This window comes from Entelurus aequoreus, unplaced genomic scaffold (assembly GCF_033978785.1).
Source record: "Entelurus aequoreus isolate RoL-2023_Sb unplaced genomic scaffold, RoL_Eaeq_v1.1 HiC_scaffold_41, whole genome shotgun sequence".
In the NCBI taxonomy this organism is placed as follows: Eukaryota; Metazoa; Chordata; class Actinopteri; order Syngnathiformes; family Syngnathidae; genus Entelurus; species Entelurus aequoreus.
In genome coordinates, this window is record NW_026907973.1 from 1 (window position 1) to 67500 (window position 67500).

The 67500-nt window shown below is 37.6% G+C and overlaps 2 protein-coding genes across 2 annotated transcripts in view; one reads left to right on the forward strand and one right to left on the reverse strand.

Moving 5' to 3' along the window:
• Positions 1-1286: 1286 nt before the first annotated feature.
• LOC133645334 (proton-coupled amino acid transporter 1-like) lies at positions 1287-49106 on the forward strand (the record flags this gene model as incomplete). Its single annotated transcript, XM_062040224.1, has 4 exons — positions 1287-1394; positions 8739-8905; positions 10303-10472; positions 46477-49106. Coding segments are annotated over 4 exons (720 nt in total), but the record flags the coding sequence as incomplete, so codon positions are not given.
• Positions 49107-65386: 16280 nt separating this feature from the next.
• The window catches only part of LOC133645325 (5-hydroxytryptamine receptor 7-like), a 4023-nt gene continuing 1909 nt past the window's right edge, over positions 65387-67500 (reverse strand). The window contains exon 2 of the mRNA XM_062040212.1: positions 65387-66156. Within this exon, the coding sequence (XP_061896196.1) occupies positions 65387-66156 (770 nt within the window). The remainder of the gene's footprint in view (positions 66157-67500) is intronic.

Here is a 67500-nt window from a genome sequence, read left to right on the forward strand (position 1 = left end):
TATTTCCAGGCTTTCCAGGGCCAAATAAAATGAAGTGGCGGGCCGTATCTGGCCCCCCGGGCCTTGAGTTTGACACCTGTGCCGTAGAGTGATTTGCCCTGAAACCGGATTGAAAGGGTTCACAGAGATTGTTAGACGCTAAGTGTCCATTTAGCTGCTGTGCAACAATCTTTTCGAGGATTTTCGAAATAAAGGGAAGGTGTTTACCATTAAGTCAGGATGGAGGGTAGGTCATTTGAGCAGAGGATGAATAACCATTTTTTTGAATGCTAGGGGAACAGTGCCGGAGGAAAGTGATACGTTTATAATATTTAGCACTGATGGTCCTAATAATACAAAAAGCTCCTTGATAAATTTCCCAGGAAATGGGTCAAGTAAACATGTTGTTTGTTTTGTCCCATTTACACATTTTAACAATTCCTCTAATGGTATTTCATCAAAAAGAGAGAGACTATTTTGGAGGGCGGTATCCGTCGTATATACAGTCGTATCTGTCTTAATACAACCCAGTTGTAGCTTTGATCTCCTTTCTAATGACTTCAATTTTCTCATTAAAGAAATTCATAAAGTCATCTGCCGAGTGGGCGGAGCTACTGGGAGGAGTCCCTTGTTGGGTTAGCGATGCTACTGAACTGAACAAATATTTAGGAACGTTTTTGTTGAGGCGGATGAGATTTGAGTAGCATTTAGCTTTTTAGCTAAGGTAATCATGCGTTTAGATCTTTTAAATCCATTCTTTAAATTCAAGTTGTATTTTGCCTCATTCCTGTGAGAATCCTGCGTGTGACCAAAGCATTAAGGAGTGGGACAATGCAGGACCAGCTGCATGTGTGCTCCAACAACCACCAGGTAGCATCTGTTAGGGGATAATGCCGTATAATCTCTTTTTCTTCTGGACTTGACAGGGTGGTGGTGCGTTCTATACCCATACTGTAAGTGGGGGGGTCGTCTCAGGGGGCCGCTAAAAAACATCTGTTTCTCAGCAACCGTATTACACTTTCCCACCACTTGTGGCAGTAGTGAAAATATAATATGCTTGTTGACCTTTGTGTTAGTTGCATTTGTATTTTTGCACCATGACTAGGGAAGGTTGTTTGGATAGTGGCAGCTCTTTGATCGGATTTACTCACATTGTCCAATAGATGTCAGAACATTTGTAGCATTTAAGGTTTAAGATTAGTTTGACTGTTCAAGCTTTGAGGAAAAAAAACGCCCTGACTTTGTCACGTATGCTAACAAAGGTTTTTTTGGGTTGCACAGGTTGAAGTTTTTGATGGTGTTTTCTCCTTCTCCAGCACATCAAAGACCCCATCAACCTGCCAAGTGTGGGCCGGGCCAAAGACTACCCGCTCTTCTTTGGGACGGCCATCTTCGCCTTTGAAGGGATTGGAGTGGTAAGTCCAGAAGGCGCATGTGAAATTCATGTTTCATATAAGTGGGTAACATGCTTTAAAGCAGGGGTCCAAACTGTTCCCACTGAGGGCCGCTCTATGGTAAATTATAGCATGCGGGGGGCCGTTTTCATATTTTTCATTTTCAAAACCAATACAACATTTCTTGGAAGCATTCGGGCTCCCCTCAATTTGAATCCGTGTTTAAGGTCCCCAGGGACCCAAAAGGGTCTTAGCCATCAAAGTGTTAAAATAAGTTCTATATTAATGTATTTCTTTCAATGCTTAAATATCTACGCTCCCAGTCTGTGGAACGCTCTCCCTGACCACCTGAGGGCACCACAGACTGTGGATGCGTTTAAAAAGGCTTAAAAACCCTTCTTTTTAAAAAAGACACGCCTCACTCTTTTGTCTTCACCTTCATTGTCCATTCCTTTTTGGTGACTTTATATACTCTGGACCTAGACGTTGAGTCCGCGACATACATGGCGAACAATAACTGATAGTCTGCTTTGCCAGTCCGAAAGCATTCAATGTTTTCCGTAGTCTTCCCTCGACGGCCAGGTAATACAAAACACACCCTGCCTTTTTTATCACATCCACGGGGGCCCGCATTCTCGTTGTCTCTCCTTCGACAAATGGCCAAAGTTTTTCGCTAAGTGGAATCACAGCTGACCAGGACATTGGAAAGTTCTCTTGCCGTCTGAGAAGTGTTGTATCCCAAATAGCTGCAATTAGGGTTGCAAAGGGGTGGAGATTTACCACGGGAAGTTAAGCTCTGGAAGTTTGGAAATTATGAAAATGTTTTGATCATTCAAAGTTGGTCACCGTCCATCTTATTGTGTAGAATAATATGAGAAGCTTGTAAAAGACTAATGCAATGCCACACACAGATAGAAATAGTCAGCTAAACAATTGGAGTAGTCTTTAAAAATATTTTGCTGATGAACAAATTAATAGAAATAGGCTAGGTAATAAATACAGTCTATTATACAGCATTATTCACATGTGAATAATATAAATACAGTCTATTATACAGCATTATTCACATGTGAATAATATAAATACAGTCTATTATACAGCATTATTCACATGTGAATAACATAATTACAGTCTATTATACAGCATTATTCACATGTGAATAATATAAATACAGGCTATTATACAGCATTATTCACATGTGAATAATATAAATACAGGCTATTATACAGCATTATTCACATGTGAATAACATAATTACAGTCTATTATACAGCATTATTCACATGTGAATAACATAAATACAGTCTATTATACAACATTATTCACATGTGAATAATATAAATACAGTCTATTATACAGCATTATTCACATGTGAATAATATAAATACAGTCTATTATACAGCATTATTCACATGTGAATAACATATTTACAGTCTATTATACAACATTATTCACATGTGAATAATATAAATACAGTCTATTATACAGCATTAGTCACATGTGAATAACATAATTACAGTCTATTATACAGCATTATTCACATGTGAATAATATAAATACAGGCTATTATACAACATTATTCACATGTGAATAATATAAATACAGTCTATTATACAGCATTATTCACATGTGAATAATATAAATACAGTCAATTATACAGCATTATTCACATGTGAATAACATAATTACAGTCTATTATACAGCATTATTCACATGTGAATAATATAAATACAGGCTATTATACAGCATTATTCACATGTGAATAACATAAATACAGTCTTATTGTACAGCATTATTCACATGTGAATAATATAAATACAGTCTATTATACAGCATTATTCACATGTGAATAATATAAATACAGTCTATTATACAGAATTATTCACATGTGAATAATATAAATACAGGCTATTATACAGCATTATTCACATGTGAATAACAAATACAGTCTTATTGTACAGCATTATTCACATGTGAATAATATAAATACAGTCTATTATACAGCATTATTCACATGTGAATAATATAAATACAGGCTATTATACAGCATTATTCACATGTGAATAATATAAATACAGTCTTATTGTACAGCATTATTCACCTGTGAATAATATAAATACAGTCTTTTATACAGCATTATTCACATGTGAATAATATAAATAGTCTATTATACAGCATTATTCACATGTGAATAACATAAATACAGTCTTATTGTACAGCATTATTCACATGTGAATAATATAAATACAGTCTATTATACAGCATTATTCACATGTGAATAACATAAATACAGTCTATTATACAGCATTATTCACATGTGAATAACATAAATACAGTCTATTATACAGCATTATTCACATGTGAATAATATAAATACAGTCTATTATACAGCATTATTCACATGTGAATAATATAAATACAGTCTATTATACAGCATTATTCACATGTGAATAATATAATTACAGTCTATTATACAGCATTATTCACATGTGAATAATATAAATACAGTCTATTATACAGCATTATTCACATGTGAATAATATAAATACAGTCTATTATACAGCATTATTCACATGTGAATAATATAAATACAGTCTATTATACAGCATTAGTCACATGTGAATAACATAATTACAGTCTATTATACAGCATTATTCACATGTGAATAATATAAATACAGGATATTATACAACATTATTCACATGTGAATAATATAAATACAGTCTATTATACAGCATTATTCACATGTGAATAACATAATTACAGTCTATTATACAGCATTATTCACATGTGAATAATATAAATACAGTCTATTATACAGCATTATTCACATGTGAATAATATAAATACAGTCTATTATACAGCATTATTCACATGTGAATAATATAAATACAGTCTATTATACAGCATTATTCACATGTGAATAATATAAATACAGTCTATTATACAGCATTAGTCACATGTGAATAACATAATTACAGTCTATTATACAGCATTATTCACATGTGAATAATATAAATACAGGCTATTATACAACATTATTCACATGTGAATAATATAAATACAGTCTATTATACAGCATTATTCACATGTGAATAATATAAATACAGTCAATTATACAGCATTATTCACATGTGAATAACATAATTACAGTCTATTATACAGCATTATTCACATGTGAATAATATAAATACAGGCTATTATACAGCATTATTCACATGTGAATAACATAAATACAGTCTTATTGTACAGCATTATTCACATGTGAATAATATAAATACAGTCTATTATACAGCATTATTCACATGTGAATAATATAAATACAGTCTATTATACAGCATTATTCACATGTGAATAATATAAATACAGTCTATTATACAGCATTATTCACATGTGAATAATATAAATACAGGCTATTATACAGCATTATTCACATGTGAATAACATAAATACAGTCTTATTGTACAGCATTATTCACATGTGAATAATATAAATACAGTCTATTATACAGCATTATTCACATGTGAATAATATAAATACAGTCTGTTATACAGCATTATTCACATGTGAATAATATAAATACAGTCTATTATACAGCATTATTCACATGTGAATAATATAAATACAGGCTATTATACAGCATTATTCACATGTGAATAATATAAATACAGTCTTATTGTACAGCATTATTCACCTGTGAATAATATAAATACAGTCTTTTATACAGCATTATTCACATGTGAATAATATAAATAGTCTATTATACAGCATTATTCACATGTGAATAATATAAATACAGTCTTATTGTACAGCATTATTCACATGTGAATAATATAAATACAGTCTATTATACAGCATTATTCACATGTGAATAACATAAATACAGTCTATTATACAGCATTATTCACATGTGAATAACATAAATACAGTCTATTATACAGCATTATTCACATGTGAATAATATAAATACAGTCTATTATACAGCATTATTCACATGTGAATAATATAAATACAGTCTATTATACAGCATTATTCACATGTGAATAATATAATTACAGTCTATTATACAGCATTATTCACATGTGAATAATATAAATACAGTCTATTATACAGCATTATTCACATGTGAATAATATAAATACAGTCTATTATACAGCATTATTCACATGTGAATAATATAAATACAGTCTCTTATACAGCATTAGTCACATGTGAATAACATAATTACAGTCTATTATACAGCATTATTCACATGTGAATAATATAAATACAGGATATTATACAACATTATTCACATGTGAATAATATAAATACAGTCTATTATACAGCATTATTCACATGTGAATAACATAATTACAGTCTATTATACAGCATTATTCACATGTGAATAATATAAATACAGTCTATTATACAGCATTATTCACATGTGAATAATATAAATACAGTCTATTATACAGCATTATTCACATGTGAATAATATAAATACAGTCTATTATACAGCATTATTCACATGTGAATAATATAAATACAGTCTATTATACAGCATTAGTCACATGTGAATAACATAATTACAGTCTATTATACAGCATTATTCACATGTGAATAATATAAATACAGGCTATTATACAACATTATTCACATGTGAATAATATAAATACAGTCTATTATACAGCATTATTCACATGTGAATAATATAAATACAGTCAATTATACAGCATTATTCACATGTGAATAACATAATTACAGTCTATTATACAGCATTATTCACATGTGAATAATATAAATACAGGCTATTATACAGCATTATTCACATGTGAATAACATAAATACAGTCTTATTGTACAGCATTATTCACATGTGAATAATATAAATACAGTCTATTATACAGCATTATTCACATGTGAATAATATAAATACAGTCTATTATACAGAATTATTCACATGTGAATAATATAAATACAGGCTATTATACAGCATTATTCACATGTGAATAACAAATACAGTCTTATTGTACAGCATTATTCACATGTGAATAATATAAATACAGTCTATTATACAGCATTATTCACATGTGAATAATATAAATACAGTCTATTATACAGCATTATTCACATGTGAATAATATAAATACAGGCTATTATACAGCATTATTCACATGTGAATAACATAAATACAGTCTTATTGTACAGCATTATTCACATGTGAATAATATAAATACAGTCTATTATACAGCATTATTCACATGTGAATAATATAAATACAGTCTGTTATACAGCATTATTCACATGTGAATAATATAAATACAGTCTATTATACAGCATTATTCACATGTGAATAATATAAATACAGGCTATTATACAGCATTATTCACATGTGAATAACATAAATACAGTCTTATTGTACAGCATTATTCACATGTGAATAATATAAATACAGTCTATTATACAGCATTATTCACATGTGAATAATATAAATACAGTCTATTATACAGCATTATTCACATGTGAATAATATAAATACAGTCTATTATACAGCATTATTCACATGTGAATAATATAATTACAGTCTATTATACAGCATTATTCACATGTGAATAATATAAATACAGTCTATTATACAGCATTATTCACATGTGAATAATATAAATACAGTCTATTATACAGCATTATTCACATGTGAATAATATAAATACAGTCTATTATACAGCATTAGTCACATGTGAATAACATAATTACAGTCTGTTATACAGCATTATTCACATGTGAATAATATAAATACAGGATATTATACAACATTATTCACATGTGAATAATATAAATACAGTCTATTATACAGCATTATTCACATGTGAATAATATAAATACAGTCTATTATACAGCATTATTCACATGTGAATAATATAAATACAGTCTATTATACAGCATTATTCACATGTGAATAATATAAATACAGTCTATTATACAGCATTATTCACATGTGAATAACATAATTACAGTCTATTATACAGCATTATTCACATGTGAATAATATAAATACAGGCTATTATACAGCATTATTCACATGTGAATAATATAAATACAGGCTATTATACAGCATTATTCACATGTGAATAACATAATTACAGTCTATTATACAGCATTATTCACATGTGAATAACATAAATACAGTCTATTATACAACATTATTCACATGTGAATAATATAAATACAGTCTATTATACAGCATTATTCACATGTGAATAATATAAATACAGTCTATTATACAGCATTATTCACATGTGAATAACATATTTACAGTCTATTATACAACATTATTCACATGTGAATAATATAAATACAGTCTATTATACAGCATTATTCGCATGTGAATAATATAAATACAGTCTATTATACAGCATTATTCACATGTGAATAACATAATTACAGTCTATTATACAGCATTATTCACATGTGAATAACATAAATACAGTCATATTTAACAGCATTATTCACATGTGAATAACATAAATACAGGCTATTATACAGCATTATTCACATGTGAATAATATAAATACAGTCTATTATACAGCATTATTCACATGTGAATAATATAAATACAGTCTATTATACAGCATTAGTCACATGTGAATAATATAAATACAGTCTATTATACAGCATTATTCACATGTGAATAATATAAATACAGTCTATTATACAGCATTAGTCACATGTGAATAACATAAATACAGGCTATTATACAGCATTATTCACATGTGAATAACATAAATACAGTCTTATTGTACAGCATTATTCACATGTGAATAATATAAATACAGTCTATTATACGGAATTATTCACATGTGAATAATATAAATACAGTCTATTATACAGCATTATTCACATGTGAATAATATAAATATAGTCTATTATACAGCATTAGTCACATGTGAATAACATAAATACAGTCTATTATACAGCATTATTCACATGTGAATAATATAAATACAGTCTATTATACAGAATTATTCACATGTGAATAATATAAATACAGGCTATTATACAGCATTATTCACATGTGAATAATATAAATACCGTCTATTATACGGCATTATTCACATGTGAATAATATAAATACAGTCTAATATACGGCATTATTCACATGTGAATAATATAAATACAGTCTATAATAATATAAATACAGTCTATGCTATATTGCAACATTACATTACACCTGTTTGCGCTTTTATTCCACTTCCTATGTTTTTTTTGTAACCGTATCTTTAAAATGTGCACACCTCTGGTTCAAAGCCATTCTAGCGTGCTTGGCATGCTTACTCAAACTGGTGAGGTGGTGGCTGCACTCTCATCCTGCTCATGTGCTTTCCCAGGTTCTTCCCTTGGAGAACAAGATGCACAAGCCCCAGAGTTTCCCCCTGGTTCTTTACCTGGGAATGGGTATCGTCACCTTCCTCTACATCAGCCTGGGCACCGTCGGGTATTTGTGCTTTGGCGCGGACATCGGCGGCAGTATCACCCTCAACCTGCCCAACTGCTGGTAAGACAATAATAAGTGTCTATATTAGCCTACTATCAAAATGACTTTAAAAGTCTTATATAAGTGTTATAATGAAGACAACACATGATGTAAGTGTCTATATTAGTTATATTAGCCTACTATCAAAATGACTTTAAAAGTCTTATATAAGTGTTATAATGAAGACAATCCATTATGTAAGTGTCTATATTAGTTATATTAGCCTACTATCAAAATGACTTTAAAAGTCTTATATAAGTGTTATAATGAAGACAACCCATTATGTAAGTGTCTATATTAGCTATATTAGCCTACTATCAAAATGACTTTAAAAGTCTTATATAAGTGTTATAATGAAGACAACCCATTATGTAAGTGTCTATATTAGCTATATTAGCCTACTATCAAAATGACTTTAAAAGTCTTATATAAGTGTTATAATGAACACAACCCATTATGTAAGTGTCTATATTAGTTATATTAGCCTACTATCAAAATGACTTTAAAAGTCTTATATAAGTGTTATAATGAAGACAACCCATTATGTAAGTGTCTATATTAGCTATATTAGCCTACTATCAAAATGACTTTAAAAGTCTTATATAAGTGTTATAATGAAGACAACACATGATGTAAGTGTCTATATTAGCTATATTAGCCTACTATCAAAATGACTTTAAAAGTCTTATATAAGTATTATAATGAAGACAACACATGATGTAAGTGTCTATATTAGCTATATTAGCCTACTATCAAAATGACTTTAAAAGTCTTATATAAGTGTTATAATGAAGACAACCCATTATGTAAGTGTCTATATTAGCTATATTAGCCTACTATCAAAATGACTTTAAAAGTCTTATATAAGTGTTATAATGAAGGCAACACATGATGTAAGTGTCTATATTAGTTATATTAGCCTACTATCAAAATGACTTTAAAAGTCTTATATAAGTGTTATAATGAAGACAACCCATTATGTACCGTAAGTGTCTATATTAGCTATATTAGCCTACTATCAAAATGACTTTAAAATTTAGGGTTAGGGTTAGGGTTGGATCAAACTATAAATTGGTAGTATCAGTATAGGATGAGAACTCGAGTGATTAATTAGATTTTTTTATTTTCTCAATCTTTTTATTTGTGTTGATGTTCACAAACGCAGGGAATTGGAAACTTTAAAAATGTTTTGCTTTTGTTTAGGTATTGTGTACTATTTGTTTTGATCAAACAATTGAATGTAATAAAAGAGAATCAGGAAGTAGTTTTAATAATGTAAAATGTAGTGTAAATACGTGTGATCAGTATTGGTATCAGTCTCACTCCCGGATGGTCACACATCAAAAGTATCAAGTGGACCATGTTCTTCTGAAGCCTGCTCACCTTCTGCGCCTCGGTCTTTGTCTCGCTTCATTCAGGACCTACCAGGGCGTCAAGCTTCTCTACTGCTTTGGCATCTTCATCACCTTCGCCCTGCAGTTCTACGTTCCTGCGGAGATCCTCATCCCGCCGCTCGTGGCTCGGGTGTCCGAGAGGTGGGGGACGGCCGTGGACCTGCTGCTCCGCACAGTCCTGGTCCTCTTCACATGTAAGTCCTGGTCCTGTTCACATGTGAGTCTTGGTCCTGTTCACATGTGAGTCTAATGCACCTTTTGGCCCATAGCGGTTTCCACACATTGGCACCAGACACTTACACTATTACCTGTTCAATGCATTCAGTTGTACTTTGTTACAATATGTAATATGTACAATATACACACTGCAAGTATATATATCATGTAGTAACAGACACCTTCATAACAATATGTAATATGTACAATATACACACTGCAAGTATATATATCATGTAGTAACAGACACCTTCATAACAATATGTAATATGTACAATGTACACACTGCAAGTATATATATCATGTAGTAACAGACACCTTCATAACAATATGTAATATGTACAATATACACACTGCAAGTATATATATAATGTAGTAACAGATACCTTCATAACAATATGTAATATGTACAATATACACACTGCAAGTATATATATCATGTAGTAACAGACACCTTCATAACAATATATAATATGTACAATATACACACTGCAAGTATATATATCATGTAGTAACATACACCTTCATAACAATATGTAATATGTACAATGTACACACTGCAAGTATATACATCATGTAGTAACATACACCTTCATAACAATATGTAATATGTACAATATACACACTGCAAGTATATATATCATGTAGTAACAGACACCTTCATAACAATATGTAATATGTACAATATACACACTGCAAGTATATATATCATGTAGTAACAGACACCTTCATAACAATATGTAATATGTACAATATACACACTGCAAGTATATATATCATGTAGTAACAGACACCTTCATAACAATATATAATATGTACAATATACACACTGCAAGTATATATATCATGTAGTAACATACACCTTCATAACAATATGTAATATGTACAATGTACACACTGCAAGTATATACATCATGTAGTAACATACACCTTCATAACAATATGTAATATGTACAATATACACACTGCAAGTATATATATCATGTAGTAACATACACCTTCATAACAATATGTAATATGTACAATGTACACACTGCAAGTATATATATCATGTAGTAACAGACACCTTCATAACAATATGTAATATGTACAATATACACACTGCAAGTATATATATCATGTAGTAACAGACACCTTCATAACAATATATAATATGTATATTACATATGCATTTTGTACATATTAAATATTATTATGAATGGGTCTGTTACTACATTATATATATAATTGCAGTGTGTTTACAAAACGTTGATGGAGGGTTTTGAAGTTGTTTTAGAGACTTTGAAGGCTACAATGGTGACTGCCATGAACCACATCTTTGAAGCGTTTTTTTGTAATCTTTAGGCGAACTCGTCCAAAAGATGGCGTGATAGCACAAACTAAAACGCACCTTTTTAATGTTTGCTTTTTTTTATTTTATTTTTTTATTTGCATTATGGCTTTCAGTGAAGAAAAAATGCATAAATTAGTCGCACCGCAGAGTACGAAGCGTAGTAAAAAAAAAAAGAGCAACTTTTTTACATTGTCATAATGTGTTATTGTGTGTAGAATTTTGAGGACATAAATGAATATATTTCATTTTAAAAAACGACTCTCACATGGAAAATGTGGAAAGAGTGAAGCGCTGTGTATCGCAAAATAGCTTTTAGTCTGCATCGCCCATTTTTACTTAGAACCTGTGAATATATTTCTTCCTTCTGGTGAGCCGACGCTCTGGGGAGACGCAATCACCGCCTGCCTTGATCCAGCAAACATTTTGCAGCATTATTCCGTCCGACGCCATTAGAGGAGGACGGATGAGACATTTGTGGAAGGATTGGAATGTTCCGGCATGTACGGCTGGCCCTTATAACGACCCGGCATAACCGCCTAAGAGTGAGGGCCGTGAAATGACTTTGGAAATAGCTGAGAGCTCGCTCGCTGGCGTGGTGCTGCACGCCTCAGACTACACACACACACACACACACACACACACACACACACACACAACTACATAACTATATATAATGAGCTGGAGCAGGGGTGTCCAAACTTTTTCCACTGAAATGAACGTCAAAAGTGTACATACACGTGTAAAGAACATCATGTCATGGCTGTCTTGACTTTACAGTCATTTCTTATTTTGTTGTGATGTTGTGATTGGAGCACATACTTGTTGCTCACAAAAAACATTCATGAAGTTTGCTTCTTTTATGAATTTATTATGGCTCTACTGAAAATGTGAGGGTCAAAAGTATACATACAGCAATGTTAATATTCGAGATGTCCGATAATATCGGCCAGCCGATAAATGCTTTAAAATTTAATATCGGAAATTATCGGTATCGTTTTTTTAATTATCGGTATTGTTTTATTTATTTAAAAAAAACATTTTTTGTATTAAATCAACATAAAAAACACAAGATACACTTACAATTAGTGCACCAAGCCAAAAAACCTCCCTCCCCCATTTACACTCATTCACACAAAAGGGTTGTTTCTTTCTGTTATTAATATTCTGCTTCCTACATTATATATCAATATATATCATTTAGAGCTGCAACAACTAATCGATTAAATCGATTAAAATCGATTATTAAAATAGTTGCCGATTAATTTAGTCATCGATTCGTTGGATTTTTTTTTTGTTTTTTTTTTAATTATTTTTTATTTTTATTTTATTTTTTAATAAACCTTTATTTATAAACTGCAACATTTACAAACAGCTGAGAAACAATAATCAAAATAAGTATGGTGCCACTATGCTGGGTTTTTTTTTCAATAAAATACTGGATAGGATAGAAATGTAGTTTGTCTCTTTTATCCAATTATTAATCGATTAATCGAAGTAATAATCGACAGATTAATCGATTATCAAATTAATCGTTAGTTGCAGCCCTAATATACATACAGTCTGCAAGGGATACAGTCCGTAAGCACACATGATTGTGCGTGCTGCTGCTCCACTAATAATACTAACCTTTAACACTTCATTTTACTCATTTTCATTAATTACTAGTTTCTATGTAACTGTTTTTATATTGTTTTACTTTCTTTTTTATTCAAGAAAATGTTTTTAATTTATTTATCTTATTTAATTTAATTAATTTTTTAAAAAAGGACCTTATCTTCACCATACCTGGTTGTCCAAATTAGGCATAATAATGTGTTAATTCCACCACTGTATATATCGGTATCGGTAATTAAGAGTTGGACAATATCGGATATCGGCAAAAAAGCCATTATTGGACATCCCTAGTTAATATTATTTACATGTCCCTTGGCAAGTTTCACTGCAATAAGGTGCAAAAAATGTTACCACAAAATTGCTGCAGTTCAGCTAAATGTGTTGCTTTTCTGACATGGACTTGTTTCTTCAGCATTGTCCACGCCTTTAAGTCAGGGCTTTGGGAAGGCCATTCTAAAACCTTCATTCTAGCCTGATTTAGCCATTCCTTTACCACTTTTGGGGTCATTGTCCTGTTGGAACACCCAACTGCACCTAAGACCCAACCTCCGGCCTGATGATTTTAGCTTGTCCTGAAGAATTTGGAGCTAATCCTCCTTTTTCATTGTCCCATTTAAAGCAGCAGTTCCATTGTGGGAATTTTTTCCAGTTTAACAAACAACTTGTTTTTTTAGTCCTGATTAAGAGGAATTATTTGACGGTTGAAGTGGGTTAAAAAGTAGTCGCCAGAAAAAAAGGGTGGAAATAGGGCTTTGCAAAACCTGGAATTCTGGAAAATCCTGGAATTTTTTTGAACTTGTAAAAATGATAGTTTGAATGTCCAGGATGGTGAAATGGTTGGAATGGGTTGAAAAATGTGGAAATTGTGCAACTTGGAAAAATGTCCCATTCATTCTGAATGGGGAAAAATGTGCCTGAAAACTGGGAATTCTTGGAAATCCGGGAATTTTTTTTAAATTGTTGAAGGAGAGCACACAATTTTGAAAATGTTGAATATTTTGGAGTTGCAACGGTTTGAATCGGATGAAAAATTGTGGAACTTTGAAAAATGTCTCATTGATTTCATTGGGAATTTCATGAAAATGTGGGAATTTTGGGAATTTTTAGAAAATGTTAAGACTTGAATTTGGAGGTGATCTTCCTTTTTCATTGTCAAATGTTCCACCTAACAAAAGTTCCACCAAACAAAAGTTCCACCAGACAAAAGTTCCACCAAACAAATGTTCCACCTAACAAAAGTTCCACTAAACAAATGTTCCACCAAACAAAAGTTCCACCAAACAAATGTACTACCTAACAAATGTTCTACCTAACAAATGTTCTACCTAACAAATGTTCCACCAAACACAAGTTCCACCTAACAAATGTTCCACCAAACAAATGTTCCACCAAACAAATGTTCCACCTAACAAATGTTCCACCTAACAAATGTTCTACCTAACAAATGTTCCACCTAACAAATGTTCCACCTAACATTCCACCAAACAGACGTTCCACCAAACAGATGTTCCACCTAACAAATGTTCCACCTAACAAATGTTCCACCTAACAAATGTTCCACCTAACAAATGTTCTACCTAACAAATGTTCCACCTAACAAATGTTCCACCTAACATTCCACCAAACAGACGTTCCACCAAACAGATGTTCCACCTAACAAATGTTCCACCTAACAAATGTTCCACCTAACAAATGTTCCACCTAACAAATGTTCCACCTAACAAATGTTCCACCAAACAAATGTTCCACCAAACAAATGTTCCACCTAACAAACATTCCACTGAACAGATGTTTCACCTAACAAATGTTCCACCTAACAAATGTTCCACCAAACAAATGTTGTCCTGAAGAATTTGGAGGTAATCCTCCTTTTTCATTGTCCCATTTAAAGCAGCAGTTCCAGGCCCAGAGCATAATACTACCACCACCATGCTTGATGGTAGGCATGGTGTTCCTGGGATTAAAGGCCTCACCTTTTCTCCTCCAAACATATTGCTGGGTATTGTGGCCAAACAGCTCCATTTTTGCACAAATCACATTTTTAAAGAAAACAATATGTTTCCATATATTAGCAACACTGGACTACAAGACTGTTTTTTTTGTGTGTGAAAACAATTTGCTTGCAGCGAAGTAAAATCCATAAATTAGCCTTACCGTTTTATAAGTCGCAGGGTTTAAAGCGTAGGTAAAAAGTCCAGAATAGTGTCAATATTGCTACATTGTCTGGTTAAATGGCACCTGTTTGCTCTTTTATTCCTTTTTTTTATGTTGGTTTTTGTTTCGTGGTATAGTTTGGCCACAGGTCCTGGTAAGATTAGCTGCGGATTATTAAAGGCCTACTGAAATGAATTGTTTTTATTTAAACGGGGATAGCAGATCTATTCTATGTGTCATACTTGATCATTTCGCGATATTGCCATATTTTTGCTGAAAGGATTTAGTAGAGAACAACGACGATAAAGATCGCAACTTTTGGTATCTGATAAAAAAAAGGCTTGCCCCTACCGGAAGTAGCGTGACGTAGTCAGTTGAACATATACGCAAAGTTCCCTATTGTTTACAATGATGGCCGCATGAAGTGAGAGAGATTCGGACCGAGAAAGCGACAATTTCCCCATTAATTTGAGCGAGGATGAAAGATTTGTGGATGAGGAAAGTGCAAGTGAAGGACTAGTGGGGAGTTGAAGCTATTCAGATAGGGAAGATGCTGTGAGAGCCGGGGGTGACCTGATATTCAGCTGGGAATGACTACAACAGTAAATAAACACAAGACATATATATACTCTATTAGCCACAACACAACCAGGCTTATATTTAATATGCCACAAATTAATCCTGCATAAAAACACCTGCGTGTTTGTTATGCTAGCTCCTAGCTCCTCTGCTAGCTCCTAGCTCCATAGAACACGCCAATACAATTCAAACACCTGATCAACACACACAATCACTCAGCCCAAAAGACCGTTCACCTAACCCAAGGTTCATAAAGCTTATATATTTTTAAAAAGTTACGTACATACGCAAAAAAAAGTTGCGCACATACGGTCAAGCGATCAAATGTTTAGAAGCCAAAGCTGCATACTCACAGTAGCGCGTCTGCGTCTTTGTCATCCAAATCAAAGTAATCCTGGTAAGAGTCTGTGTTGTCCCAGTTCTCTACAGGCGTCTGTGTATCCAAGTCAAAAGTCCTCCTGGTTAGAGTCTCTGTTATCCGAGTTCTTCCATCTTGACTGCATCTTTCGGGAATGTAAACAAAGAAGCGCCAGCTGTGTACTGTTGTCGCTGACTACGTTCGAAAAATACGCCCATTTCGCACTGACAACTTTCTTCTTTGCTTGCTCAGCTTCCTTCTCCATAATGCAATGAACATGATTGCAACAGATTCACGAACACAGATGTCCAGAATACTGTGGAATTATGAAATGAAAACAGAGCTTTTTCGTATTGGCTTCAATGTGGAAGGCATACCCGTGTTCGCCGGGCTACGTCACGCGCATACGTCATCCTCAGAGGCGTTTCGAACCGGAAGTTTAGCGGCAAAATTTAAAATGTCACTTTATAAGTTAACCCGGCCGTATTGGCATGTGTTATAATGTTAAGATTTCATCATTGATATATAAACTATCAGACTGCGTGGTCGCTAGTAGTGGCTTTCAGTAGGCCTTTAAAATGTGAATACGCGTTAATTAAATGCACTGCGTTAAATACACCCCTGCACCCAGTCCTGGTATTTGATTACTAAGTGTAACCGAGAGTATTGTTGCAGGCGAGTCAAGGGCAGCCCGCCGCTTTGAACGCAAGTCCCAGCAGAGATCCCGAGCCGCGGTGCTGCTCGCCTCGGGATTTTCCATTTCCTTCATTAGCCCTGATTGGAGCCCACGGAGAATCGCCGCGGATGATATTTTGCGGCGCGCGCGTGTTGATAAGCCAATGAAAGGGAATACATTCACGCGTGCGGCGCTTCATGTCGGCGGGTCATTCCGCATTCACGACCACCATTTGATTAGCGAGCGTCGGAAGCGGCGAGAAGAAAGGGCCTCGGCTTCCTACTGGGGATCCTGGCTCGGGATGAAGGCAGCCGGGGACGGCCAGAGGAGGAGCACGGAGACTGTAGAACACGCTGAGATGGATCGTCTTGCATTGTTTGAGGGCGCCAGGTAGCGCTTCTTGGGAGAAGCTTTTGTCTTCGCTCGGCTGTTTCTTCTCGCAACTCCACCGACGTGCGCGTAACTATTGTGCTTTGCTCCTCGCCAGCACCAAGGGACAAAGCAGCCATTAATCCAAAACCAATTCCCAGTTGTCTTTCCGCCAGGAGTTAGTGTTAGTGTGGATGTGTGTAGTCTGACCACAGAGACCTAGCATTGCAGTCATCAATCTCCAAACCTGCTCTTTTACCTCAACTACAACCTTTAAAGGAGCGGAACCGTTAAAAAAAACAACCTTGCAAAGTTTCTTCGAAGCATGCATTAAATAATGCACTCAGACTTAAACGGCCACGTTAAATCACTAAGCTAAAACCACTGCCAAAGGAATTGATTGATTGATTGATTGAGACTTTTATTAGTAGGTTGCACAGTGAAGTACATATTCCGTACAATTGACCACTAAATGGTAACACCCCAATAAGTTTTTCAACTTGTTTAAGTCGGGGTCCACTTAAATTGATTCATGATACAGATATATACTATCATATATACTATCATCATAATACAGTCATCACACAAGATAATCACATTGAATTATTTACATTATTTACAATCAGGGGTGTGGAGGGGGGGATATGGACATCAAGTAGTGGACATAGAGAGAGAGAGAGAGAGAGAGAGAGAGAGAGAGAGAGAGAGAGAGAGAGAGAGATCAGAAGGCATAAGAAAAAGAAAAAGTATCTGCATTTGATTGTTTACATTTGATTATTAGCAATCCGGGGAGGGTGTTAGTTTAGGGTTGTAGCTGCCTGGAGGTGAACTTTTATTGCGGTTTTGAAGGAGGATAGAGATGCCCTTTCTTTTACACCTGTTGGGAGCGCATTCCACATTGATGTGGCATAGAAAGAGAATGAGTTAAGACCTTTGTTAGATCGGAATCTGTGTTTAACGTGGTTAGTGGAGCACCCCCTGGTGTTGTGGTTATGGCGGTAATTTACGTTAAGGAAGTAGTTTGACATGTACTTCGGTATCAGGGAGGTGTAGCGGATTTTATAGACTAGGCTCAGTGCAAGTTGTTTAACTCTGTCCTCCACCTTGAGCCAGCCCACTTTGGAGAAGTGGGTAGGAGTGAGGTGGGATCTGGGGTGGAGGTCTAGAAGTAATCTGACTAGCTTGTTCTGGGATGTTTGGAGTTTAGATTTGAGGGTTGAGGGAGAAGAACTATTTTCTGCAGCTGTGCTCTAAAGGGTGAGCTAAGGTGGTGTTAGCGCTCTTGCCTTGCATCATGTACAGACCACATTGGTCTGACTAGGGTCCCTTTGGGAAAACGTTTTAAAAAACTGTCCATGTGACTTTTCCTCTTTTATCCACAATTTCTTCAATGACTTTCCCTTCTCACTCCATGCAAAGAATCAACCAAACTTGATAGTTGACACTGTCACCTGATTGGCTGTGTCACGTGATCCCTTCCTGCGTTGCTAGGTTACCAGAGAGCCAGGGCCTTTTGTTCATGCAAACGACCTTCCTTATACTTCCTCTTTCCTCCCACAAAGGAGAAAACAATATTATAGAACGTTGAATTGAACATGTTGACCTCATTTGAATATGTACTCAGCGGCTGGATCAATGGATTGTTGATGAATGGCGTCTGGAGCCAGGAGGGAACGTTGAGATGTTGACGAGAACAAGAGTTGACGTGAGGACGTCGCGTGAGTCCTCTACTCCCCTTCCTGTTTCCAAAGCGTCACCCGGCAGGTTCTAAGGCCGCGGCGTTCTCGGCAGTTCACTTCCCAACGTACGCACATGTTGACCTCAAGCCAGGCTCTCGCACGAGACAGTTCTTCACAATCCCGAGTAGTAAACGTGTCACAGCCAAAACTCTTCCAGCCTGATCTACTGAGATCCAAATACCAGATGCAAAAGACTCAAACTATACAGTTGCATGTATTAAATGAGGATTTTTGTGTGCCCATGGAAACACTCATTTCCCTCCACATTCATGTAGTCGTGCTACAACCAAAACTAGGGATAATGTTCGAAATCGGTTCTCCCGGTTGTTCGATAAGAAAAGAACCGATTCCATGGACTCGAATCCCTTTTTGACAACCGGTTCCCGTTATCGAGGCCACTATAGTAAAGAAAAAGAACGAATCCCTTCCCACATACAGGAAATGCCCTGTGGGACCTGCAATGTTATGCCCATTTGATTGTAGACTCTTACTGACACCTTGTGGCGATATGAAAATACTACGCGTCATTAGTTCGGGCACTTCCGGGTTGAGACAATTGAGAAGTAGACAAGTTGTGTTAGCTCTTACAAGCCTTGAAAAAGATAAGTCTGTAAGTAAACTGTTTAACTTGCTTATGTAACTCAATATTAAGGTGGAAAGTGGTTAAGTTTGATTATTGAAAAACGATGTTTGTGCACTGTTTCAATGGATGTTTTGAGGACTTAAAATTTCCGAAAAATCCCACTTAATATACTTTGGGTAACAACCGTCAATATTTTTTTATTTTATTTTTTAGGGGGTAACAGTCAATATTTATTTATTTATTTTATTTTATTTTTTCTTATAAAATAAAAGTGAGCTTTTGTTAAACCAAATACAGTGTTTTTTTCCATATACAACAACCTATCTGGATTCCATAAGAGAATCGATAAGGAATCTGTTCGATAAGAGGATTCGATAATGGGCTGGAACTCGATAATTTCTTATCAAACATCATCCCTAACCAAAACTCTTCCAGCATTATCTACTAAGATCTAAATACCAGGCGCTAAAAAAGCTAAAACTATAAAGTTGCATGTATTAAATGAGGATTTTTCTGTGCCCATGGAAACACTCATTTCCCTCCACATTCATGTTGTCGTGCTACAACCAAAACTCTTCCAGCCTGATCTATTAAGAACCAAATACCAGGCGCTAAAAAAGCTAAAACTATAAAGTTGCATGTATTAAATGAGGATTTTTCTGTGCCCATGGAAACACTCATTTCCCTCCACATTCATGTAATCGTGCTACAACCAAAACTCTGCAATGATCCAAATGCAACAAAATGCATATAGCAAGACGCTTCTTCAGACAGGAGGTATATTGTAATAACATATTTCCTAAATGCCATTAGAGGGAAAAAAAATACCAATATACACCAAAACATATATTTAGAGTTTATAAGCCGCACCCACGAAAAAATATGTGTTCGTATATTAGCTGCGCTGGAGTATAAGTCGCACATATAAACATCTTGTGAAATGAGTTATTTACGCAGAAATATTCTGTAAATCTTTATCTACGTACCTTCGTTGTTTCCAAACAGTGTCTGTAAGAGGGCAGTAAAACGGCTGATCAAACAAAACAGAAGTCGTGACGTTTTGGTGAATTTACTGAGGAATTTGTGAAAGTGAAACGATACAAAAAGAACGCCGTTGTGTGTAAGAGTTGTTTTAGTTGTATTGTAAAACTTACAAACCTCGCTCGGAGTGACGAATGAAGAATCCATACGAGTAGAAACGCTATGGACAGCTCGAAGACGGAACGGCACGTCTACTTCCGGTTGAAAGCTCAGTCTAAACAAAAAGGGCACTGCAGCACCTGCAGTGAGCGCACTCTCCCAAAAGATGGCGCCGTAGCACAAACAACCACTCTTTGCGTTGTGGCCGTCAGCGCAAAAAAGTCCAAGAGCCACATAGTTCAAAGCGTAGGAAAAAAAGCAGCGGCTTGAAGTCTGCAATTTCAAGTAGTATTGTTGATCAAATGAAAGCTAAATGTTGTAAATGTAAATTGGTTTCTTTAAACAAGTAGGGGGAAAACAATTGGAGAATATCCTAAATCCAATTTTTTTGCTTAGAAATGTGAGATTTTAATTGTAGGCGTTGTCGCCTAGGCTGGATATAATTAATTGTATTGTAATTCATGATTTGATGTCAGCATGAAGCATTTGTTGGCGCCTCCCTCGTCTGTGGAATAAAAGTGAGTTGTCAGGGCACGCTATGATCACTAAGCATCCTCTGGCCCCAAAGATCCAGGTCACTATTGGTGTGACCTGGGTAGCTGCAGTCACCAGGTGCTTCTTGCAGACATCTTGCAGGCTGAGAAGGTCAACTTCCATCTCCTGTGTCCCAGTTGACCCCCCACTGTGCCGCACTAAACCCTTCCTTCAGCTACAACTCTAATCTGCAGTCCCACTTTTCTATTGTTTTTGTGCACAAATCATAATAATAATAATAGTTTTCACAGACTAAAAAAAAAAATGTTTCACAAATTAAAAAAAAAACATTTCACAAAATCAAAAATAAATATTTCACAAACTTAAAAATGTTTCACAAACTCAAAAATGTTTCACAAAATCAAAAATGTTTCACAAACTTAAACAACATTTCCACAAACTTCAAAATGTTTTACAAAATCAAAAATAAATGTTTCACAAAAATGAAAATAAAATGTTTCACTAACTTAAAAAGCTTTCACAAAATCAAAAATAAATGTTTCACAAACTCAAAAATGTTTCACAAAATCAAAAGGTTTCACAAACTCAAAAATGTTTCACAAACTCAAAAATAAATGTTTCACAAACTCAAAGTAAATGTTTCACAAACTCAAAAATGTTTCACAAACTCAAAAATGTTTCACAAACTCAAAAAAAAAAGTTTCACAAAATCAAGAATATTTCACAGACTTAAACAAAATTTCCACAAACTTCAAAATGTTTCACAAAATCAAAAATAAATGTTTCACAAAAATGAAAATAAAATGTTTCACAAACTTAAAAAGGTTTCACAAAATCAAAAATAAATGTTTCACAAACTCAAAAATGTTTCACAAACTCAAAAATGTTTCACAAACTAAAAAGGTTTCACAAACTCAAAAATGTTTCACAAACTCAAAAATAAATGTTTCACAAACTCAAAGTAAATGTTTCACAAACTCAAAAATGTTTCACAAACTCAAAAATGTTTCACAAACTCAAAAAAAAGTTTCACAAAATCAAGAATATTTCACAGACTTAAACAAAATTTCCACAAACTTCAAAATGTTTCACAAAATCAAAAATAAATGTTTCACAAAAATGAAAATAAAATGTTTCACAAACTTAAAAAGGTTTCACAAAATCAAAAATAAATGTTTCACAAACTCAAAAATGTTTCACAAACTCAAAAGGTTTCACAAACTCAAAAATGTTCCACAAACTCAAAAATAAATGTTTCACAAACTCAAAGTAAATGTTTCACAAACTCAAAAATGTTTCACAAACTCAAAAATGTTTCACAAACTCAAAAAAAAAGTTTCACAAAATCAAGAATATTTCACAGACTTAAACAAAATTTCCACAAACTTCAAAATGTTTCACAAAATCAAAAAGTAATGTTTTACAAACTTAAAAAATAATGTTTCACAAACTCAAAAATGTTTCACAAAATCAAAAATACATTTTTCACAAACTCAAAAAAATGTTTCACAAAATCAAAAATAAATGTTTCACAAACTCAAGAATGTTTCACAAACTTAAACCACATTTCCACAAACTTGAAAATGTTTCACAAAATCAAAAAAAAAAGTTTCACAAACTCAAGAATGTTTCACAAACTTAAACCGAATTTCCACAAACTTGAAAATGTTTCACAAAATCAAAAAGAAATGTTTCACACACTCAAAAATGTTTCACAAAATAAATAAAAAATGTTTCACAAACTTAACAAAATTTCCACAAACTTCAAAATGTTTCACAAACTCAAAAAGGTTTCACAAAATTAATAAGAAATGTTTCACAAAATCCAGAATGTTTCACAGACTTAAACATTTCCACAAACTTCAAAATGTTTCACAAAATCAAAAAGAAATGTTTCACAAACTTAAAAAAAAATGTTTCACAAAATCAAAAAAAATGTTCCACAAACTCAAAAAAGATGTTTCACAAACTCAAAAATGTTTCACAAACTTCAAAATGTTTCACAAACTCAAAAAGGTTTCACAAAATTAATAAGAAATGTTTTACAAAATCAAGAATGTTTCACAGACTTAAACATTTCCACAAACTTCAAAATGTTTCACAAAATCAAAAAGAAATGTTTCACAAACTTAAAAAAAAATGTTTCACTAACTCAAAAATGTTTCACAAAATCAAAAAAAATGTTTCACAAACTCAAAAAAGATGTTTCACAAACTCAAAAAAGATGTTTCACAAACTCAAAAATGTTTCACAAACTTAAACTGAATGTCCACAAACTTCAAAATGTTTTACAAAATCAAAATTATATGTTTCACAAACTCAAAAAAAATGTTTCACACACTCAACAAAAATGTTTCACAAACTCAAAGATGTTTCACAAAATCAAAAATGTTTCACAAACTAAAGAATGTTTCACAAACTTAAACAAAATTTGCTGTTTGACACCCGCTATCATGCTAATTAGCTGCCTGAAAGTAGGTGACTCCACTGTAGAAATGGCCTGCATGTCTTGTAGCACATACGCTGCAATGTCTCTATCAATGTTGTCCTGGCTAGCAGTCCCTCCCTTAAAATCCAGCCACTGTTGCTTAGGTGGAGGTGAAGTGGCATCGGAGTCTGTCTCTCTCTTTACGAGCTTCGTCGAAGCATGTTGCTTTTGTAGCTGTTTCAGCAGATTTGTATTGCTGTTTTGGGCAGTAGATGGGATCTTTGATCCAAGACACAACTTACATTTAACTAAAATGTTCTTTTGTTTGTGCTCGACAAAAGAAAAGTAGTGAGAATATCTCCATGTTAAGAAACTCCACTGCGGCTCCACCATGATGTCTTGTTAGTAAACACAGACGCAACAGGTTTAATTCCGACACATATTCTCTCTCGTGCGAGCAAACACTTCTCATTCTCCGTCAATACTCTTTCAGGCATGGTATACAGTCCTGGTCAAAAGTGTACATACACTTGTAAAGAACATCATGTCATGCTGTCTTGAGTTTCCAATCATTTCTACAACTCTTATTTTTTTGTGATAGAGTGATTGGAGCACATACTTGTTGGTCACAAAAAACATTCATGAGGTAGAGGGGGGCATTTCCATGGAGGCACTGGTGGGTTAGTAGGGAGACTTTGTATTCAACCCTGAGTGGAACAGAAAGCCAGTGAAGGGATTTGAGAAGTGGTGTAATGTGGTGGTATTCCCGCACTCTCATCAGGATCCTAGCAGCACTATTCTGTAAGTACTGCAGCTTCTGGATGTTCTTGCTGGAGATCCCGACAAGAAGTGCGTTGCAGTAGTCTAGCATGGAGGAGACAAAGGACTACACACAGGAAAACAGCAAAAAAAAAGTCCAAATAAGTCAGGGGGTGATGTGACAGGTGGTGACAGTACACCTGCTTTGAGACAAGAGCTATAGTCACGCATGCTTGGTTATGCTTTGAATTAGGCTGCATTTCTTCAATGCGGATTTTTTTCAATGAAAAAATGTGTGCCTTGGCTCAAAAAAGGTTGAAAACCACTGCCCCTACACATGTATACATATACACATAATGGGTGGCTTTGGAAATTTTACTCCCCGTTTCAGATCGAAAGAAATTTCCTCGCGCTGGATTGCGTGTACGGATCTTTCGTCCTTTCAAGGAATTTTGATTACTCGCTCCGTCGACCGCGCCGCATTTCTCCCCAGGCGGGATATCGGTTATTTCAATAATCACGGTTTCCCGCGAGATTGATATGGATTTATTCATGAAAACAGACTTAACAAGTTGCAAACATATTTTGTTTATCATCCCTGCGCTCGCAGCCATATAATTTGGAGCAATCATGAAGCACAATTGTGGCGTTTGCGCGGCGAGGTAAAGCGGGTCACCGGCGCGTATGTGGAGTGAATATTGTCTGCCACCATCAATTCTTGCAAGCTGCCCTTGCCCTGATCTTCGCTTCTATATTCCAATTTAGTGCATTTGTAGTGTACTAATGCGTGTACATATCCACTCAGCTAGTCATTAGTATTAAAGGCCATCATTTCTGCTTTGTATGTTATGGTTGGAGAGGGAGTTGACGGCACAGACACAAGGGGGCGGTATAGCTCTATGATGTAGTATATCTGCATCTGCAAACATCTGACAACATCTTCAATGTTCAATCAATCAATCAATCAATCAATGTTTATTTATATAGCCCTAAATCATAAGTGTCTCAAAGGGCTGTACAAGCCACAACGACGTCGGTGAATGACTATGAGAAACCTTGGAGAGGACCGCATATGTGGGTAACCCCCCCCCCTCTAGGGGAGACCGAAAGCAACGGATGTCGAGTGGGTCTGACATAACATTGTGAAAGTCCAGTCCACAGTGGATCCAACACATCAGCGGGAGTCCAGTCCACAGCGGGGCCAACAGGAAACCATCCCGAGCGGAGACGGGTCAGCAGCGCAGAGATGTCCCCAACCGATGCACAGGCTAGTGGTCCACCCGGGGTCCCGACTCTGGACAGCCAGCACTTCATCCATGGCCACCGGACCTATGCAACTCCCCCTCGCAAGGGACAGGGGAGAAGAGGAGAGAAGAAAAGAAATGGCAGATCAACTGGTCTAAAAAAGGGGGGTCTATTTAAAGGCTAGATTATACAAATGAGTTTTAAGATGGGACTTAAATGCTTCTATGCATGTTCCACCTCAACAACATGGAAGCAGCCCGTGAGATGAACATCATGGTGGATAATGGCCGGTTACAGCCCAGCCCGTTCCCACGTACCTCGGTGTGAAGCTTGACAGAACACTGACATTCAAACAACACCTGGTTGGTGCCAAGGCAAGGACAAGTGCCCGTGCCGCCCTAATACGCCGCCTAGCCGGCACCACATGGGGAGCCATGACGAAGACACTGCACATGTCCACGCTGGCCCTGGTGTTCTCAGCCCCCAAGTACCCGGTTTGGTGCCGTAGCCCCCATATAAAGAAGTTGGATGTCGCCCTCTACAGCGCCCTGCGGACCGTCTCCAGGTGCCTGCGATGGACCCCAGTAAACCAACTGCCCGTCCTCGCTGGCATCGCCCTGGCAAACGTCAGACGAGAAGCAGCCACACTGGCCCTCTCCCGAAAGGCACAGACCAGCGAATCCCACCTCTTCCATAAGATCGTCACAGAAACACCACGACGCGTGCGCCTTAAGTCAAGGCGCCCCTTTGCCACGCAAGCCTACGAGCTGCTCAGCACAACATCAGCTGATAGTTCCAAGGCCACCTGGGTCAAGACGACATGGAGAGAACAGTGGAAGTTAGCAGAACCATCTAGGCCGATGACCCCACAGACGTCTCCGGCCGGAAGCAGTGGACAACCCTCAACCGCTTGAGGACCGGCGTCGGACGCTACGGAGCAGCGATGAAGAGGTGGGGACTTGCGGATAGTGCCTCCTGCGAGTGTGGGGACCCAGTCCAGACAGTAGAGCACATAGTCACTAGTTGCCCCAAACACCGGCCACCGAATGGCGAACAAGGTCTGATTGACCTGGACGATGACACGTTGACCTGGCTCGCCTCAACAGAGCTGCAAGTCTAAAGACACACTGATCCAGGGGCAAGAGAGAGAGGCGTCAGAGTCCGTGTCCATGCGAGGGGTCGAGGATCGAGGGTGGCAGTCCAAAGTCCAAAAGGGAAGTCGAGGCGCACAGCTCGATCACGCCGGGACAAAGGCAGATTGCTGGGGAGGACGACAAGGAAGAACAATGAAACACGGAGGGGAAAACGCAGAGAGAGAAGAGAGAGAGCATAAAGCTGGGTTATCGGTTTACGGTACAAAAGACTAAGTTCCGGCAAGGATCCTTGGGTCCACTGGTCTAAATACTGCTGGCCCTCATCAGTTCCAAGTGTGTTGATTGTGGTCAGCGCGAGCTGGGTCTGCCAGCACCTCTGCTGGCAGACCCACCTTTCTTAACCGAATAATTCAAACCAGAATGTTTCCTGGTTTTCAAAATTACATGATTACTCTGAATTACCAGGAATTTCCCCCCAATGAAAATGAATGGGCAATAAACAAAAGTCTCCATATCCCACATTTCTCAACCGATTCGAACCGTTCCATCATCCACACAATCACCCTCGACATTCAAGCCTGGTTTTGGAAATTCCCTGATTACCCGTAATTACCAGGAATTTCCCCCCAATGAAAAGGTATGGGCAATAAACAAAACTCTCCATATCCCACCTTTCTCAAGCGATTCTCAACCGAGTAATTCAAGCCAGAATGATGCCTGGTTTTGAAAATCCCCTCATTACCCGGAATTACCAGGAATTTCCCCCCAATGAAAATGAATGGGCAATAAACAAAACTCTCCATATCCCACATTTCTCAACCGATTCGAACCGTTCCGACGTCCAAATACACCCCATGGACAATCAAGCCAGCATGTGTCCGGGTTTTGGAAATTCCTTGATTACCCGGAATTACCAGGAAGTTCCCCCCAATAAAAAGGAATGGGCAATAAACAAAACTCTCCATATTCCACATTTCTCAACGGATTGGAACCGTTCAACATCCACACACTCCACTCACCCTGGACATTCAAGTATTGCAGTTCCGCTCAGTGGATCAGTTCAGCGCCTTGTGCACATAGGGCATTCAAACGTACGTCCTACCAAAATTGCAAATTCCATTTCTTTTTCTGATTTCCTACTTATATTAATATGACAAAGGAAAAAAAATTGGTTTCCCCTCACAATAGAATCCAGGCGGAGATTATAGTCTACGTGCCCTTGTTTGATTATTGTTCTCTCCTACTGAGACCTGGTTTGTGGAACAAGTCACAGTCCAATAAAACCAGTGAAATTAAACTCCAAACTCCAGGGATTTACCGCTACTGTAAGCCTCACAAGTACTCGTGTCGAGCCAATCATTTTGGGACAAAACTTCCCTCAAACAAGCCGAGCGTATGTTGCCCGAAAGAAATGAAATCCGCAGACATCTCTGCAAATTGACAAACTGGTTGAATGAATCCTCGCATCACACCCACATAGAAAGTTCTAATGACTTCCGCTGTTATCTTACAGTTTTGTCATTTCAACAACAATTAAACATAATGACTTGGGCAGCAGCGTATCTTTTGCTGGAACTCGCTGAGTCCTTCCTGATTGCATTTAGAATGCATCCGTGGCTCTGGAATAAACATGAATTGTTAAAAGTCAAGCATTTGTGTGCCAATGTTTTGCTTGTCGGGCTGCACTCGTCTGCAAAATACAACTCACAATCTTGTTTAGAACTGAGGTTGGGGTTGCGCAATGTAGCAAACATGCTAGGCTATAGGCAACAAGCAGCTACACAACAGCTAAGCACACAAACTAGACACAGGTAAAAAAAAATGATTGAACAATGTAAAACAGCACATTTGTCAATATAAACAAGTATCGAATAAATATAGTTGGATATTACTTACACATATAAGGTATCCAAAGAAGTATTAGAGAGTATCCAGTAACAAAAGTGTCCACATTTTCAACTTATTACGTCATGAACTTACCGTGACCACTGGGTGTCGCCAAAAAAAACTGCTATACTTCAGTTAAAAGACCGCCTAAATCCACTCATACCGACCATTGTTTCTGTTTGAGTCGTTTCACTTGGTCAAGCCTTTTCTGACCTTGCAAACTACCAAATAATAAATCTATATATGAACCGTGCTGGTATCGTATCATGTCGATATCGGTATCAGCCGAAACTCAAGGCTCCGTGTTAGTATTGTATCGAAAGTTGAAAAGGACACCCGAGTTACCGTATTTTCCTTGCTATGTAGCAAATCGGTATATAAGCCGCACCCACCATATTTTAAAATAAAAAATATATTGTCCACCGGACTGTAAGTCGCAGATATATATGTTGTGAAATTAGTTATTTACACAGAAATATTCTGTAAATGTTTAGTTACATATCCTAATTGTTTCCAGAAGGAGCCTGTAACACGGCAGTAAAATGGCTGATTAAACAAAACAGAAGTCATAGTCATGGACCCACGAGCTGTGCAAGCTAGCTCTCCAAACAGACTCAATAACTCCACGGTGACGTTTTGGTGAATTTATGGAGGAATTTGTGAATTTTAACCGAAAAAAAAAAATAATGCCATTGCAAGTTAATAATACTAACACAGACACTGGTATGCGAGCTTCATTACATCACGATAGCGCGTACAAATATGGATGGAAACATCACACATCAGGCGGTTTAGTAAGTATAAACCGTTTTAGTTATATTGTAAATGTTGCTTGGAGGAATCCGTACGAGTCAAAACGTTACGGACGGCACCTATACTTCCTTTTGAAAGCACCAGTTGGAAGGACACTGTAGTAAAATAAAATAAATAAATACAAAATAAATAAAACATCAAGTCCGAGTCCATGGTTGTCGCCCGGAAAAGGGTGGAGTGCCATCTCCGGGTTGGGGAGGAGACCCTGCCCCAAGTGGAGGAGTTCAAGTAACTCGGAGTCTTGTTCACGAGTGAGGGAAGAGTGGATGGTGAGATCGGTGCGGCGTCTTCAGTAATGCGGACGCTGTATCGATCCGTTGTGGTGAAGAAGGAGCTGAGCCGGAAAGCAAAGCTCTCAATTTACCGGTCGATCTACGTTCCCATCCTCACTTATGGTCATGAGCTTTGGGTTATGACCGAAAGGACAAGATCACGGGTACAAGCTGCCCAAATGAGTTTCCTCCGCCGGGTGGCGGGTCTCTCCCTTAGAGATAGGGTGAGAAGCTCTGTCATCCGGGAGGAACTCTAAGTAAAGCCGCTGCTCCTCCACATGGAGAGGAGCCAGATGAGGTGGTTCGGGCATCTGCTCAGGATGCCACCCAAGGGAGGTGTTTGGGGCACGTCCGACCGGTAGGAGGCCACGGGGAAGACCCAGGACACGTTGGGAAGACTATGTCTCCCGGCTGGCCTGGGAACTCCTCGGGATTTACAGTACTGTCTTTATTCTTAAACTCCTTATTATCTTGTTCTGTCGTAATTGTGTTCTTCATGGGAGGTCACAGAAGGAGAGTTGGAGGACTTTCTTAAGAATAATCCATCGAGTCAGAACCCTGGCACGCTCACGCACTCGACAATACATCGCGCCAGTAATGAAGACGAGTTAAAGGACGAGTTAGTGAATTCACGTTTGCTTGAATCCGCCGGCGCGGCTCGCTAACAGGAAGTACCGAGGCAGCGAAGAGAAAGTGTTGGCCGCCATGCTAACGACAAGATAACACTTTGCCGAGTTGGGTCTGTCAATGTTTATATGAAGAACACCTCCCTGACTTGTCTTAAACGCCTTTGTTGAATATGAACGATTGTCTTTTGGCTTCCACGCGAGACCAGTTGAAAGAATGTAACATTCCTCTCCACAAAGCACTTTCCTCCACCCCAGGCTAGCTGGCATTAGCATAATTAGACATTGAGCGGGCATCCGTAGGGGAAGGAGGAGTTCCGCTCCTTCCTTAACGAGCTGGCGTCCGCTGTGAGGCCGGTCAGCCGGCCGCCGGGTGTGCCCGATGAAAGCCCACTCCTGAGTGACGAAGCCACCTGGGCGGTGAAGAAGAAGAAGAGAGGCCGACTTTGAGGGGACCGCGCTTGACTTAGAAACTCCCCAACAGTCTTTAATCACACTTTTTAGAAGACCCCCTGCTGATTGCTGCAGCTTTTTGTCCAAGGAGGAAATTGACTCCAGTTGGCAGACTTTCCTCAGTCTTAGGTCTCAGTGACTAGGTTTCCATGCACCCTATTAGGCCCCTTCTACACTAATCAAATCTTTAATGGACACGTGAAATATAAAGAACATTTGACAACAATCAATCTAGGGATCTAGATATCTGGTCAGGACACTCCTCACTCTTCATTGTCCATTCCTTTTTGGTGACTTTATAAACTCTGGACCTAGACGTTGAGTCCGCGACATACACGGCGGACAATAACTGATCCAGTCTGCTTTGCCAGTCCAAAAGCATTCGCCGTTTTCCGTAGTCTTCCCTCGACGGCCAGGTAATACAAAGCACACGCTACCTTTTTTATCACATCCACGGGAGCCCGCGTTCTCATTGACTCTCCTTCGACAAATGGACTAAGTTTTTCCGGAAGTAGAATCACAGCTGACCTGGACGTTGGAAAGTTCTCTTGCCGTCTGAGAAGTGTTGTATCCCAAATAGCTGCAATGGCTTTCTCTTAAGGTATTCATGTGTGATTTCCACAAGCGTCTGTACAGACGGAAGGAGAAACACGGCCATGACTGGATGACTCGCCTCCATATTTCTAGTGTTTACCTCCGAGTTATGAAGCTGGCTGTGGCGCGTTCTTTCTGACGTCACTTACTGTGTGAGGCGCGGTCTTTCTGGCCTCACTTCCTCTCCGAACTCAGTTTGTAAACGATCAATGAGTCCATACAAAGCTAAGAGCCGGAGATTCAAGAAATACACGGCGCACATACTTGTGTAAAAAATGATCCAAGGAGGGGGACCTTAAACGCTGGTTTAGTGTGGCTGAAACGATGCTTAGGCTAAATAATGATTCCTTTAAGGGGTTATCCGGCTTAGTGTAGACATAGCCTGAGAGGAGAAGTATTGCGGAAATAGATTATTCTAGATTGTACCTAATTTCACGACTGGTTCATTTATCCTCTCTTGATTTATTTTTTGCTTAAATTCATTCTTGTTTCTGGTTATCGTTTTTATATTGATATTATTTTGATTTTGGATGTACTTTGTCATATTTTTTGTCACTTAGAATATAGTTTGTATTTGGTAGACTAATGAGTATAATGTAGGCCATTGGTTCTTTGTTTTATTTTTGCAAAAATATATATTTTTATATTGCTCTTTTTTATTTTTGGTATGAACCATTTATGTAAACTCCAAGTTATAGTTTTTTGTTGTTGCTATTTTTGTATTACAAAATGTTATTATTGATCATTGGGGGACGGCGTGGCGCAGTTGGGAGAGTGGCCGAGCCAGCAACCTGAGGGTTCCTGGTTCAATCCCCACCTTCTACCAACCTTGTCACGTCTGTTGTGTCCTTGAGCAAGACACTTCACCCTTGCTCCTGATGGGTGGTGGTTAGGGCCTTGCATGGCAGCTCCCGCCATCAGTGTGTGAATGTGTGTGTGAATGTGGAAATAGTGTCAAAGCGCTTTGAGTACTGTTGCGTTGGACCAGTTCTTCCTCCAAGGGAATCTAAATTACTGGTCAATCCCAAGTTCTTTCCATGACATATATGCTGAGTAAGAAGGACCATCAAGACAGAATTGGAATATTTTCAAGTTTATACCAAAGCTTTAGGAGATCACTTCATCAATACATTCATATCGGCTGCTCTAGTTGATCTGGCATTCCGAGGGAAAAACACACTCTTTTCACACACAGAAACCCCCCATTTCCCCCCCCCCCTCTCAACACTGATAAGAAACCAAAGGGGGAGGTTTTCACATTCCAAGGTTGAGACATAAAACAGACAATCTGAAGACAAAGAGAGACTGGTAGAATACACAAAGAAAAAGTACTAGATACTCTAAACATGGCTATGTAAAAAGAAAGAACTCTTAAACACATATGCCTCCTCCACAGTACCTTGAAGGTAGAAAAGCGCTATACAAGTATAACCCATTTACCATTTTATATTGTATCATGTTGTACTGCATTGTAATCTTTTGTTGTGTGATTATGTGATGTCTGGAGCCCAGGAAGATTAGTCTCCACTGCGGTGTAGACTCATGGGGATCCTTAATAAACTAAACTAAACTACTTCCAACTATGGACTGTTAAGCCACTTAATGATTGCCTGGTCGGCAGGTTGTTCAAATCAATCAATGTTTATTTATATAGCCCTAAATCACGAGTGTCTCAAAGGGCTGTACAAGCCACAACGACATCCTCGGTACAGAGCCCACATACGGGCAAGGAAAAACTCACCCCAGTGGGACGTCGGTGAATGACTATGAGAAACCTTGGAGAGGACTGCATATGTGGGTAACCCCCCCCTCTAGGGGAGACCGAACGCAATGGATGTCGAGTGGGTCTGACATAATATTGTGAAAGTCCAGTCCACAGTGGATCCAACACATCAGCGGGAGTCCAGTCCACAGCGGGGCCAACAGGAAACCATCCCGAGCGGAGACGGGTCAGCAGCGCAGAGATGTCCCCAACCGATGCACAGGCTAGTGGTCCACCCGGGGTCCCGACTCTGGACAGCCAGCACTTCATCCATGGCCACCGGACCTATGCAACTCCCCCTCGCAAGGGACAGGGGAGAAGAGGAGAGAAGAAAAGAAACGGCAGATCAACTGGTCTAAAAAAGGGGGGGTCTATTTAAAGGCTAGATTATACAAATGAGTTTTAAGATGGGACTTAAATGCTTCTACTGAGGTAGCATCTCTAACTGTTACCGGGAGGACATTCCAGAGTACTGGAGCCCGAATAGAAAACGCTCTATAGCCCGCAGACTTTTTTTTGGCTCTGGGAATCACTAATAAGCCGGAGTTCTTTGAACGCAGATTTCTTGTCGGGACATATGGTACAATACAATCAGCGAGATAGGCTGGAGCTAAACCGTGTAGTATTTTATACGTAAGTAGTAAAACCTTAAAGTCGCATTTTAAGTGCACAGGAAGCCAGTGCAGGTGAGCCAGTATAGGTATGTATATATAGGTATATATGTATATATAGGTATATACAGTATAGGCGTAATATGATCAAACTTTCTTGTTTTTGTCAAAAGTCTAGCAGCCGCATTTTGTACCAACTGTAATCTTTTAATGCTAGACATAGGGAGGCCCGAAAATAATACGTTACAGTAATCGAGACGAGACGTAACGAACGCATGAATAATGATCTCAGCGTCGCTAGTGGACAAAATGGAACGAATTTTAGCGATATTACGGAGATGAAAGAAGGCCGTTTTAGTAACACTCTTAATGTGTGACTCAAACGAGAGAGTTGGGTGGAAGATAATACCCAGATTCTTTACCGAGTCGCCTTGTTTAATTGTTTGGTTGTCAAATGTTAAGGTGGTATTATTAAATAGATGTCGGTGTCTAGCAGGACCGATAATCAGCATTTCCGTTTTCTTAGCGTTGAGTTGCAAAAAGTTAGCGGACATCCATTGTTTAATTTCATTAAGACACGCCTCCAGCTGACTACAATCAAATCATGTGAAACAGGAACGGTGGTGATGTAGACTCGATCCCTTCCCAAAGGTCTGAAGAGATCCAGTTGCTTGTCATTGTTCGAGGCTTCTTGCATGTCAGTCGTTTATCAGCTGGCTGATATATTTTGAGGAAAGAACATTATATCTGTTGACACGTTTTTTTTATCCCGTCCAGTAATCTTTGGTTCAGTCTGGATCATCCATCTGATTTTTAGCCAAGAACACGATTGACTGATATTGATTTGTTCCCCCTACACGTCCATCATTGTGTAAGCTCGTTGCTTCGAGAACTGGTCCGTAGGTCGCCTTTTTGTCACGGTCCTACATGGTTGCCTGTGAATGAAAGCCGCACCTTGTGTACCAGCTGCATGAGTTCAGGTGCGCGGATGTTTTTGTCAGTGAATTAGTTTTCTTTTGTCGCGACGCTCGAGTGAGTCACCCTGAATGCTGAGATCACTGTCCTCAGTTGGAGAGGTTTTACAACAGCAGATCGAGTGTTTTGACAAATCTTTGACAAGACCTTTAATTAAGGCCGCCGTGAAGAAATGCTGCTGTTTCGACACTTGACACTTTGAACCTCAGAATAGTCTAAAGAGTTTTACTCGGACATGACTCATCTTCATTTGCATAAGTCTCCGTACGTGCGTGCGACCAACAAAACAACTGAACACATTAGCATGTCTTCTCTTTGTTCCGTTCCCTTGACGTCTTTATCTCACTCCAAGTTATTCATGAGTTACTGTGTCAATTGTCCATCCATCCATTTTCTACCGCTTGTCCCTTTCGGGGTGGCGCTGTAGCCTATCTCAGGCTACAATCGGGCGGAAGGCGGGGTACACCCTGGACAAGTCGCCACCTCATCACAGGGCCAACACAGATAGACAACATTATCACACACTAGGGACCATTTAGTGTTGCCAATCAACCTATCCCCAGGTGCATGTTTTTGGAGGTGGGAGGGGCCTATCCCCAGGTGCATGTCTTTGGAGGGGGGAGGGGCCTATCCCCAGGTGCATGTCTTTGGAGGGGGGAGGGGCCTATCCCCAGGTGCATGTCTTTGGAGGTGGGAGGAAGCCGTAGTACCCCGAGGGAACCCACGCAGTCACGGGGAGAACAAGCGGGGCAAACTCCACACAGAAAGATCCCGAGCGCATGATCGAACCCAGGACCTTTGTATTGTGAGGCGGACGCACTAACCCCTCCACCACCGCGCTGACCCTTTTGTCAATTGTATTTTTTGTTAAGTTATTTGTGTTATTTCAGTATGCAAACCATCCGAATACGAACAAATATGGCTGCTGGGCTCAGCTCTTTCTTCACCACAACGGATCGATACAGCGTCCACATTACTGAGGACGCCGCACCGATCTCACCATCCACTCTTCCCTCACTCGTGAACAAGACTCCCAGGTATTTGAACTCCTCCACTTGGGGAAAGATCTCCTCCCCAACCCGGAGATGGCACTCCACCCTTTTCCGGGCGAGAACCATGGACTCGGACTTGGAGGTGCTGATTCCCTTCCCCACAATAAAGAACTACGTACCTAAATCTAAAGCTTGAATACGGACGGCGTGGCAAAGTTGGTAGAGTGGCCGTGCCAGCAATCGGAGGGTTGCCGGTTACTGGGGTTCAATCCCCAACTTCTACCATCCTAGTCACGTCCGTTGTGTCTTTGGGCGAGACACTTCACCCTTGCTCCTGATGGGTGCCGGTTAGCGCCTTGCATGGCAGCTCCCGCCATCAGTGTGTGAATGTGTGTGTGAATGGGTGAATGTGGAAATAGTGTCAAAGCGCTTTGAGTACCTTGAAGGTAGAAAAGCGCTATACAAGTACAACCCATTTATTTATTTATTTATAAATAGATTGTAGAAATGCACCCAATTTTCTAAATATTCTCTTGGGTTGGCTTGGCAGCACTTCATGCTGATATCATTTTTTTTTCTCAAAGGGTGCTGGCGTCCCTGCTTGTTATCAATAGAACAGTATATTTCAGTCTTTCTTAACCGTTGTTGGGCCGCAAGCGCCCCCTAGAGGGCCTCTAAAACAAATCCGCTTCCCAGCTGTGGTCCGTATGGGTCACGGTGATAATCAGTTGTAATACACTTTCCCACCACTTGTGGCAGTAATGACAACGACAAACGGAAGAAGTCTGGAGCTAAACTCATAGAGAAGTTTCTTAAAGGCCTACTGAAAGCCACTACTAGCGACCACGCAGTCTGATAGTTTATATATCAATGATGAAATCTTAACATTATAACACATGCCAATACGGCCGGGTTAACTTATAAAGTGACATTTTAAATTTGCCGCTAAACTTCCGGTTCGAAACGCCTCTGAGGATGACGTATGCGCGTGACGTAGCCCGGCGAACACGGGTATGCCTTCCACATTGAAGCCAATACGAAAAAGCTCTGTTTTCATTTCATAATTCCACAGTATTCTGGACATCTGTGTTCGTGAATCTGTTGCAATCATGTTCATTGCATTATGGAGAAGGAAGCTGAGCAAGCAAAGAAGAAAGTTGTCGGTGCGAAATGGACGTATTTTTCGAACGTAGTCAGCAACAACAGTACACAGCCGGCGCTTCTTTGTTTACATTCCCGAAAGATGCAGTCAAGATGGAAGAACTCGGATAACAGAGACTCTAACCAGGAGGACTTTTGACTTCGATACACAGATGCCTGTAGAGAACTGGGACAACAAAGACTCTTACCAGGATTACTTTGATTTGGATGACAAAGACGCAGACGTGCTACTGTGAGTATGCAGCTTTGGCTTCTAAACATTTGATCGCTTGACCGTATGTGCGCAACTTTTTTTTGCGTATGTACGTAACTTTTTAAAAATATATAAGCTTTATGAACCTTGGGTTAGGTGAACGGTCTTTTGGGCTGAGTGATTGTGTGTGTTGATCAGGTGTTTGAATTGTATTGGCGTGTTCTATGGAGCTAGGAGCTAGCATAGGAGCTAGCATAACAAACACGCAGGTGTTTTTATGCAGGATTAATTTGTGGCATATTAAATATAAGCCTGGTTGTGTTGTGGCTAATAGAGTATATATATGTCTTGTGTTTATTTACTGTTGTAGTCATTATTTATTATACATTTAGTTAGAATGTATGTATTTTAGCACTCTGTTATTTCATGTACCGTATTTCCTTGAATTGGCGCCGGGAATATAGTATTCGCCTGCCTAGAATTACAGCCGGGTCAAACTCGTTTCGCAAAATAATTAGCGCATGCTTGGCACTTCCGCCGGGTCAAATATGAGTCATTAAATGACTCCCGCCTCCAGGAGGTAGAGGGCGCTAGTGATCCTTCTTGCGACTACCAGTACTGCAGGAGACAGGTACTGCAGAAGAAGACAACAAGCAGCAAGCATGCAGCAATTGTTTGCTTGCACTTTTAACATGGAGGATTACATATCTAAAATAAAACCGTTTTCTAAACTGGACTTTCAATCGAAGCAGGAGGTAATAATTAAAGGAATATCTCCAGAGACTTTTAAAATTGAAGAAAGATGAGAAAGACTGCCTTTGATCAGAAGCAGCTGCACATGGACCCATCTACAAGTAAAGGTAAGATCATAATAACGTTTTTTTTATTAAATGTGTTTTTAATGATAAGGTATGCGCCGGAGTGAGAAGAGGTTTTAAAATAATTAGAGCATGCTTGCTCATTCCGCATGGTTTTGGTAACCGCAGGAGTGAGAAGAGGTTTTAAAATAATTAGAGCATGCTTGCTCATTCCGCATGGTTTTGGTAACCGCAGGAGTGAGAAGAGGTTTTAAATTAATTAGCGCCCCTGTGGCTATTCAAGGAAATACGGTATTTCATTTATTTTTCATCAGTTTTGCAGTAAATTCGATTTTTTTGTAATCAGCCTGACCGAAGCCTCGATAACTATCTTTGTGATTAACACATGCTTGCAAATCATTGTTGAAACTGTGATTAGGTTAGATGTAATTATTGAACACTTTTATAATCAAGAGTAGGTGTTGATATTTGATTGATTGATTGAAACTTTTATTAGTAGATTGCACAGTGAAGTACATATTCCGTACAATTGACCACTAAATGGTAACACCCGAATACGTTTTTCAACTTGTTTAAGTCGGGGTCCACGTCCATTGGGCCCTGGCCCCCGCTGTAATGAAAAAGTTGGGCCCCAAGGTCAAAAAGGGTGAGAACCCCAGTTAAGTTTCATTCTTGTACTTTTCTGTTTAGCCTGGAATGAACTGAGCAGCATACTAAGAGCTGTTTGACCGTGTTCACCCTGTCATACAGCTCAAAAAAAGTTCATGTTTTGACTGTTGAATTGATTTAAAGTGCTCGTTTAAATTCCCTGCTTCCCTGTTACGTGATTGGACCATGATTGGCACATTTGGGCTGATAAAGGAGCCACTTATTTGAAATTGGCTGAAATGTGGTTTAACAAAGAAAAGACTGCTTTTGATGCAGGCATGTGTGTGGTTTCTCTCTGCAACACAGCATCTGTAGTGCCTTTATGTTGGACCGACATCATTTATACTTTCGTGGCTCGTTTAGAGGGGTGTAACGTTTGGGCTGAAAGGATTAATCAATGAAAATCTTTCATTTCGTTAGAAAAAAGCTTTGATTTATTTTGTGTTGCTTTGATTAATCGTTCAATGACTGTAACAATTACAAAATTAGAACATCCAGACCTCATGGAGTGGCCTGAACTTAAACTACTAAGAGTGGTGGTTGTGTGTGTGTGTGTGTGCGTGTGTGTGCGTGTGTGTGTGTGTGTGTGTGTGTGTGTGTGTGTGTGTGTGTGTGTGTGTGTGTGTGTGTGTGTGTGTGTGTGTGTGTGTGTGTGTGTGTGCGTGGTGTGTGTGTGTGTGTGTGTGTGTGTGTGTGCACTTGTCTCAGCGTCCTTGTGTGGACATACACTTGATAAACCACCTTTCTGTGAGGATCTTTTGACTTGTGAGGACATTTGCCTGCTCCTCACAACTACAGAAGTCAAATATTTGTTTTACTTTGTGTGTTTTGCATTCTGAAGTGAGGTTGCAACTAGGGATGTCCGATAAATGTTTTAAAATGTAATATCGGAAATTATTGGTATCGTTTTTTTTATTATTGGTATCATTTTTTTTTTTTTTTTTTTTTTTAATTAAATCAACATAAGAAAACACAAGATACACTTACTCGTGCACCAACCCAAAAAAACCTCCTTCCCCCATTTACACTCATTCACACAAAAGAGTTGTTTCTTTCTGTTATTAATATTCTGGTTCCTACATTATATATCAATATATATCAATAAAGTCTGCAAGGGATACAGTCCGTAAGCACACATGATTGTGCGTGCTGCTGCTCCACTAATAGTACTAACCTTTAACACTTCATTTTACTCATTTTCATTCATTACTAGTTTCTATGTAACTGTTTTTATATTGTTTTACTTTCTTTATTATTCAAGAAAATGTTTTTAATTTATTTATCTTATTTTATTAATTTTAAAAAAAAAGTACCTTATCTTCACCATACCTGGTTGTCCAAATTAGGCATAATAATGTGTTAATTCCACGACTGTATATATCGGTTGATATCGGTATCGGTAATTAAAGAGTTGGACAATATCGGAATATTGGATATGGGCAAAAAGCCATTATCGGACATCCCTAGTTGCAACTCTTTACTCCCATCTAGGGCTAGATATATATTTTTTCATCATTCTAGCTATAGTGGAAAGGGGGGCCCTCACAACCTACTAACCAAACGTGGGTCCACACAAAGTAGGCAAGACGTGTGTGTGTGTGTGTGTGTGTGTGTGTGTGTGTGTGTGTGTGTGTGTGTGTGTGTGTGTGTGTGTGTGTGTGTGTGTGTGTGTGTGTGTGCACTTGTCTCACCGTCCTTGTGTGGACATACACTTGATAAACCACCTTTCTGTGAGGATCTTTTGACTTGTGAGGACATTTGCCTGGTCCTCACAACTACAGAAGTCAAATATTGTTTTTACTTTGTGTGTTTTGCATTCTGAAGTGAGGTTGCAACTAGGGATGTCCGATAAATGTTTTAAAATGTAATATCGGAAATTATTTGTATCGTTTTTTTTATTATCGGTATCGTTTTTTTTGTTGTTGTTTTTTTTAAATTAAATCAACATAAAAAAACACAAGATACACTTACTCGTGCACCAACCCAAAAAAAACTCCTTCCCCCATTTACACTCATTCACACAAAAGAGTTGTTTCTTTCTGTTATTAATATTCTGGTTCCTACATTATATATCAATATATATCAATAAAGTCTGCAAGACTTATTTAAAAAACATTTTTTTTAGTCACTTTGCGGGAAAATATTGCATATTTTGTGTGTTTTCCATATAAAAAACACATTTTCTTTGACAAAAAGTGCAAAAATCATGAAATAAATAAATGCAGACGTATAATCAATTGATAGATCTGAAGTTGATCTACAGATTTCAGCAATAAAAGTATTTTAAAAAATTTAGTTTTAACACTTTTATGAGTGGGACTCTTTTGGATCCCCATGAATTTTAATACTTCATAATTTTTTATTAATTTACAGTTTTTATTTAAACTGTCAATGTTATGAATTATTGACCTATTTAAGGCTCCAATGACTTTTTGGGGGGATAATATTGCATATTTTGTTTTCTTTACCACAAAAAACAGGGTTTTGACAAAAAGGGCGTAAAAAAAAAAAAACCCTCAGTGGATCAAAATCAATGTTAGGAATTATTGACTTATTTAAGGCTCCAATTATTTAAAAAACATTTTTTTAATCACTTTGCGGGAAAATATTGCATATTTTGTGTGTTTTCCATGTAAAAAACACATTTTCTTTGACAAAAAGTGCAAAAATCATGAAATAAATAAATGCAGACGTATAATCAATTGATAGATCTGAAGTTGATCTACAGATTTCAGCAATAAAAGTATTTTAAAAAATGTAGTTTTAACACTTTTATGAGTTGGACTCTTTTGGATCCCCATGAATTTTATTCATTCATAAATTTTTATTAATTTACAGTTTTTATTTAAACTGTCAATGTTATGAATTATTGACCTATTTAAGGCTCCAATGACTTTTTGGGGGGATAATATTGCATATTTTGTTTTCTTTACCACAAAAAACAGGGTTTTGACAAAAAGGGCGTAAAAAAAAAAAAAAAACCCTCAGTGGATCAAAATCAATGTTAGGAATTATTTACTTATTTAAGGCTCCAATTATTTAAAAAACATTTTTTCAATCACTTTGCGGGAAAATTTTGCATATTTTGTGTTTTCTTTACCACAAAAAACAGGGTTTTGACAAAAAGGGCGTAAAAAAAACACTAGGGATGTCCGATAAATGTTTTCAAATGTAATATCGGAAATTATTGGTATCGTTTTTTTTATTATCGGTATCGTTTTTTTTTGTTTGTTTTTGTTTTTTTTTAATTTATTTTTATTTTTTTAAATTAAATTAACATAAGAAAACACAAGATACACTTACTCGTGCACCAACCCAAAAAAAACTCCTTCCCCCATTTACACTCATTCACACAAAAGAGTTGTTTCTTTCTGTTATTAATATTCTGGTTCCTACATTATATATCAATATATATCAATAAAGTCTGCAAGGGATACAGTCCGTAAGCACACATGATTGTGCGTGCTGCTGCTCCACTAATAGTACTAACCTTTAACAGTTAATTTTACTCATTTTCATTCATTACTAGTTTCTATGTAACTGTTTTTATATTGTTTTACTTTCTTTATTATTCAAGAAAATGTTTTTAATTTATTTATCTTATTTTATTCATTTTTAAAAAAAGTACCTTATCTTCACCATACCTGGTTGTCCAAATTAGGCATAATAATGTGTTAATTCCACGACTGTATATATCGGTTGATATCGGTATCGGTAATTAAAGAGTTGGACAATACCGGAATATCGGATATGGGCAAAAAAGCCATTATCGGACATCCCTAGTTACAACTCTTTACTCCCATCTAGGGCTAGATATATATTTTTTTATCATTCTAGCTATAGTGGAAAGGGGGGCCCTCACAACCTACTAACCAAACGTGGGTCCACACAAAGTAGGCAAGACGTGTGTGTGTGTGTGTGTGTGTGTGTGTGTGTGTGTGTGTGTGTGTGTGTGTGTGTGTGTGTGTGTGTGTGTGTGTGTGTGTGTGTGTGTGTGTGTGTGTGTGTGTGTGTGTGTGTGTGTGTGTGTGTGTGTGTGTGTGTGCACTTGTCTCAGCGTCCTTGTGTGGACATACACTTGATAAACCACCTTTCTGTGAGGATCTTTTGACTTGTGAGGACATTTGCCTGCTCCTCACAACTACAGAAGTCAAATATTTGTTTTACTTTGTGTGTTTTGCATTCTGAAGTGAGGTTGCAACTAGGGATGTCCGATAAATGTTTTAAAATTTAATATCGGAAATTATTGGTATCGTTTTTTTTATTATCGGTATGGTTTTTTTGTTTTTTGTTTTTTTTAAATTAAATCAACATAAGAAAACACAAGATACACTTACTCGTGCACCAACCCAAAAAAACCTCCTTCCCCCATTTACACTCATTCACACAAAAGAGTTGTTTCTTTCTGTTATTAATATTCTGGTTCCTACATTATATATCAATATATATCAATACAGTCTGCAAGACTTATTTAAAAAACATTTTTTTAGTCACTTTGCGGGAAAATATTGCATATTTTGTGTGTTTTCCATATAAAAAACACATTTTCTTTGACAAAAAGTGCAAAAATCATGAAATAAATAAATGCAGACGTATAATCAATTGATAGATCTGAAGTTGATCTACAGATTTCAGCAATAAAAGTATTTTAAAAAATGTAGTTTTAACACTTTTATGAGTGGGACTCTTTTGGATCCCCATGAATTTGATTAATTCATAATTTTTTATTAATTTACAGTTTTTATTTAAACTGTCAATGTTATGAATTATTGACCTATTTAAGGCTCCAATGACTTTTTGGGGGGATAATATTGCATATTTTGTTTTCTTTACCACAAAAAACAGGGTTTTGACAAAAAGGGCGTTAAAAAAAAAAAACCCTCAGTGGATCAAAATCAATGTTAGGAATTATTGACTTATTTAAGGCTCCAATTATTTAAAAAACATTTTTTAATCACTTTGCGGGAAAATATTGCATATTTTGTGTGTTTTCCATGTAAAAAACACATTTCTTTGACAAAAAGTGCAAAAATCATGAAATAAATAAATGCAGACGTATAATCAATTGATAGATCTGAAGTTGATCTAGAGATTTCAGCAATAAAATATTATAAAAAATGTAGTTTTAACACTTTTATGAGTGGGACTCTTTTGGATCCCCATGAATTTTATTCATTCATAAATTTTTATTAATTTACAGTTTTTATTTAAACTGTCAATGTTATGAATTATTGACCTATTTAAGGCTCCAATGACTTTTTGGGGGGATAATATTGCATATTTTGTTTTCTTTACCACAAAAAACAGGGTTTTGACAAAAAGGGCGTAAAAAAAAAAAAAAAACCTCAGTGGATCAAAATCAATGTTAGGAATTATTGACTTATTTAAGGCTCCAATTATTTAAAAAACATTTTTTCAATCACTTTGCGGGAAAATTTTGCATATTTTGTGTTTTCTTTACCACAAAAAACAGGGTTTTGACAAAAAGGGCGTAAAAAAAACACTAGGGATGTCCGATAAATGTTTTAAAATGTAATATCGGAAATTATTGGTATCGTTTTTTTTATTATCGGTATCGTTTTTTTTTTATTTTTATTTTTTTAAATTAAATCAACATAAGAAAACACAAGATACACTTACTCGTGCACCAACCCAAAAAAAACTCCCTCCCCCATTTACACTCATTCACACAAAAGGGTTGTTTCTTTCTGTTATTAATATTCTGCTTCCTACATTATATATCAATATATATCAATACAGTCTGCAAGGGATACAGTCCGTAAGCACACATGATTGTGCGTGCTGCTGCTCCACTAATAGTACTAACCTTTAACAGTTAATTTTACTCATTTTCATTCATTACTAGTTTCTATGTAACTGTTTTTATATTGTTTTACTTTCTTTATTATTCAAGAAAATGTTTTTAATTTATTCATCTTATTTTATTAATTTTTTTATAAAGTACCTTATCTTCACCATACCTGGTTGTCCAAATTAGGCATAATAATGTGTTAATTCCACGACTGTATATATCGGTTGATATCGGTATCGGTAATTAAAGAGTTGGACAATATCGGAATATCGGATATGGGCAAAAAGCCATTATCGGACATCCCTTGTTGCAACTCTTTACTCCCATCTAGGGCTAGATATATATTTTTTCATCATTCTAGCTATAGTGGAAAGGGGGGCCCTCACAACCTACTAACCAAACGTGGGTCCACACAAAGTAGGCAAGACATGTATGTGTGTGTGTGTGTGTGTGTGTGTGTGTGTGTGTGTGTGTGTGTGTGTGTGTGTGTGTGTGTGTGTGTGTGTGTGTGTGTGTGTGTGTGTGTGTGTGTGTGTGTGTGTGTGTGTGTGTGTGTGCACTTGTCTCAGCGTCCTTGTGTGGACATACACTTGATAAACCACCTTTCTGTGAGGATCTTTTGACTTGTGAGGACATTTGCCTGGTCCTCACAACTACAGAAGTCAAATATTTTTTTTACTTTGTGTGTTTTGCATTCTGAAGTGAGGTTGCAACTAGGGATGTCCGATAAATGTTTTAAAATTTAATTATTGGTATCGGTTTTTTTTATTATCGGTATCGTTTTTTTTTTTTGTTTGTTTTTTTTTTTTTTTTTATTAAATCAACATAAAAAACACAAGATACACTTACGATTAGTGCACCAACCCAAAAAAAAAATTATCAGTATCGTTTTTTTAAAAAAAAAAATTTTAAATTTTTTTAAATCAACATAAAAAACACAAGATACACTTACAATTAGTGCTCCAACCCAAAAAAAAACTCCCTTCCCCATTCACACTCATTCACACAAAAGGGTTGTTTTATTCTGTTATTAATATTCTGCTTCCTACATTATATATCAACATATATCAATACAGTCTGCAAGGGATACAGTCCGTAAGCACACATGATTGTGCGTGCTGCTGCTCCACTAATAGTACTAACCTGTAACAGTTAATTTTACTCATTTTCATTCATTACTAGTTTCTATGTAACTGTTTTTATATTGTTTTACTTTCTTTTTTATTCAAGAAAATGTTTTTAATTTATTTATCTTATTTTATTAATTTTTTTTAAAAAGTACCTTATCTTCACCATACCTGGTTGTCCAAATTAGGCATAATAATGTGTTAATTCCACGACTGTATATATCGGTTGATATCGGTATCGGTAATTAAAGAGTTGGACAATATCGGAATATCGGATATGGGCAAAAAGCCATTATCGGACATCCCTAGTTACAACTCTTTACTCCCATCTAGGGCTAGATATATATTTTTTCATCATTCTAGCTATAGTGGAAAGGGGGGCCCTCACAACCTACTAACCAAACGTGGGTCCACACAAAGTAGGCAAGACGTGTGTGTGTGTGTGTGTGTGTGTGTGTGTGTGTGTGTGTGTGTGTGTGTGTGTGTGTGTGTGTGTGTGTGTGTGTGTGTGTGTGTGTGTGTGTGTGTGTGTGTGTGTGTGTGTGTGTGTGTGTGTGTGTGTGTGTGTGTGTGTGTGTGTGTGTGTGTGTTCTGGCGCCCACATTATAAGCTTGAGTCCCGTAGTCGGTCCCCACTTTGACTGTTGGAATGTGTCTGTGTGTCCTCGGACAGGCGCTCTGGCCATCCTGGTCCCGGAGCTGGACTTGGTGATCTCGCTGGTGGGCTCGGTCAGCAGCAGCTTCCTGGCGCTCATCTTCCCGCCCATCCTGCAGATCCTGACCCTGCACGGCGAGGGCCTGTCGCCGCCCTCCATCGCCAAGAACCTGTTCATCAGCCTGCTGGGCCTGGTGGGCTTCCTGGCGGGGACCTACGTGGCCGTGGAGCAGATCGTCGCCCGCAACGCCCTCAAGCGGGAGGAGACGCTGGCCGCCTTCGCGCTCCAATGATGGCGCGTCGTGCCCGGCAGGACCGATTACCTTTTTCCGGACCCGTGTTTTTAGTCATGGGCGTGGCCATCGTGTCTGTTGTCATACACTGCTCAGTCCTTCAGGTAGGTGCTCGCTCCCCTTTGACTGCGGAGTCAAACTACCTCAACGGTCTTACTGACGACACGTTAACCTACCGCCCTAACTTCTCCTACCAGTTCCCCCCCGCCCCCGATGGACGTTTCAGTTGCACTTTGATGGAATGCCTTACGCGGTGAAACCTTCTTTCTCGCCAGCTCTGTAGAAGTCGACCAGAAAAGTCTTTGGCTGTGTCTCATTTGGCACGCTTGCACACTTCCACTTAGTCCCACCAGGGCTTTCGTGTGTTCACACATCTTGGCTAACTAGACTGGTTAGCAGTGAAATATTGCCATCGTCATTCCCAGTACCAACTATAAGCCGCCACTTTTCTCCTACACTTTGAACCCTGCGGCTTATAAAACGGTTCGGCTGAATTATGGATTTTCCTTTACTGACCGTTTGAAAAAGACGAGCCAACACTTAAAAGGTGCTGCACCGCTCTTCTGTCCAGACGGAGCTTCGAACCGGAAGTGCAAGTGCCATTCCCTTCGTCTAGCCGTCCGTAGCGAATCTACTCGGAGGGATTCTGCATTCATCACTGACGAGGCTAATTGATAGCAGCCTGTGAACTTCCTAAAAGTCCACAAATTAGGCGCAGCATTGTATGAAGCCCAGACCCGGAATTGCGGTCGATACATTTGTACAAAATAAAAACGGTTAGCATTTTCGATTGCATCGTCGACAAACGAGATTCAAGATACCGTAAATTCCAAGCTATAAGCCTCTACTTTTTTCCTACGCTTTGAACCCTGCGGCTTATAAAACATATACACTGAAGAGGTGTGTCATTGTTTGTGGTGTGGCGCCACCTTTTGGATGAGTTTGCTCACTACGGGTGCTGCAGAACCCTTCTTTTTCGAGGCTTGAAATGGAAAGTAGAAGTGGCGTTCCGTCTTCCGGCCGTCCATCGCGTTACTACACATCTGGATTCTTCAGTCATCGCCCCAAGCAACAATTGTACGTTTTACAATATAACTAAAACAATTATTACTTACTAAAGCGTCCCGTGTTTGATGTCTGTAGGAGTGTTTTCACGCTTATTTCTACGTGCTATTACAATGTGATCAAGCTAGCGTCATTCGCATTAGCTAACATGCTCATGCGTGTCTGTGTTAGTGTTATTAACTTACAACGGCATTCTTTTTGTATTGATTCACTTTCACAAATTCCTCAGTAAACTCACCAAAACGTCACCGTGGAGTTATTGAGTCTGTTTAGCTGATTGGAGAGCTAGCTTGCGCAGCTAGTGGGTCCATGACCACGACTTCTGTTTTGTATGATCAGCCGTTTTACTGCCGTGTTGCGTACACAATGAAGGTATGTAAATAAACATTTCCATGTAAATATCTCATTTCACAACGTATATATCTGCGACTTATATATGGAATACATGTTTTTCCGACAGTGAATAATCAGGGGCGGCACGACCCGGGCCTTCAGGAACTAAGTAGACGGTGTCTTTGTTTAAGTGTACTATTTGCGACACAGCCCCCGGCGTCTTGTTACATGGCCTTTTCACCACAGACATAAGGAAAATAAACGGAATTTGTCACGAGCAGTTCAAGTTTTGAAGGTTTTGTCACAATTAAAGGGGAAGTGCCCTTTTTTTGGGGGGAATTTTGCCTATCACTCACAATCCTTATGTAAGACAAGAACACATGTTTTAGTTTTTTTATGCATTCTAAATTGTAAATAAATGCGCGCAAAAGTCAGCTAGCAATGGAGCTAATGCGCCTATAAAACGTTCTAAAACATCCATCAAGGTTTTATATACACGCTGTAAGTATATATCTAATGTAGTAACATTCATAATAACATGTAATATATACATGATGTAAGTATATATGTAGTATCTAGTAACATTCATAATAACATGTAATATATACATGATGTAAGTATATATGTCATGTAGTAACATTCATTATAACATGTAATATATACATGATGTAAGTATATATGTCATGTAGTAACATTCATAATAACATGTAATATATACATGATGTAAGTATATATGTAGTATCTAGTAACATTCATAATAATATGTAATATATACATGATGTAAGTATATATGTAGTATCTAGTAACATTCATAATAACATGTAATATATACATGATGTAAGTATATATGTAGTATCTAGTAACATTCATAATAACATGTAATATATACATGATGTAAGTATATATGTCGTGTAGTAACATTCATAATAACATGTAATATATACATGATGTAAGTATATATGTCATGTAGTAACATTCATAATAACATGTAATATAAACATGATGTAAGTATATATGTCATGTAGTAACATTCATAATAACATGTAATATATACATGATGTAAGTATATATGTCATGTAGTAACATTCATTATAACATGTAATATATACATGATGTAAGTATATATGTCATGTAGTAACATTCATAATAACATGTAATATATACATGATGTAAGTATATATGTAGTATCTAGTAACATTCATAATAACATGTAATATATACATGATGTAAGTATATATGTAGTATCTAGTAACATTCATAATAACATGTAATATATACATGATGTAAGTATATATGTCATGTAGTAACATTCATAATAACATGTAATATATACATGATGTAAGTATATATGTCATGTAGTAACATTCATAATAACATGTAATATATACATGATGTAAGTATATATGTCATGTAGTAACATTCATAATAACATGTAATATATACATGATGTAAGTATATATGTCATGTAGTAACATTCATAATAACATGTAATATATACATGATGTAAGTATATATGTCATGTAGTAACATTCATAATAACATGTAATATATACACGATGTAAGTATATATGTCATGTAGTAACATTCATAATAACATGTAATATATACATGATGTAAGTATATATGTCATGTAGTAACATTCATAATAACATGTAATATTTACATGATGTAAGTATATATGTAGTATCTAGTAACATTCATAATAACATGTAATATATACATGATGTAAGTATATATGTCATGTAGTAACATTCATAATAACATGTAATATATACATGATGTAAGTATATATGTAGTATCTAGTAACATTCATAATAACATGTAATATATACATGATGTAAGTATATATGTCATGTAGTAACATTCATAATAACATGTAATATATACATGATGTAAGTATATACGTCGTGTAGTAACATTCATAATAACATGTAATATATACATGATGTAAGTATATATGTCCTGTAGCAACATTCATAATAACATGTAATATATACATGATGTAAGTATATATGTCATGTAGTAACATTCATAATAACATGTAATATATACATGAGGTAAGTATATATGTCCTGTAGTAACATTCATAATAACATGTAATATATACATGATGTAAGTATATATGTAGTATCTAGTAACATTCATAATAACATGTAATATATACATGATGTAAGTATATATGTAGTATCTAGTAACATTCATAATAACATGTAATATATACATGATGTAAGTATATATGTCATGTAGTAACATTCATAATAACATGTAATATATACATGAGGTAAGTATATATGTCCTGTAGTAACATTCATAATAACATGTAATATATACATGATGTAAGTATATATGTAGTATCTAGTAACATTCATAATAACATGTAATATATACATGATGTAAGTATATATGTCATGTAGTAACATTCATAATAACATGTAATATATACATGATGTAAGTATATATGTAGTATCTAGTAACATTCATAATAACATGTAATATATACATGATGTAAGTATATATGCAGTATCCAGTAACATTCATAATAACATGTAATATATACATGATGTAAGTATATATGTCATGTAGTAACATTCATAATAACATGTAATATATACATGATGTAAGTATATATGTCATGTAGTAACATTCATAATAACATGTAATATTTACTTATTTTGATCATTTTAAGCATACGGCGGCGTATTATTTTCACAAACCCATCACAGCCTTCACTTTCCCTTCAACAACATCAAGACTACCAATCATGGCAGACTTGATGAGAGACAACAAAGACTAGTTTGGGACAAACGATGATCCAGGATCTTTTATTTTTGAACCTGAATATAAGGAGGACGTGAAACACTAACCGTCATGTAGCAGTATTGCTAAGTGCTAAACAAGGTATACAAACGTAATAAAACAATACCTTACTGTACAATGTCTGCTCTCACTGGGATGTTTATATCTTCCGGTTTACATGACGAAGTAATCATAATCCTTACACAGTTCAAAAAATAAATTAAATAAAAAATGCTGCAAACGAGCAACTTTTCGTGTATTTTTCGTAGTAGACCAACTTGTGGGTGTACGTCCACAATGTTGTACTATCCAGGTGAGAGACATGATTTATCATCTAGGATTAACTTTCACCAACTCCGATGCAACGCAGCAGCTCAATACGTCAATATAGCAACATAAGCTAGTTAGCTTCAACTGCGTTAGCGCTGATAATAACAATATTGCTAATACTTGGTTAATATTCAGGACACGAGATGTTTTTTTAGAGGGCTTTAGAAAACTACCATTAGCTGCATTGTTAGCCACCTCCTACTTGCTGTATTTTACGATTTAGAATGCATTAAAAAAAAAAGAAAAACATATTGATTGTGGATGATTGACAAAATAAAAAGTGCAATTCCCATTCAAAAATAAAAAAAGGCTAAATATTTTTTTGGTGGGTTTTTATTACAAGGTGAAGTGAGCATCTTGTAGGAAGCTGCCAATCACGTTTGATGATCCATGTTTGACACGTTGAAACGTCAGTGGGAACAGTTCACATTAAAACTGCAATTTGAAAAGGCCTAAAAAGCACTTTAGCCAACAGTCACGTCTTCCAGATGTTTGCACAAGATTAAGTCAACAACACCCGCCAATTTGTATTATTATTTTCAGGTGCATTTTTATGACTGAAAAGGTGTTTAAACGCGCTTTAAAGATTATTCAAGCAGCACAGATGTTCAAAGAGCATCTTTTAGCATTCACGTGGTGTAATATATGTCATCTAGCAATTCTAGAAGGACTTAAGTCGTCCGGCGGAAGAAGAAATACCAACGTGTCGTCGCTCCTCCGTGAATCTACCGAAGCATTTATTGAAGCTACAATCATGGCGTGCAAATGTCCACATCGTACGTCACCCGTGCAAAATAGTGTCCGACATTAAGTGTGAAGTACAAACATCTCTCGTTCTAAGAATAAAAACATGAAGAAAAAAACTACAAGTCATTTTTCTGTAGGGACAAACTATTGTTGCACATCTTTGTGGATCCATAGTCGGGACTTGAGCAGATCCAACATCACCGACCAAAAATATGTAAAAAAAAAAAAAAAAAGTGGAATAAAAGAGGTGAAAAAAAATAACCATATTGATAATGTATGAATAAAAAGTTGTAATGTTGACTCTGAAAACACAAAGCTGCCATGTTTGTTTCTTGAAAGCTGCCATTGCTCAAAAAATAGTAATGAATCAAAAGGAATGTTGTTGTGAATTATTGACTTATTTAAGGCTGCAACTATTTAAAACACATTTTTAAATCACTTTGCAGGAAAATATTGCATATTTTCTGTTTTCCATATTGTATATAATTGTATTGAATTGTGGACCCCAGGAAGACTAGTGGGTTGTTGAGGCAAGCAGATGACGGGGATCCTTAATAAAAATCTAATCAAATCATATAAAAAACACATTTTCTTTGACAAAAAGAGCAAAAATCATGAAATAAATAAATGCAGACGTATAATCAATTGATAGATCTGAAGTTGATCTACAGATTTCAGCAATAAAAGTATTATAAAAAATGTAGTTTTAACACTTTTATGAGTGGGACTCTTTTGGATCCCCATGAATTTTATTACTTCATAATTTTTTATTAATTTACAGTTTTTATTTAAACTGTCAATGTTATGAATTATTGACCTATTTAAGGCTCCAATGACTTTTTGGGGGGATAATATTGCATATTTTGTGTTTTCTTTACCACAAAAAACAGGGTTTTGACAAAAAGGGCGTAAAAAAAAAAAAAAAACCTCAGTGGATCAAAATCAATGTTAGGAATTATTTACTTATTTAAGGCTCCAATTATTAAAAAAAAAAAAATTTAGTCACTTTGCGGGAAAATATTGCATATTTTGTGTGTTTTCCATAAAAAAAACACATTTTCTTTGACAAAAAGTGCAAAAATCATGAAATAAATAAATGCAGACGTATAATCAATTGATAGATCCGAAGTTGATCTAGAGATTTCAGCAATAAAAGTATTTTAAAAAATGTAGTTTTAACACTTTTATGAGTGGGACTCTTTTGGATCCCCATGAATTTTAATACTTCATAATTTTTTATTAATTTACAGTTTTTATTTAAACTGTCAATGTTATGAATTATTGACCTATTTAAGGCTCCAATGACTTTTTGGGGGGATAATATTGCATATTTTGTGTTTTCTTTACCACAAAAAAAAGGGTTTTGACATAAAGTACGTAAAAAAAAAAACCCTCAGTGGATCAAAATCAATGTTAGGAATTGTTGCCCTTTTCAAGTCTCCATTTATTTCACATCAAATATTTCACTTTGGGTTTTTTTTTGTTTTTTTTGGTAATATTGCAAATTATTTTTTTAGTATAACAAATGTTTTTTTGTTTTTTGTTTTTTAAATATTGCACATTTTGTGTGTTTGCCATACAAAAAGACATTTTCTTTGACAAAAAAGAGCATAAAACAAACAAAGAAAAACATGAAAAATAATAAAAAGGTATAATCGACAGATCTAAAGTAGATCTTGAGATTCAAGCATTAAAAATATATATTATGTTGAAGAGGTTCATTTAGCCTACTAATGTGTATTTACAAGTGGTTGATTTCTATAGGCTAGTAAGGTGAAGTTGTCAAGTACAAAACTTTACCTTACTAGCCTATATAAATCAACCACTTGTAAATTAAAATGATCTATTTTAAGACTTTTATGAGTGGGACTTTTTTGGATTGTTTTTTTAATGTCATTGCTGGAAAAAAAAATTATTAATTAAAATCAATATTGTGAATTATTGATCTATTTAAGGCTCCAATTACTTTCTTGGAGGAAAGATTGCATATTTTGTGTTTTTTCCATAAAAAACAGGGTTTACACCAGGGGTCCCCAATCTACGGCTCCCTAGCGTCCAAAATCTGGCCCGTGTGAAGTTGCAAGTTTAAAAAAAAATAAAAAACATTTTTTTAATTTTTTTATTATTATTATTTTTAATCTGTCCCTAATTGGCAACACAAAATGGTCCCTAGTGTGTGAATGTTGTCTTATCTGTGTTGGTGGCGACTTGTCCAGGGCTGTACCCCGCCTTCCGCCCGAATGCAGCTGAGATCCGAATGCACCCCCCGCCACCCCGAAAGGGACAAGCTGTAGAAAATGGATGGATGGATGTCCTTTCTAACCCATTTTCTACCGCTCGTTACTCTCGGTGTCTCCTAGCCGCTCAGGCAAGTCATATTGTCTAAAAATGGCATTTTCCCATTGATAAAGTGACATCATGGCGCTCTTTCAGTCAATTAGTGCACAATCCCATCCCCCTGATCTAAGGAAGCACTCATAGAGACCCCAACCGGGGGAAACCAAGGAACTTTGGAAAGGGACCGCAGATGTAGGACCCCCTGCTGGTGATCGGCTGCAAGGAATGTCTGGTGGCTACAATTATTCAGTTCTTAGATTCATTGATTATGTGGGAGTGTGGTTTATCAGGGAAACCAAGAGCAGGTCATAGAGGGGTTTTCTTCCGGGCTCAGCCAGGTCCATCACGGACAAGATCACGGACTACTACTATTACAATGATCATTATTATTATTATTAGATCAAATGTATTGAAAAACGGTCCATATAGTAATGTTTCATATCATTGCGTTTATATGTTTTTTTGACTTCTGATACGATACCGATATCGTAGTCTTGAGTATCGTTATCATATTGGAAGTCGAAGAGTTGTATCGTGACACCCCTATAAAGTAATAATTCTAAAAAATAGCAACGATAGTCATGACTATAAAACAGTAATGTGATTCAAAATATGTAGAAAATTAACTGTCTATTTTTTTACATCTATTTTTGAGTACACTATTACCACAATTTTTGTTATGTATTTATTTTTATAATTTTACAAGCAGATAACTGTGGAATAAATATAATTTATGAATAAAATGTATACATGACAAGATAGGGAGGGTTCTATTTTGAATTCAAGAGTGGTTTCCTCACTTTCTGCTGCCACTCGCAATTTTATTTGGCCCCCATGGTTGATTATTTACATTAAAAAATATATATATTTTTCCTAAATATATATAATGTAATATATAATATAATGTAATTATGGTATTATGTGGCTGAGCTGCACACTTTTACAACTGTGATGATTGCACACCGCTTGTGGAGGTGTCCTGCATGATGTCTGCTCATGCGGCAAAATACTTTTCAACGTGTCGTGTGACGGGCTGTCAATCAAAAGTGTTGTTTTGGTAGGTGATAATAAATAATAATCTGTGAAGCAGCGTGTCCCTAATGAAGTGTCCCGTGTGCCGTCAAGAAAAGAAGAAATATTCCAAGTCACAGTGAAACTCTCTTTTATTGTTGGGGCTCCATGAGCTCTTTTTGTGGTCACATGACAAAACATTCATGAGGAACATTCTCATGGTGAGTGCATGAAGGTCATGTGACCGCCCACATTCAGCTCCTGTTCACTTATACATCAAATATAATATATATCATTGTCAGTTAAATGAAATATACATCATAACCAATTAAATAAAATATATATCATTGTCAGTTAAATAAAATATATATCATTGCCAATTAAATAAAATATATATCATTGTCAGTTAAATAAAATATATATCATTGACAATGAAATAAAATATATATCATTGTCAGTTAAATAAAATATATATCATTGACAATGAAATAAAATATATATCATTGTCAGTTAAATAAAATATATATCATTGACAATGAAATAAAATATATATCATTGTCAGTTAAATAAAATATATATCATTGCCAATGGAATAAGATGAGGTCATTGCTTTGCTGCTGTAATGAGGCCACACCTCCAGAAAGCCACGCCCACCACCCTCATTCTCTCATTGTGAGGCTGTTCAAGAACATGAGATCTTTTCAAGATGAGAAGACAAAACCTCTGCCAAGTTTAACATTAGAACATGTTCTCATTAACATTCTCATCATGTTCTCATTCTTTTCTCAACGTTATCAACATCATCTTCTCATCATCATGTTCTCATTCTTTTCTCAACGTTATCATGTTCACATTATTTTCTCATTAACATTCTCATCATGTTCTCATTCTTTTCTCAACGTTATCAACATCATGTTCTCATCATCATGTTCACATTCTTTTCTCAACGTTATCATCATGTTCACATTCTTTTCTCATTAACATTCTCATGTTCTCATTCTTTTCTCAACGTTATCAACATCATGTTCTCATCATCATGTTCTCATTCTTTTCTCAACGTTATCATCATGTTCACATTCTTTTCTCATTAACATTCTCATCTTGTTCTCATTCTTTTCTCAACATTATCAACATCATGTTCTCATCATCATGTTCTCATTCTTTTCTCAACGTTATCAACATCATGTTCTCATCATCATGTTCTCATTCTTTTGTCAACGTTATCATCATGTTCACATTCTTTTCTCATTAACATTCTCATCATGTTCTCATTCTTTTCTCAACGTTATCAACATCATGTTCTCATCATCATGTTCTCATTCTTTTCTCAACGTTATCATCATGTTCACATTCTTTTCTCATTGACATTCTCATCTTGTTCTCATTCTTTTCTCAACGTTATCAACATCATGTTCTCATCATCATGTTCTCATTCTTTTCTCAACGTTATCAACATCATGTTCTCATCATCATGTTCACATTCTTTTCTCATTAACATTCTCATCATGTTCTCATTCTTTTCTCAACGTTATCAACATGTTCTCATCATCATGTTCTCATTCTTTTCTCAACGTTATCATCATGTTCACATTCTTTTCTCATTAACATTCTCATCATGTTCTCATTCTTTTCTCAACGTTATCAGCATCATGTTCTCATCATCATGTTCTCATTCTTTTCTCAACATTATCATCATGTTCACATTCTTTTGTCATTAACATTCTCATCTTGTTCTCATTCTTTTCTCAACATTATCAACATCATGTTCTCATCATCATGTTCTCATTCTTTTCTCAACGTTATCATCATGTTCACATTCTTTTCTCATTAACATTCTCATCATGTTCTCATTCTTTTCTCAACGTTATCAACATCATGTTCTCATCATCATGTTCTCATTCTTTTCTCAACGTTATCAACATCATGTTCTCATCATCATGTTCTCATTCTTTTCTCAACGTTATCAACATCTTATCATCATGTTCACATTCTTTTCTCATTAACATTCTCATTAGGTTCTCATAATCATGTTATCATCATCTTATCATGTTCACATTCTTTTCTCATCAACGTTCTCATCATCATGTTCTTATCAACAGTCTCATGTTCTCATTCTTTTCTCATCAACGCTCTCATCACGGTCTCACATCATGTTCTCATCAACGTTATCAACACTATGTTATCATTGTCATTTCCTCATGAACATGCTCTCATCGTCATGTTCTCATTAAACATTCTCATTACCATTTTCTCGTCATGGTCTCAACATGTTATCGTCATAATATTATCATGTTCTCATAATGTCCGCATCAGCATGTTATTGTCATTAGGTTCTCAACATGTTCTCACCTTGTTCTCAACTTTGAGTTATGTTAACTTCCTCAACATCATGTTCTCATTGTCACGTTGTCCTCATTAAACATTATCATTCGTCTCAACATGTTATTATCATAATATTATCATGTTCTAGTAACGTCCGCATCCACGTCATCATCTATACATTCTCATCATCATGTCCTTATCATGTTTTCATCATAATGTTCTCATTATCACGTTATCATTAACATGCTCTCATCATCATGTTCTTATACCGTTTTCATCATAATGTTCTCATCATCATGTTCTCATCACCAGGGTCTGACTAAACGTTCACATTATCAGTTTCTCATCTTGTTCTCAACATTCTGTTTATTACATTTTCACATCATGTTCTCATGATCATGCTCTCATGATCATGAGAACATGAACATGCTCTCATCATGTTCTCATTATCATGTTCTCATCATCAGGTTCTCATGAACACGTTCATGTTGTCATCATCATGTTCTTATAAGGTTTTTATCATCATGTTCTCATCACCAGGGTCTGACTAAACGTTCACATTATCAGTTTTTCATCTTGTTCTCAACATTCTGTTTATTAAATGTTCTCATCATGTTCTCACCATCATGTTCTCATTATCATGTTCTCATCATCACGTTCTTATAACTTTTTCATCATAATGTTCTCATCATCATGTTCTCATCACCGGGGTCTGACTAAACGTTCACATTATCAGTTTCTCATCTTGTTCTCAACATTCTGTTGATTACATTTTCTCATGTTCTCATGAACATGCTCTCATCATGTTCTCACCATCATGTTCTCATTATCATGTTCTCATCATCAGGTTCTCATGAAAACGTCCATGTTCTCATCATCATGTTCTCATTAACCTGCTCTCATCATCACGTTCTTATAACGTTTTCATCATAATGTTCTCATCATCATGTTCTCATCACCGGGGTCTGACTAAACGTTCACATTATCAGTTTCTCATCTTTTTCTCAACATTTTGTTGATTACATTTCCTCATCATGTTCTCATTATCATGTTCTCATCATCACGTTCTTATAACGTTTTCATCATCATGTTCTCATCACCAGGGTCTGACTAAACGTTCACATTATCAGTTTCTCATCTTTTTCTCAACATTTTGTTGATTACATTTCCTCATCATGGTCTCATTATCATGTTCTCATCATCACCTTCTTATAACGTTTTCATCATAATGTTCTCATCATCATGTTCTCATCACCGGGGTCTGACTAAACGTTCACATTATCAGTTTCTCATCTTGTTCTCAACATTTTGTTGATTACATTTCCTCATCATGTTCTCATTATCATGTTCTCATCATCACGTTCTTATAACGTTTTCATCATCATGTTCTCATCACCAGGGTCTGACTAAACGTTCACATTATCAGTTTCTCATCTTTTTCTCAACATTTTGTTGATTACATTTCCTCATCATGGTCTCATTATCATGTTCTCATCATCACCTTCTTATAACGTTTTCATCATAATGTTCTCATCATCATGTTCTCATCACCGGGGTCTGACTAAACGTTCACATTATCAGTTTCTCATCTTGTTCTCAACATTTTGTTGATTACATTTCCTCATCATGTTCTCATTATCATGTTCTCATCATCACATTCTTGTAACGTTTTCATCATAATGTTCTCATCACCAGGGTCTGACTAAACGTTCACATTATCAGTTTCTCATCTTTTTCTCAACATTTTGTTGATTACATTTCCTCATCATGGTCTCATTATCATGTTCTCATCATCACGTTCTTATAACGTTTTCATCATAATGTTCTCATCATCATGTTCTCATCACCAGAGTCTGACTAAACGTTCACATTATCAGTTTCTCATCTTTTTCTCAACATTTTGTTGATTACATTTCCTCATCATGTTCTCATTATCATGTTCTCATCATCACCTTCTTATAACGTTTTCATCATAATGTTCTCATCATCATGTTCTCATCACCGGGGTCTGACTAAACGTTCACATTATCTTTTTCTCAACATTTTGTTGATTACATTTCCTCATCATGTTCTCATTATCATGTTCTCATCATCACGTTCTTATAATGTTTTCATCATAATGTTCTCATCATCATGTTCTCATCACCAGGGTCTGACTAAATGTTCACATTATCAGTTTCTCATCTTTTTCTCAACATTTTGTTGATTACATTTCCTCATCATGTTCTCATTATCATGTTCTCATCATCACGTTCTTATAACGTTTTCATCATAATGTTCTCATCATCATGTTCTCATCACCAGGGTCTGACTAAACGTTCACATTATCAGTTTCTCATCTTTTTCTCAACATTTTGTTGATTACATTTCCTCATCATGTTCTCATGAACATGCTCTCATCATGTTCTCACTATCATGTTCTCATCGTCAGGTTCTCATGAACACGTTCATGTTCTCATCCTCTCCACTTCCATGTCGTACATGCAGCTGGCTGACAAAGTGCAGAAGTTGTTGATTATTCAAAGAGTTAGAAGAAAAGAAAGAAATGAGACATAGTTTGAGATGAGAAATGAGGTTTATGACTCCTATTATCTCCAGTAGAGTGAGGGCATGAGACATGACACTTCCTGGTTGCCATTAGAAGAATGAGTTCCGTGTCAGAGAATGGCTGCAAGGTGATCGCTCCTCACAGGTTCTTCATGATAACCACCGCCATAATTCACAATAAATGTTGAAAATAAGACTCCAAATAATCCAAAAATCAAAGCCACAGTCGTGTCTAGGTGAGTAGTAATAATCCTGATAAAAACATTCCATTCATGCGATCGCTCCTCTCGCACGCCATTAATGACAGTTGCCACCTTTCACAACAGTGAAAGAAGGCTGGAGATGATCCCTACAGTGTGGGAGTGGGAGTGGGAGCAGGAAAGTGAAAATGTTGGCCCTTAAAGAAAGAACCAAATAGAGATCATAATAATAATAAATAAAAAACATTCATACTTTAGCTCGGTTTGAAAAAGTTTGCATTCACATTCTTATTTACAGACAACTTCCTGTTTGAGAGGCCACGCCCACTTTCTTTTTTATGTCCTGCAAGTTGAGGCTTTTATTTTCCTGACGTGACCTTGGACTTTTATTTGGCTTCCTTCTTGACCTCACATGCAAATATCACTGTGGAAACTCTTTAAGTCCACGCACCTCGAAGTCCACGCCCCTCAAAGTCCACGCCCCTCAAAGTCCACGCCCCTCAAAGTCCACGCCCCTCAAAGTCCACACCCCTCAAGTCCACGCCTCTCTAAGTCCATGCCACTCAAGTCCACGCCCCTCAAGTCCACGCCCCTCTAAGCCCACGCCCCTCAAGTCCATGCACCTCAAGTCCACACCCCTCTAAGTCCACGCCCCTCAAAGTCCACGCCCCTCAAGTCCACACCCCTCAAGTCCACACCCCTCTAAGTCCACGCCAATCAAGTCCACGCCCCTCTAAGTCCATGCCCCTCAAAGTCCACGCCCCTCTAAGTCCACGCCCCTCTAAGTCCATGCCCCTCTAAGTCCACACCCCTCAAAGTCCACGCCCGTCTAAGTCCACGCCCCTCTAAGTCCATGCCCCTCAAAAACCACGCCCCACAAAGTCCACACCCCTCAAGTCCACGCCCCTCTAAGTCCAAGCCCCTCAAGTCCACACCCGTTTAAGTCCACGCCCCTCTAAGTCCACGCCACTCTAAGTCCACGGCCCTCAAGTCCACACCCCTCTAAGTCCACGCCAATCAAGTCCACGCCCCTCTAAGTCCATGCCCCTCTAAGTCCACGCCCCTCTAAGTCCATGCCCCTCTAAGTCCACACCCCTCAAAGTCCACGCCCGTCTAAGTCCACGCCCCTCTAAGTCCATGCCCCTCAAAAACCACGCCCCACAAAGTCCACACCCCTCAAGTCCACGCCCCTCTAAGTCCAAGCCCCTCAAGTCCACACCCGTTTAAGTCCACGCCCCTCTAAGTCCACGCCACTCTAAGTCCACGGCCCTCAAGTCCACGCCCCTCAAAGTCCACACGCCTCAAAGTCCACGCCCCTCTAAGTCCATGCCCCTCAAAAACCACGCCCCTCAAAGTCCACACCCCTCAAGTCCACGCCCCTCAAAGTCCACGCCCCTCTAAGTCCACGCCCCTCAAAGTCCACACCCCTCAAGTCCATGCCCCTCTAAGTCCATGCCACTCAAGTCCACGCCCCTCAAGTCCACGCCCCTCTAAGTCCACACCCCTCTAAGTCCACGCCACTCTAAGTCCACGCCCCTCAAAGTCCACACGCCTCAAAGTCCACGCCCCTCAAAGTCCACACCCCTCAAGTCCACGCCCCTCTAAGTCCACGCCCCTCAATTCCACACCCCTCTAAGTCCACGCCCCTCTAAGTCCACGCCCCTCAAAGTCCACACCCCTCAGGTCCACGCCCCTCTAAGTCCATGCCACTCAAGTCCACGCCCCTCAAGTCCACGCCCCTCTAAGTCCACGCCACTCTAAGTCCACGCCCCTCTAAGTCCACACCCCTCAAGGCCACGCCCCTCTAAGTCCACGCCCCTCAATTCCACGCCCCTCTAAGTCCACGCCAATCAAGTCCACGCCCCTCTAAGTCCTGTCCCTTAGGGGGGGTGAAAAAAAATGATGTCCCCTAGAGGAGGTGAAAAAAATGAAGTCCATTAGGGGGTGTGGAAAAAAATGTTGTCCTTTAAGGGGGTGGTGAAAAAAGATGTCCCTTACGGGGTGTGTGAAAAAAATATGTCCCTTAGGGGGGGGTGGAAAAAAGATGGGCCTTAGGGGGGGTGTGAAAAAAATTATGTCCTTTAAGGGGGTTCGAAGAGAAAAATTATGTCCCTTTGGTGGTGTGTGCAAATAAATATTAAAATGACAGAATGATGACCCCTACGGGGGTGTGGAAACAATGATGTCCCTTAGGGGGTGTGTGAAAAAAAATGATGTCTTTTAAGGGGCTTTGAAAAAATGATCTCCCTTAGGGGGTGTGGAAACAATTATGTCTTTTAAGAGGGTGTGAAAAAATGATGTCCCTTAGGGGGTGTGGAAACAATTATGTCCCTTAGGGGGTGTGGAAACAATTATGTCTTTTAAGAGGGTGTGAAAAAATGATGTCCCTTAGGGGGTGTGGAAACAATTATGTCCCTTACGGGGGGGGTGAAAAAAACTATGTCCCTTAGGGGGTGTGGGAAAAATGTTGTCCTTTAAGGGGGTGGTGAAAAAAGATGTCACTTACGGGTGTGTGAAAAAAAAAAATGTCCCTTAGAGGGGTGTTAAAAAAATTATCTCCCTTGGGGGGTTGTGAAAAGAAAGATGTCCCTTAGGGGGGTGTGGAAAGAAAAATTATGTCCTTTAAGGGGGTGTGAAAAAATTATGTCCCTTAGGGTGTGTGTGAATAAAATGATGTTCTTTAAGGGGGTGTGAAAAGAAAAATGATGTCCCTTAGGGGGTGTGGGGGAAAAAAAATATTAAAATGACAAAATCATGTGGAAACAATGATGTCCCTTAGGGTGGGTGTGGAAAAATGTTGTCCTTTGAGGGGGTGGTGAAAAAAGATGTCACTTATGGGTGTGTGAAAAAAATATGTCCCTTAGAGGGGTGTTAAAAAATGATGTCCCTTGGGGGGTTGTGAAAACAAAGATGTCCCTTAAGGGGTGTGTGGAAAAAATGATGTCCCGTAGGGGGTGTGTGGAAAAAATGATGTCCCTTAGGGGGTGTGCGACAAAAAATGATGTCCTTTAAGGGGGTGTAAAAAAAGGATGTCCCTTAGGGGTGTGTGGAAACAATCATGTCCCTTAGGGTGTGTGTGAATAAAATGATGTCCTTTAAGGGGGTGTGAAAAGAAAAATGATGTCCCTTAGGGGTGTGTGGGAAAAAAAATATTAAAATGACAAAATCATGTGGAAACAATGATGTCCCTTAGGGGGGGTGTGGAAAAATGTTGTCCTTTGAGGGGGTGGTGAAAAAAGATGTCACTTATGGGTGTGTGAAAAAAATATGTCCCTTAGAGGGGTGTTAAAAAATGATGTCCCTTGGGGGGTTGTGAAAACAAAGATGTCCCTTAAGGGGTGTGTGGAAAAAATGATGTCCCGTAGGGGGTGTGTGGGATACATTATGTCCCTTAGGGGGTGTGTGACAAAAAATTATGTCCTTTAAGGGGGTGTAAAAAAATTATGTCCCTTAGGCCAGGGGGTGTGTGGAAAAATGATGTCCCTTAGGGGGTGTGTGAAAAAAATTATGTCCTTTAACGGGGTGTAAAAAAAAGGATGTCCCTTAGGGGGTGTGAAAAGCAAAGAAGATGTCCCTGAGGGGGTTGTGAAAAACTGATGTCCCTTAGGGGTGTGTGAATAAATTATGTCTCTTATGGAAGGGGGTTGGGCCAGGAAATAATTAAAGGGTTCCACAGTTATGATGAAACAAAAGAGTAAAACAACCAAACGTCTTCTTAGTGGACGTGTTCTCCAGTGGACGTGGACCACGCACACACACACACACACACACACACACACACACACACACACACACACACACACACACACACACACACACCAGGTGGAAATAACACACATCTCCCCTGTCCTGGTCTTATGTAACACAGTGCTGTGGCCTCTCATGTCAAGTGTGTGTGTGTGTGTGTGTGTGTGTGTGTGTGTGTGTGTGTGTGTGTGTGTGTGTGTGTGTGTGTGTGTGTGTGTGTGTGTGTGTGTGTGTGTGTGTGTGTGTGTGTGTGTGTGTGAGCGAGAGAGAGATGACTCACTCTGTGGTTGTTTGGGACCAATCGTTCATTAACGGCCCTCAAGTAGGAGGAGGCGCGGTCCCCTGGGGTCCCACCTGTTGCGGTTGAGGGGGCACTAGTGAGGGGCGTGTCCCTGAAGGGGGATGATGGACAGCTCAAGTGGTGAAGAGCCCTCTGACACTTTTCGATCGGACTCGAGTGGACCGGGCTAACGAGACCTCGGCGAGGACAATGGAGGCTTCACATGTTGGAAACCAATGAAGGTCCGGGATGCTAATGATGCTAACGATGCTAACGCAGACCTGGTGAACGATTTTCCGGGAGGAAAAACAGTCGCGTGAAGAAAAAACTGTATGGACTTTGTCATGTTCACCCTGACGGCTTGAAGTGATTAGTGATCAAAGTCCTCCAACCAATCAGGAAGCAGAATGAGCAGGACCCGCTCCAGGTCCAAGGACTCTTGGATGGTGGTCTTCATGGTCTGCATGAGTTCTCAATTTTGTTTTTAATGCTAAAGAAAAGAACCGTGTGGGTCGATCTCACGTTGAATATGGTGGAGTCGATTGGGTAATGTTGTCTTTTAATGGGGAAAGATATTGATGTCTCTTGTTTTCGCGTTAGCATTTAAGCTAGCTGGTGCTAGCTTGCTTGCAGAGTTTATCAAAGTGTTACCAATCGCAATTTGACGATCGTTTTAATGTAAATGGGAAAGTTTATCACCGTTGAACATCTCTGGGAGTTGTGGTCGCCAACGCTGCCTCCGGTGTTCAGAAAGAGAATTGCAAGCTAGCATAATCCGGGCTTTCGCCGTGTTTGTTCTCGACCTCAGTGAAATTCCCGAACTCTCCCGGTGTCCCCGAATGCAGCACGATAGAGCCGAAAGTGGCGCCGATGACCCTTGTATCCCATACGCGTCCTTCCTCGGGCGCTAGCCCCGCCCCTCAGCAGTGGAACCTGAAGATGATGAGGACGATGCGCTTGTACTCCTTCCTGAAGTTGTGGTTCAGGGCGCCGTAGACGACGGCGTTGAGGCAGCTGTTGAAGTAGGCCATGAAGTAGCTGGCGGTGAAGAGCCACTCCGGGATGGCGCGGCCCAGCCCGGGTTCCAGCGCCACCGCCAGGCCGATGAGGTTGAGCGGCGCCCAGCACACGGCGAAGAGCACGAAGACCACGAACATGGTGAGGAAGTTGCGCAGGTCGTGCGGCTTGATCTTGGGCCGCGAGTCGGGCTTGACGCGGCGCCGCACCCGGATGACCAGGATCCAGATGCGCAGGTAGCAGTAGGTGACCACGGCGATGGGCAGGACGAAGTGCACCACCACCACGGCGATGGTGTACAGCGAGCTGACGGACTGGGCGAAGGTGCAGGAGTAGACGCGCGGGTCGTACTGCAGCGACTCCACGAACCAGTTGGGCACGATGGCCAGGACGGTGAGCGCCCACACCAGCGCCACGTAGCCCACGGTGTTGGCGCCCGAGAAGAGCCGGTCGTACTTCAGGCTGTGGCAGATGAAGCAGTAGCGGTTGACGGCGATGCCCGTGATGTTGAAGATGGAGCCGATGACGCTCAGGCCCATCAGGAAGCCGCTGATCTGGCAGTGGATGTAGCCGGCGATCCAGCCGTCGTGGAAGATGGCCGACAGCACCAGCGGGTACGGGTAGATGGCCACCAGCAGGTCGGCCAGCGCCAGGCTCACCACGAAGGCGTTTCCTAAGGGGGTCGGAGAGAAAAAACTCAACCACACAAAAACCACGACTTGTGACTGGGGGACCGACCGGAAAGCAAATTGTGGAAAAGACAAAAAAAGTATTTGGAAACTACAAAAAAAGATTTTTTAAACCAAAAAAACCATTCGTAACCAAAAACACGATTTTTAACTGAAAAGAAAAATGTTGCCAAAAAGAAATGTTTTAACAAATAACAATCTTAACCAAAAAATAACATTTTAAAATAAAAAACGATTTGTAACTAAAACCACAATTTTTAACCCCCCGACCCCCCCCCAAAAAAAATTAAGATTCGAAACCAAAAATAAATATTTGTCAACTACTAATTGTACCATGAAAAAAGATCTGTATTTTTTTTTTATGTTGTCACCGCAAAAAAAGTATTTGTAAACTTCAAAAAACAATCTTAACCAAAAATAAAATGTTGAAAATAAAAACAATTTGTAACTAAATCCACAATTTTTAAGCCCACCCCCCAAAAAAAAATTAAGATTTGAAACCAAAAAGAAATATTTGTCAACCAGTAATTATACCATGAAAAAAGATCTGTAAAAAAAGATACATTTTAAAGTTGTCACCGCAAAAAAAATATTTGTAAACTACAAAAAATAATAATTAAAAAAAACATTCGTAACCAAAAACAAGATTTTTAACTGAAAAGAAAAATTTGACCAAAAATAAAATTTGTAACAAAAAAAACATTCGGAACCAAAAAAAATTTTTGAAAATAAAAACAGTTTTTAACTAAGACCACAATTTTTAACCCCCAAAAAGGTGTCACCAAAAAAACAACACAATAAAGATTTGAAACCAAAAATAAAGAAAATAAATATTTGCAAACTACTAATTGTACCACAAAAAAAGATCTGCCAAAAAATATTTGTAAACTACAAACAATAATTTACACCAAAAAAAACATTTGTAACCACAAACATTTTTTTTTTTAAATAAAAACGATTTGTAACTAAAACCACAATTTTTAACCCCCACAAAAATGTATCACCAAAAAATAAATAAATAAATAAAGATTTGTAACCAAATAATTTGCAAAAATATTATTCCCGTAAAAAAATGACTGTAAGCTGCCTCTTCTTTCATACGCTTTGAACCCTGCGGCTTTTAAACGGTGCGACTAATTTATGGACTTTTCTTCACTTATGGCCGTAATGTTTTGTGTTGAACAGTTTTTATGAAAAAGCTCATATTGTGATTTTTTTCAACATTTAAAACCCTTTATTATGTTTTACAGAACACTTGTTTGCTAAAAACTTGTGAATATATGGAGCTCTGCAGACCTATTTGCAAGTCATTGTTTTGCTCCCTTTTA